The sequence below is a fragment of the Henckelia pumila genome, chromosome 3 (assembly GCF_033568475.1).
Source record: "Henckelia pumila isolate YLH828 chromosome 3, ASM3356847v2, whole genome shotgun sequence".
Lineage (NCBI taxonomy): Eukaryota > Viridiplantae > Streptophyta > Magnoliopsida > Lamiales > Gesneriaceae > Henckelia > Henckelia pumila.
In genome coordinates this window covers 16509274-16581362 of record NC_133122.1, presented here as the reverse complement: position 1 = coordinate 16581362, position 72089 = coordinate 16509274, and the positions used below count along the sequence as shown (strand labels likewise).

Genomic DNA, 72089 nt, shown 5'->3' with positions numbered 1-72089 from the left:
GTGTACGTGGTTGATTATATAAAATAGGCAGTGTTGTCCTTTGTGTTGTAACACCACAGACAACACAGTGCAGTAGAAATTTAAAGCGTAAATAAAACACAAGTAATTAATTTTGTACGAGTATAAAAACTCGTGCGGGTGCCTTAGGGCTAAATATTACTAGTAAACGTAAGATCAGTCTTACAAAGCAATCCTAGTAATTTTACGAAAAGTCATTAAATCCTAAAAACAAGTTGAGAAATCAAACTTGCATCCTAAAATACAACAGAGTATAAAAAAATTGGATGCAACTCTCGTAGCCTAAATTGAAGAAACAGAAAAGATCTTCAACAACACAGTTTCCGCAGTGTTGTCTCTGATGTCTTCAACACGAACGGCAATACGGGGACATGCAACAACGATGGTTGCAAACCTTGCTTCAGAGTTCTTCAAATTCTTCAACAAAATTCTTCAGAGTATGCGCAGTATATTATCGTCTGAAGTCTCCTCATCTTGTGCGTGAAATCCCCTTTTATAGATTAGCATTCAAATCTTGAAGATTTCCTTAGATAGAATATTACATGAATAAGGAAACATGTTTTAGTAGGAAATAAACTCTATCAAATCTTACAAATCAAATCTTGATAATATCGAATTATATTATATCAACTAATCACCTTATCAAGACATGATTAAACTTAGGCAAATATATTTTTAACATAATCGATACATACTCAGGATATTTACCATATATTTTATCTTATCTAGAAAACAAAATCTAATAATATCAATTAATACAAGGGCCGAAAATATCAAGGAATAAAATTCCTTTCAATCTCCCCCTTTTTGCTTTCTGGACAAAACATTGCACAAGAATGAACTAATCACAAACTCTCCCTGAGTTTAAAAATCTTCTCCCCCTGAATTTTAAAGTCTCCCCCTGAAGTGTTGTCCCTCGTGTCGCAACACGGTGGATAACATGGTCAATAACACATGAGATTCTTTAATTCATATGTCAGAGCATAAGTGGGGTAGAAGATGTTAGTCTAGTTAAAGCATGTAAGAGCATTTGAAGAACATAACTAGAACGAACAAAAACATTTATATTATAATAAAAAAGAAACAGATAAGCAAAGATGAGAGAAGAAGAAAAATCTAAATTTGATCACTATCGGATCCCTCTTGATCAGTAGCTTCATCCTCATCATCTTTAGTTCCAGATGGACCAGCTTCAGCTTGTGCACTATTATCTCCCCCTGTTTGGCCAGAAATGTCAAGTTGTCTCCGACAATTAGCCAAGATCATGCTGTAGAACGCAATATCTTTCTATGCTTGCGCAATTTTCTATTCAGCACGAGTCATCAGCAACTGAATAGTGGCAGTGGTGAATTCCAGGGTAGTAGGAGTAGGCATTGTTTCTTCAGTGTTGTCACCCGTGTTGGCAACATTGGGTGCAACACCAGCAGCTTCAGCAGCAGGATTAGGAGTAGCAGTCCAGGGCAAATCCAGAACTCGATTTTCCTTGAGAAGTCCAGCTGCTAACTTCAAAATCTCAGGTTGATCAGTGAGATCTTCTGTAATATTACGGATGAAAGCCTGAGATTCCAAAATGCCGTAGATCAAAGATGGGAAAGGCAGCTTAGTAGACTTGAGTCCTCCATCAGCAAACTAGAGCACTGTCTTGAATACCATCTTCCCAAAACTGAAAGGACTTCCAGTTTCTATTGCATACAGAATGTACGCCTGTGGTCGTGTGATTACTGTAGAGTTGGAGGAAGGCGTCCAATTCCTCACATCAATCTTGTGAAGGACCGAATAAAATGATGTCAATTTGGCTGCAGAAAAATGGTCAGAGAATTTCTTGACCAACCCACCAGTGAGGACAGAGATAACTTCATTAACATCTGGATGGGGTCCTTCATCAACATCGGGGGTTGAATATATAGCGTTGATAACGGCTGGAGTAAACTCAAACAGCCGACCCCGAAGATAAACCAAACCATACTTTGCAGATTCTGGATCTTCAATGCTTGCGGTCAGGTTTGCATAGAATTCCAGAATTACCCTCTTACAGTAGGGTATCACAGCAACAACAATAGAATAAAGTTGCCTAAGCTTCAGAAAATCAACAAGATTGTACCTATCATAGGAGCGTACATCTATGTTCCTCTCATCTAGTAGACCTCTATGAGCGAAGAGAGGCAAAACAGCAGCAGCATCACCAGAGTAAAACATGAGGGAATGAGCAGCATCTATGTCATAGTCCTTATCAACAGTGTTGTCCGTGGTGTTGACGACACCAACAGCAACACTGGCATCAGTAGCAGAAACATCCTCTGTCTTTAAAGGCTCTTCATCATCATCCATGCTGGAAATATCTTCAGAGTCTTCTTCATCTCCAATATCAGCACTCTTATCAGAAGAGTCAGCATCAGAGTCGGCAGAAGAAGAATAGGAAGAAGGGTCATTAGCTTGATGGGCTTTGCTTGCAGCAAACTCCTCCATCATCTCAGCATCAGGCTTATCATCCGAGAGATGAGCAGAGGGAGGAACAGACGAGGAAGCCTTTCCTTGCTTCAGGCTTTCCAAAATTTGTGCCAGAGTGGCATCTTCATCAGAAGCAGCACTTTCTTGGGGAACAGTAGCTGCAGGAGTGTCCTTAGGAGGAACACCATCAGAAGAGTTTGAATTATCGCTTTCAGAAGAAGATTCAATGATTGGAGCGGAGGCAGAGGCAGTAGCAGAACCAGAGGGTTTCTTCCTCGCCACAAATTCGTAGTTGGCATCATCAGAATCGTCACCGGAGCTGCGATCTTCTTCAGTCATGGAGATGTGAGGACCCTTGTAAAACCTTTTAGACTGGGTGAAATCAGGGTTGTAACCTGCCTGCCTTTTTGATTGGTGAGCCATCGGTGGAGGAGGATTAACCCTATTCAAAACGGAGAAATCAGGAGGATTCTCCAAATCAATAGCGTTCCCTGGTTCTCCAGGCATGAGAACAGCGAGAGGAACGAGTTTTATGGGTACTGGAACGATCGGCAGAGAAGGGGTGGAAGTTGGGTTCTCCGGTGTTGCAACACTGGCCGCAACATCGGGTTCTTTATGGCCCATCTCGCTTCTAATATCCTGTGGATCAAAGCCTGCCATGGCAAATAAAAAGTTTAGAGAAAGAAGGATGTAGGGTTTGCAGAAGACTTGATCGGGAATAAAGCAATTTGAGAAGATGATAATGTCCGATAATCACGAAAACTCATATATAGAATCCTTATCACAAACGGTAATATTCTCCTAACAAACCCATAATTACCCTGATCTCTGATCTCCCTCAAGTTACAATGGTAACTTTCCTAAATGGCCAAAATTTTAAAAGTCGAGATTTAAGAGATAAAATCCCATAAATAAGGCAATAATCCGAGATAAATATTTCAGCCCAAATCTTCCAGAATTACCTCCACATCAGCCTAACTCCACTGAAACAAAAGGCAATCACAAAAATTCAATTTTTAGTAAATAGGATAAATCATCAAAATTCGTCTATTTAAAACCTTACCCAAAAACAGAACCATATTAACAAAAATGCATATGCATGGCCTATTTTATGCCTAAACAGAATGTAACATAAAGTAAGAATGCAATCACAAGCAAACAATATGTTGACAAGTGTAGTGTTGCCTCTCATGTTGCCAACATCATCAACAACACCATAGTTTTTCAAAAAGCATTTGAGACTTACACACTTGATTACCCTTGTTTTCAGAAAAATTTCAGAAGTGGTAGCCTGCACACTAAAAGAACAGTCTTCATTGGACTCAATTAGGTAGCTTTTTCCATTTTCTTCTGATTATTTATAAAGCTTGTATATATGACATTGGTCATCAAACTTTACAAAGCTGAACACTGAATTTGCAAAACCGCCTTTCACATTGGACAAGAACATGGAATACACGTACATCCCTCAACTACTTAGTGGTTTCGTCAGAGTTCGATTTACAAGGGCCAGTGTGTTTCAATAAAAAATTTGCAGAAAAACTTGGCATTGATTGAATCAATGAAACAGAGATTTAAACACTAAACAAAACAGAGTGAGTGCAGAATGCCTAAAATCCTAAAAATGCATGACAAGAAAAACAACATTGTTGTCGGTAGTGTTGTAACACCGCAGACAACACATGCAATGAATTATAATGCACACATGCTGAGTGACCTCCGAAGAGTTGAGAATCTCTCATGATCTAATGCTTTAGTAAATATGTCTGCCAATTGGTTATTGGTTCCAACAAACTCCATTCGAATCATACATTTTTCTACTAAATCTCGAATAAAGTGATGACGAATGTCAATGTGTTTTGTGCGTGAGTGTTGAACTGGATTCTTTGATATATCAATAGCACTCGAATTATCACAATAAACAATGGGGGGTTCACTCTTAAAACCATATTCTTCAATCATTTGGTTCATCCAAATAAGTTGTGAGCAACAACTTCCGGCTGCCACATATTCAGATTCAGCAGTCGAAAGTGACACAATTTTGCTTACGACTATACCATGAAACCAAATTATTGCCAAGATAAAAACACCCACCCGTAGTGCTTTTTCTATCATTCACATCACCAGCCCAATCAGCATCACTAAAACCTACAAGGTTAGTGTTGGTTTCCCTCGTATACCACAATCCCAACTCCAATGTACCCGAAACATATTTCAAAATTCTCATAACAGCTTTTAAATGGGTTATCTTTGGATTAGATTGGTACCTAGCACATAAACACACACTGAACATGATATCAGGACGACTAGCAGTCAAATACAAAAGACTCCCTATCATGCTGCGATACATGGTGTTGTCAAAACCAGCCGCAACACTGTCTTTTCCTAATTTTTCACTCGAGCCCATAGGAGTTTTCATGTTCTTAACATTCTCTTTGCAAAACTTTTTCACCAAATTCTTTGCATACTTACATTGACAAAGAAAAATCCCATCATTTGTTTGCTTAACTTGCAATCCAAGGAAAAAAGGTTAACTCTCCTATCATGCTCATTTCAAAACTAGAAGACATGCATTCAACAAAACTATCAACATGCTTTTGAGAAGAGACACCAAAGATAATGTCATCCACATAAACTTGACAAATAAGAATTTCACCTTTGACCTTTTGAATAAAAAGGTTTTTGTCAACATCACCTCGTTTGAAGCCAATTTCGAGCAAATACTCGGTCAACCTACCATACCATGCTCGTGGAGTTTGTTTCAAGCCATAGAGCGCCTTCTTCAACTTGTAAACATGATCCAAGTGGTGTGGATCCTCAAAGCCTTTGGGTTGCTTCACATACACTTCCTCATTTAAAATACCATTCAAAAACGCATTCTTCACATCCATTTGGTAAAGTTTTATACCCATATGACATGCAATAGCTAGTAAAAGTCGAACTGACTCAATGCGGGCAACAGAAGCGAAAGTCTCATCAAAATCAACCCCCTCAACCTGAGTATACCCTTGAGCAACCAGCCTTGCTTTGTTCCTAATGATGTTTCCTGATTCATCAGTTTTATTTTTAAAAATCCATTTTGTACCAATGACATTACCATGATCAGGAGGTGGAACCAAAAACCACACATCATTTCGGACAAATTGTTCAAGTTCTTCATGCATGACATTTACCCAAAATTCATCATTCAAAGCATCATTGATATTCTTGGGGTCAATATTGGAAACAAAACAGGAATGCATTACCTGTGAGTACACGGAACTCATGCATACTAACCCAACCATCTTGCGGTAGTCAACTTTGTCCTTAGCACGGGTTTGCCTTGTTCCATGAACATCTCCAATAATTTGTGATGATGGATGATTCTTCTGTATCTTGTTTGGTATGCCCTTTTCAGTAATCATCTCAGCTTTCTCATTATTTTGGGAATTTTCCTCATGGACAGTTTTTGGAGGAACTAGTGTTGTGTTTGGTGTTGTAACATCCGAACAACACTGTGTTTTTCAGGAGGAATTTCCAGCAAGCCTTCAATATCATCTTCAGCAGTTTTTCCTTTGAGATCTGCACCATCATCAAAAACAATATTAATAGATTCCATAATTGTTCTGGTCCTAAGGTTATACATCCTATATGCACGACTATTAGTAGAATAACCTAGAAACAAACACTTATCACTTTTGGAATCAAATTTTTCTAGGTGATTTCTATCATTCAAAACATAGCAAACACAACCAAAGATATGAAAATAAGTGAGATTTGACCTCTTTCCCATGAGAATTTCATAGGAAGTCATCGAAGAACCACTTCTCAAATACACACGATTGGAAATATGAAATGCTGTGTTTAATGCTTCTGCCCAAAATCTCTTGGAGATATTTTTTGAGCTCATCATCACCCTATTCATTTCCTGCAACGTCCTATTCTTCCTTTCGGCAATTTCATTTTGTTGAGGAGTTTTTGGGGCAGAGAACTCTTGTGAGATTCTCTTCTTATCACACAAAGAAGAAAAAGATGAGTTCTCAAATTCCTTTCCATGATCAGTTCTGATTCTTGCTACAGTCAAAGTATGTAGGTTAGTAATCTTGGTAAACAGCTTCTTAAAAACATCAAAAGTGTTTGATTTTTCTCTAAGAAATTTGACCCATGTAAAACGAGAAAAATCATCAACACATACCAAAGAATACTTTTTACCTCCATAGCTTTCGACTTCCATGGGACCTATCAAATCCATGTGCAAAAGTTCAAGACACCGTGTTGTCCCACAGTGTTGTAACACGGGGTTCCCAACACGGGTTTGCTTACCTTTTTGGCATGCACCACAAACATATGGAACACCAGACTTTAGATTTGGAAGACCTCTGACAGCTTCAAACTTACTCAGATTTTTTAAGGTCTTGAAATTCACATGTCCAAGCTTTTGGTGCCATAGACTAAACTCATCAACCTTTGAGTGTCTACATGCCAATTCCTCACCAAGTTGGTAGCAATTATCCACTGATCTTGTACCTGTTATAATACAACGATTAGTATTATAAAAAATTTCACAAGTATTCTTATCAAACTTCACATGTAAGTCGTCATCACACAGTTGACTAATTGAAATTAAGTTTGCATTAAGGCCTTCAACGTGCAAGACGTTATGAAGCTTTGGAAACCCTTTCACATTGAGTGTTTCTTTGCCAACAATTCTTCCCTTTGCACCACCTCCATAGATCACTCTACCACCATTTTGTTCAACGTAATCAGTGAGGTGATCTTTCAAGCCTGTTATGTGCCGAGAGCTTCCACTATCAAAATATCAATTACCTGCAGTGTTAGCTTTCAAGGAAGTATAAATAACAAAACATCTAACATCAGGCTTTTGTATCCAAACTTTCTTCACAGTGGGCCTCTTTCTGCCAGTGTTGCTCTTGGCGTTGGGCAACACGGGGGGCAACATCTGCTTAGATTCCCACAACACATAGTCATTTTTCAGCTTTCGAAAAAAAAGGCCTGATATGACCAGATTTGAGACAATAGTGACATACAAAATGACGCTTCCATTGTTTTGGCTTAGGGACAGAAACATTCTTTTCAACAATGGGTTTCTTACCTTTCGAAGTAGTTGAAGGATGGTTCAAGGAATCATTACCTTCCTTCACAAACACTGATGTTTTGGAAGATTCACCAGTTTCAAAAACACTTTCTTTAAAACCAAGACCAAACTTATCATTTTTACCCATAGTGAAAATGGAATCAAGTTTGCTTGAACTGGAATTAAATTTATCAAGTGTTGTTTTTGCTCTTTCAAGTTCAGAATTCAGCAACCCTAATTCCAGATCTTTCTTACTCATGAGAACTTCCAATCTATCCACAACAGCTTTCAATTCAGTATTCTCTTTTGTGAGGGTTGTGTTCAACTGATTCCTCTTGTTCCAATCACAGTATAACTCTTCATAGAGTTTTTGAATACCTTCCAGAGTATAAGGATCAGCTACCTGTTCTTCATGATTACTGAAATTATCAAGGTTAAAAGCAACAAAACAAACAGATTTTTGAACTGTGTTGCGTCCAGGTGTTGCAACACCGGAGCCAACACCGAGTGGATTGATCTAAAAATTTTTCTTACTTTCCAGTAAAGCAGTAAAAGATATGAGATCTGCCTGTTCAACCTTTTATTGTTCTTCTTCCGAATCATCATCACTTAGAGAAACATTCATACCTTTTCGAAGGCGATTTGTGCATGCATAAGCATAGTGGCCATATCTCTTACATTCTCTGCACTGAACATTATCAAAATTTTTACTTGAGGACTGAACCTTACCTTCATACCTTTGACGAGGTCCTCGAGTAGCAGCAGGTTTTTGAGGTTTTTCTGAAGTAGGCAATTTAGGAAATTTTGAAGGTTGTGCACATTTCACATTCTTCTTTTCTTTCATTACCTTAAGATAATCAGTGAACTTCTTCGAGATCATAGCAATCGAATTCTCTTCAAGATCAGATTCCTTTACTTCCTGTTGAACTTCAGAAAAATCATTGTAAACATCATTAGAAACCTGAAAAGTAATAGACTTACCTTTGAAGTCATCTTCGGCTTCCAACTCCATCTCATATGTGCGAAGAGAACTTATTAACTCATCCAAACCCATTATAGATTTATATTTGGATTCATCTATCGCACAAACCTTGGTGTGAAATCTTTAGGGAACAGAACGAAGCACTTTGGATACAAGTCTCTCGTTCGAAATAGGATCACCAAGAACAGATGCTTCATTTTCAAGGCTCTTCAACCTACCATTATATTCCATGATGGTCTCTGTTTCCTCTATTTTCATTTTCTCAAATTTTGACGTTATGAGACACATCCTTGTCTTCTTAACACTTGTTGAGCCTTCACAGTGGGTTTGCAGTTTCTCCCAAACATCCCTAGCACAATTACAAGTACCAATTAGATTAAACATATTCATATCAACAAAAACAAACATAGCATTAAGAGCTTTAGCGTTATAAATAGCCGCAGTATTCTCCTCGGCTGTCCATTGTGATCTTGGCTTTGGTCCTGGTACATCATCATCTCTCATAGGTGGTGACCAACCGTCAAGAACACGTTTCCAAGCCCTGGACTCAATGGATTGGATGTACATGCTCATCTTCAATTTCCAAGGGTCGTAATTTGTTCCATCCAAAATAGGTGGACGAATTGCACTTGTGTACGGAGTGTCCATAACTAACCTGTAACACAAACCAGGAACTCACTTAATAAAGTCAAGTGGTGGCTCTGATGCCACGTGAAAGAAACGATGTACGTGGTTGGTTATGTAAAATAGACAGTGTTGTCCTTTGTGTTGTAACACCACAGACAACACAGTGCAGCAAAAATTTAAAGCGTAAATAAAACACAAGTAATTAATTTTGCACGAGTATAAAAACTCGTGCGGGTGCCTTAGGTTTAAATATTACTAGTAAACGTAAGATCAGTCTTACAAAGCAATCCTAGTAATTTTACGAAAAGTCATTAAATCCTAAATTTCTCAACAAGTTGAGAAATCAAACTTGCATCCTAAAATACAACAGAGTATAAAAGAAATTGGATGCAACTCTCGTAGCCTAAATTGAAGAAACAGAAAAGATCTTCAACAACACAGTTCCCACAGTGTTGTCTCTGATGTCTTCAACACGAACGGCAACACGGGAACATGCAACAACGATGGTTGCAAACCTTGCTTCAGAGTTCATCAAATTCTTCAACAGAATTTTTCAGAGTATGCGCAGTATATTATCGTCTGAAGTCTTCTCATCTTGTGCGTGAAATCCCCTTTTATAGATTAGCATTCAAATCTTGAAGATTTCCTTAGATAGAGTCCTACATGAATAAGAAAACATGTTTTAGTAGAAAATAAACTCTATCAAATCTTGCAAATCAAATCTTGATAATATCGAATTATATTATATCAACTAATCACCTTATCAAGACATGATTTAAACTTAGGCAAATATATCTTTAACATAATCGATACAAACTCAGGATATTTACCATGTATTTTATCTTGTCTAGAAAGCAAAATTTAATAATATCAATTAATACAAGGGCCAAAAATATCAATTAATAAAATTTCTTTTGAATATTTATCAGCCAATTAAAATAATTCCAAAACCAAACAAAATAGAATCGATGAGGTGGTGTGGGGGGTGGTGAGATGATGGTTGCTTCATTCGGTTCGGACCAATCCAAACCATCATTGCAAATCTTCCAACGCCCGAGCCTACCACCAACTTTTCTTGTGGGGGTCCCCTTCTGAAATCCCCAAAACAACCCCCTCTCCCAAACGAAATTACAGAAAAGCCCATGCCAACCATGCAAAAAAAAAAAAAAAAAAAACCATCATTCACATGACGCCATCCCCTAAAAAAACCTCATCATAATACTCATGGCAAAATGGAAGGGGCGCACATTAAATCCCTCCGCCTTCACTGCTTACACATGCATATGATTATTCAGCCACAACCCCCCATAGTAATTAAACAAGATACCCCACCCATTTTAAATTTAACATTATCATTATAATATTCGCGTAAAAACGACATATATAAAAGTTTTTATAAGTTTCGTATGGATATCAAGAAACAACTCCTTCTATTTGCCTCAATTAAGCCAAAAGTCATGTAGCTAGCTAAGCTTCCTCGATCTCGTGACACCATGTACCCTACTTTCTTGTGCATGTACAAAGATTTAATTAATGGATCGCCCCACCTTTTTTGCTCTATAAATACTTGCACTTGGCCACTCCACTCCACTCAACCAAACAGAAACTATTTTCCGAAATCTTGTTTACTGCCAATTCGAGAAGAGAAACACTCTCCCCCTTCTGCTCACTTCCAAAAGGTGGTGATCTTTTTAGTAAAACTCAACTAAACTAGTAGAGGCCCCCCCACCACTTTCTCTCTGTCTCCCTGCTTTCTTTCACCACCAAAGCTAGACAAACGCCCCCTTTTTCAATTTCTGCAATGTATTTTGTCAAGTCCCCAACTTTGATTTCTTGTTCCTGCTCTATTTCGATTCGTTCAATTCCAAATTCCCCACTGTTTCACAGACACTTTTCACTTGATGGGATTTTTGGGATATATTATTATGTACATAATTTATCTGAGTTGTTTTATTTTCTTGTTGGCAGAAATTAATTAATTAAGATGGAGAGGTTCAACTCGAAGCTGTATCTGGAGAACTGCTACATCATACAGGAGAACGAGAAGCTGAGGAAGACGGCGGAGCTTCTGAATCAAGAGAACCAAGCCCTTCTCATCGAGCTCAAGAAGAAGCTCGCCGCCGCCTCCGGCAGTTCGATCCCTGATCTCAATCTGTCCGCCGCCTCCGCCACCAAGCCCGGAAAATCATCCAAGAAATGAGATTCGATCGGGGACATGAATGCTTTTAGACCCCACTTTCGTTAGAAGATCATAAAAGATAAATTAATAGTGTCTGCTGGTACTAGAGTCTTGTTACATAGGATGAAATATTGTACGTACGTAGTTTCCGATCTTTTTAAGGTTTTTTTTTTTTTTTTTGGGGTGGGGGTCGAGTTTCTCTTTTGTGTGGGGGGTGAATTAAAATTGTGAACTTGTATCAGTCTACTTCTCGGCCAAGAAATTTATAATATTAATGTTTATTAATTATTCATATCTCTCTGTCTTCATTCTGTTTGCGTATGAGGATCGATTTTAATGATTGTTATGATTAATCCAGGTTTCATTAAACGGTACCGGAACTTTGTTCAATACAGTAAATTATATATATCCTTGAATTTGAGAAAGCATGCATGATTCAATATATATCTTTTATGGTACGTAAGCTGTATCGTGAAAAAAGAAGAAAAGAGAAACAAATTTGAGTGAATGTTTTGCATATTTAATTTTTTTGTAAGTAAAGTATACACCAAAATATCTGAGTCATGACTCATGCATTACTTCGACTGATCGATCAAGGTTTTAAAACGCATCATATTCCTTTTTCTTTTCTTTTTTTTTTAATTTTTGGATCAATAATTTGTCAGTAGAAAAATAAATAATCGACACTTTACACTTTTAAGCTGTTGTATGATAAAAGACGAAAGTTGCATAGTGGCAATTGCTTGATACAAGCAATGTGATTCTATAGTTTATATATACTAGTGAAAAATGCATGATGCGTTTGTATTATGAAATATAAGTTTTTTCATGTGAAAGGTAGAGTGAGTGGATTTTTTAGTTGGGTGGTGGATATGAAGAATAATTATGGAATAACATATAGAAGTGGAAATAGGGTAAAAGTGAAAACAAAAGATGAAGTCCACACATATAAACAATTTCTCTCTCAACTATTTTAATAACTAGTGAAAAAATATGCACGCTTTGCGTGTCTAAAATAAAAATTTTTTATATGTATTTTTTATATTTGAAAACAAAATATAAAATGAGTGGGAGGTTTAGTGGAATAGTGGATAAAAAAATAATAATTATGAAATAATATATTTTGGTGTTTTTAAAAATAATTAGTATAGTATGCTAATTTTTTATATAATAAAATAATAATAATAATAAAATAATAATAATAATAATGTTTTGGGTTGTTATATACAATTGTTAAATAATAATATGGAGTATAAAACAAAAGAATACAAAAAATGGCTTGTCGACGAGATTCTGTACCGGAGGATCTAATCAAAAGAGATGTCATGAAAAATTAATTAAAACAAAAAAATAAAGTCAATGTTAGGGTTCATTTCAATTTTTAAAGAAAACTATATATGATCTAACGGACATGACATGGATCACGTCATTCTGGTTGACCAATTAACCCACCAAACTTCTTATATGTACCATGATTATCAAAATCGTGGCAAATTAAATGCATATCTCTTCCCTATATTTTATTTTTTAAAAGATAAATATGACATTCATTCATTCCTCAACAACATGAAAAATACACATTGCTCTGTTCTTCTTGACATCTCCGCGTGAATGATTATTGGTTTCACCTTTTAAAAAAAACATGAAATATACAAATCATGATTTACATTACAACTTATAACAATGGATAAAAATCCTTGAATTTTTGGATACTTGAACATAAAAACCAATAATATATAGCTGTCGAATGTGCGACTTGATTTACTAATCCTCAAATAGTAGCGGGTGATCCACTTCATAGCTTGGGCGAATTGGTCGACAATGTAGACACGATAGGAGCTTCTTTGGTTCTCAATTTGTGAATTTTACAAAAACTATGTTACAAAAATAATTTTAAAATTAAAAATGAAAAAATATAAATTTAAAGATCGATGATTCTCAAAGCAGTCTCTACAATATAAAATCGATCGCTATTTTTAGGGATCGAAATTTTTTCTTAGTCCCAAAAAGTAAATAAATAATTTTTTTTAAAAAGACTAAACGGTTGAAGACCGAAGTCAGTAATTTCGATCTCAAATTAGACCGATAATAATATCATTCAATCTTAAATTAAACCGAAGTCAGGAATTTCGGTCTCAAATTAGACCTATAATAGTATTGATCTCTAAATTAGAGATCGATATTTCGTTGGATCTCGAATTCGGTTACAAACCTCTAAATTAGAGATCGATAAGAAAACTAGAGACCTAAATAATTCGGATATCAAAATCATAAATTTGAAACAAAATTTCAAACTTTAAATTCAATTTTCACATAGTTTTATTTCGTTAAAAATAAAAATAAATAAATAAAGTGCATTTCTAAAGTTGGAGGGGGCAGGGGCACGCACGCCGTATCCCAGCAACCAGCTCAATAAGTCAAATTGGAAACTAGCTAGGCCCATGATTGACTACATAGGGGAATTAATTAATTCCAAGCCAAACTAGAGAACGAACCTGGTTTATTTTCACTATTGGATTGGATTCTCTGATGATTCTATTAAATGAAATTTATTTATTACATGAGAAGACGTGTGTCCCTTTGTTTGATTTTATTTTGTATTTAATACTACGTTACTTTCAAACTACCCCAAAATATATATATTTATTTTTCTTGACAATAAGATTTTTCCATATTCATACAACGTCGATGTAATTATTACATGATATTTCAAAATCCTAAAATAATTTCATTTGATAGAATAACATCACTATCTGATATGAGTTGACATGTATATTAAATATATAAATATTAATTTTCCCAAAATTATTTGGTCAAAATTCTTATTCAAGGCTCCTGCGAAACCATAAGCAATCAACAAGGACCTATTTATGTATATTTTCTTGCCTATGCTTTGATTGAGCATCCTCATCAAATCTTCAAAATTCGAGTGTTTATAATTAAATTTTACAGCATGATATATGATTGCAATTTCTAGGAAATCTGTGGCATTTAAGAAATCTTCTGGATATATAATGATTTGCAATGAATGCATATTGGAAATATGGGTTCCTTCTACACGAAATGAATCATTGAAAAAACCCCCCAAAACAAAAACAATTTATTTTTATACGTTTTCATTAATTAATGTGTTTTGGCAATCATCATATGTTTTTTGAACAAAATAGGACACTGCCGTCATTTATTCTTCGTGTTTTCTCTTTGTTATTGCAGACTCCATAGTCAACACTCCCACTCTGCCGATTCATGCAATTGGAAAACATAATAAGTAGTGAAAGAAAACTAGTAAAATATATATGTATTGATATATATATATGTGTGTATATATCGATCATATATGAACAGAAAAATTAAAACAAAGTATATATATCATGCATAATTAATTTAATTCTTATTTAAATGTTTTGATCATTTTTATTAGATGAAAATAAAACCCATATAACTCTGGCATACAATAAATTATAACTTGTTAAGGTTTTAAAAAAAATTAAGCATCGCATGATTTGAATCTTAAGTATTTGTAGCATGATTTTAGTTTTTTTTTCTTGAAATTTGAATATATATATCCCATATCTCATATTTTTATTACATATAGAAAGTCCGTAGGTTACTATATTACAATAATAAAAATATAGTTGATTTTTTTGGGTGTTCGCTCTTCTTATATAAACTTGAAAGACATATCTACTGATGTGTAAAACTTGTTTATTGTTTTGTATATATATGTCGGCTTGATGTCTCATTTTTTCAAGTATTACTCCATGGAAAAAGTAAATTACTAATTCATATTATGGATTCAGCTTTTTATTTTTGTTTTTAAATACTACCAATTTCTGATTTTCTCCAATTTTTCATAATCTATAAATTGAATCAATTATATAAAATTATTTTTTTTTGTGAGCAAATACTCCATAAATATTATAATTTATACATATTAATTATTCAAATTTAGTTATTTTTTCTTCATAATATAATAATGGGCCCTCCGTGACAACCCACCAGCCCATTACATCAATATTGGGCCTTTTTGACCGTCAAAACAAATATTACACAATAGTTTTTTTTTGACAGAATATTACACAATAGTTGATTTGGAGTTTGTTCAGAAATTTAATATATAATAAAATAGTAAACAATAATAACTAGTACCCGGACGCACACGCGTTACGTGTCTTCTATTGTCTATTTTTTTAATTACCCGGGACGCACATGTTGCGTGTCTTCTATTGTCTATTTTTTTAACTGAAAATAAAAAATAATAATAAATAGTAAAATTAAAAAAATGACATTTTTTTTAAATAAATATTCATGAAATACAAAAAAATATAATAAAAATGACATATTCGTACGTAATTCATAATTATTGAAAAACAAAAATCAAGAGGATGTCCATACCAAGAGACCACTTGATATTACATAATATATACTAATAGATACAATACAAGTTAAAAACATATCAAATAACATATTATTCATCTTTATATATATCATTTGCTTATATTTTATCAACGTGACAATATTTTATCACACTTGTTACTCATCTTGTAATAACATCAAACAAACTGTATTTAAAAATTTTAAAATACGTTAAAACGTTGCTTGGAATTGTTCCACTAATCAGAATTTTATGTAAATGGAAACATCGGGTTCATAAGCAAGATGTCTATTAATTATGACATCATTTCTGCGCGTAAGATTTAATTATATCTGAGGGCTTTTTCGCTTAATGAAAATTTGCAATTTCTTCTATAATTTATAAAAATTCTATGTCTAAAAAATGATTCGCCAGTAGAGTTTACCAAAAAACTTTATTCCCATCGAAAGTTAAATTTATTCGAGCTTCAGAGTTCTAAGCCAACATATCCCATCCCAATCAGTAGATTGCTTTGGGTGAGCTGCCAATTAAAATCATGGAATATATTCAAATTTTCAAAGTTATGATATCCAATTAGATAGATTGTTGAAGAATTAAATTCCTAACATTCAACCAACCCCACAACTCCATACTACATATACTAGAATCAAAACCATCGAATCTCAGCTTATCATTCAGACATGGCTTTATTCGCCAAATCAAATGCTGAAAAATTTGAATCCCCCACTCGAATCCAAGCATATGAAATAGAAGATGAAGATGATCTTTTCGAGATAAATTTAGAGTTGGTAGACAATATACCACCACCATTTTATTGGAAAAGTTGTTTTACGGCCACAGCAAATACACTTTTTGCCAATTGTATGTTGCCGATAACCGATGTCTCGAGGGCGATTCCGATCACGATGAGAGCGCGCAACGACATGCCCCGGTCTATCAGCGATCACGAGTCTTCGTCTTTGCTAAGCGCTTTCGCATGGCATGCAATATGTAGCAAAAAGAAAAGGAGTTGATTGAAATGTCAACATATATACATGAGAGTTGCTGTTGTCACTAATTTTCGCAAGTTTGAGTTTTTTTCTTGTTCTTTTTTCCTTTTATCCCCAAAAAAAGACATTTTCATTAATGGTTTACTGCTATTAGTTTTGAAAACAAATATTACTAAAAATATACAATGAGCAGTATAGTTAGAAATGTATGACAATAGTTTATTAATGTAATTTATAAAACTCGATCAAATAAAAATCAACTAACATTGAACCGCTTTGCCTATGTTACATTGAGTACAAGAGTTTTGTTCATGCTGCCCATGGGCAGTGTGTCCCCAATGATTACCACGCTACTCATGGGTAACATATCGACCTTACCGAGTACAAGATGTTCATGTAAACGTTTTGCAGAAAAAAAAATCATCTGACTCTCGGTATTGTTTTGTTTTCTAATTACTTATTAATATGAACATTTTTGTAACCTACAACGAGAATAATATAAACAAAACCAATCAATTAATATAAATTGTATGTTTCAAAACTCTACTTAGAATGAAGCGCGTTTATTTTCTTTCAGGAAAAATGGAAAAAAAATAATAAAAGGCCAACTTTTTTTTTTTATTTTTTTTTATCAAGGTTAATCAGTAATCACTTATTAATTTACAGGTTAATCTTGTATTTGTATATCTTGAAATTAGTAAAAAGGGAAATTTAGGATTAGAATTGTGTGATAACTGATAAAAGATAGATTCTGTTTAGATTTATAGTTTCTCATTCTCTTTCGCTGTTGAAATCCTTTTCCCATCATTTCTAAAAGCTTGATTTGAATTGTTGACCTCTTTCGTTTTTTGATTTGAATTACTTACCATAAACCCTAAAAGCTTGAAACGAGCAATCAATTCGGAGTCGGGATTCTACCTGATTCTGAAGGCAACATTGCGGAGAACTCCGTCGTAATTTCTGGTCTTTCTTTACCACTGCATCTCGTCTGATGAATTATGGTTTTCTTTATCTTAGAGACATGGATTAATTAATACGTAATTTACACGTTATCAAGAGCTCTGTACTCTGTGGTTAAATCTCCATCCCACGCTTACACAGCCCATTGTTTAATTTAGTGATGATATTGGTTTTGAAGAGTATCCCCCCTCATATCCTGCAAAGTGCAAACCATATGATGCCTTCTTTTTTAACTGTTATCTTCATTTCTCAGGTGGTATTGATAGTTTTCAAATTTTTTTTTTTTTTTTTTGAATTTGGTAAACTACAGTATGAAAATTTAAACTTTTTTTGTGTTTGTGTGTGAAATTAGGAGAAATTGGACTGAATTTGAGTGATCGAGGTATGTCATTTGGAAGAAAATAAGGGGATCAAATTTGTGTAGGGGATATTTGATCGGTTCTGAGTTGAAATTTATATATATTTTTTGAAATTTTGTAAGGGGGTGGCTGAAGGGTCTGCCTTTTACAAATTATCTATGTCAAATATCTGCTCATTGATCAATTATCCAATGATTGCGATTCGGTTATACAGTGAGAAAGGTGCTTTTAGTTGCTTCAGTGTTTTGAAGAAATACTGCTGAAGGGTAGTATATTCATCTGGCCTCCGATTTAAATAAGCATGCAACAATTGTACTACATGTCTCTATTTCTGTCAATAATTCTACGTAGCCCATCTTCTCCTTCTCTAAAAAAGGACAAATGCCGATGTTCAGATAGAGAGAGTTCGGTTGGTGAACAATGGCTGCTAGAGTTCTTCAAATCTCATCTCAGATATTCAGTGACAATGCTCTCCCTTTCAATAGATTGCCGAAACATGGAAAGCCGAATAGATTAAGCAACCCCAATTCTGGTTTAACCAGGTTCAGGGTAAGAGCGGTGCAGGAGAAACATGAGGAAATCAAGACTCCATCTTCTCCAGAAGAAATCACTAAGAAGTACGGCCTTGAAGCTGGTCTTTGGAAGGTAGCCCGTGTTCTTACTTTTCCTATTGTTTTTGTTTATCATTGTATTTCGTTTGTTAATTATGCTTGGCGGGAGTTCGTCTCTGTTTTGAATTCTTGAAAATGGATGCTAGTTGAATATGGGTGTCATGAAACATCGTTCGTAGGAAGGGAATTCTGGTTGTAGATGTATTAGGAGTCAATAATTGTTGGCTTGTGTTGAGGTCTCTGATTCAGGGGGCACTTGGGCAATTGGCCCGGGGTGGCTTATATTTATAAGCATTGGTTTGAAGAACTGCTCATAGATTTGATTCTGTTTACAATGTACGAGTGATGGCTCAAAAGTAGGAGAAAAAGGCAGCATTTCAATTCGGGAATAGTGGTGATCATTTGATTGTCGTGGCTAAGATGTCTGTTCTATACCCAATCATGTGTTGAGTTTCTTCTGGAATGTCCAGATACTCTCTGTAAAAGAAGATGGAAATGAAGAAAATAAAGAAAGAAATTCAAAGGGAAATCAAGCAAAAGAACTCCTGGCAAAATATGGAGCAGCATATTTAGCCACTTCAATTACCCTTTCCCTCATATCATTTGGCCTTTGTTATGCTCTAATCAGTGCTGGAGTTGATGTATCAGCTTTGCTGCAGAAGGTACAGGTTCCCTAATGAACAAACTTCATGCATTGTTAATGCAACAAAGGATGTAGCATTCATATCTCTCGTAGCTATTGCAGGTTGGAATTTCTACTAGTGAAACGGGGGAAAAACTTGGGACTTTTGCGTTGGCCTATGCTGCCCACAAGGCTGCTTCCCCTATCAGATTTCCTCCCACGGTAGCCCTTACGCCCGTAGTTGCTAGTTGGATTGGAAAGAAAGTTGATCAAGAGAAATGATCAGGTAATGTCACGATTTTGTTGGACAGTTATTTTGTGCTGATGCATTAATTTCAATACCTTGTCCATAACCTAGAAGACAGAAATTATACTTGTTAATGATTTTTTTGTCATAGGATTTGGTGAGCAAAAAAGGGTTTCAACTTCGCGAAGAGAATCAAGAGATGATAACCTAAATTTTTAAGATGGAAAGCCAACCTTACTGGTTTATTACTTGTATATGACGAAAGAACCTAGAAAAGTCTCATGATACTCGATAGCCATGGATTAAACAGTATACAGTTATGTTTCTTACAGACACTGTGCAAGAATCCCATCTCTTTTCTTCATAAAGGTGTGATGTAATGGCACACTCTTTTAGCTTCTGTGCAACGATTTTGCAGGCACTTATAGTGCCATCTTAGATCAGCAGAAAATTTAGCAGATTCTGATGCCACCGTTTTAAAATGCACGCAGTTGTAATGAACATTTTAAGGACTTGATGCTCGTTCATTTCAGCTATCAACAAAATAATGGGAATGATTTTCTAGGGACCGACTAAGAGCCCGTTTGGTTAGAGAAGTTTGGTTAGAGAAGCTGGAGGTCAAAAACATTTTTTTTTTTTTAAAAAAAATAAAGCACTTTTCTTATAAGTGTTGCTTTTGGTTACAAAAGTCATTTAAAAAAAACACTTAAAAACATGTTTTTTTAAAAGCTATAATTTCTAGCTTTTGCTTCTATCTATATTTAAAAATTTAAATAAAAGCACTTTTTCAACATTTATCCAAACACCAAAATGACTTATGCTTTTTTAAATAAAAGCACTTAAAGAAGTTGAATTTTTTAAGGTAGTGTTTGGAGAGCTTATAGAAAACACTTCTCAGCTTTTCTTTAACAAAATTTTGTAAAATTTTTAACCTTCCAGCTTCTATATCCAAACTGACCCTAATTTTGGTGTCTTGACATGTTTTTTGATAATTGTATTGAACTTTGAACAATACAGAAACATAAATTGGAAAATGAAGAGCAGAATGATAAGAGGAATCATGACATAATATAACTTGATAGGAATAGGAATAAAAGAGCATGGTTGCTAAAGTGAGAGACTTTCCAATATTTTACTATATATGTTGTTAGGCAGTCTCATAGATCTATATTTGTGAAACGAGTTGATCCAACTTATATCTACAATAAAAAAGTAATATTTTCGACGTAAAAGTAATATTTTTTCATGTGTCAGGTCGAATAAGAGATTTGTATCTCAAAATTAACTCATGATAACGTCTCATACGAGTATTTGTGTTTTATTTATTTGTGTTTTACTTATTTCATGAGAGATTTGTGATGTATATATATATATATGTGGCAAAGAGAACCAATGAAAATGGCAAATTAATGAGTACTAAAAAGTCTAAAATTATGTTCTTATTTTTCTTTTCCGATTACAAGTAACATAAGTAGAATGATACCACCTTCTTGGGTCTATAATGGACATTAGCTAAACATTGAGGCCCAGAACATCCTCAATCACGATTGAAAGGGTATTTCACTAATTTATTAAAAACAAAATATAGGTCGTTATGGTTCCATTTGGACATGTATTTATAAAACGTTTTTATAAAAGTTTTAAAATTTTTTATAAAATGTTTTAAGAGTTGTTTTAAGAATAAATATGTGTTTGGACAACTATTCAATAAAAATATTTTAACATTTCAAAAATAATGTTGTTCATCTTTGTCACTGACGGTTCTACTAAGAGGCAGCCCCGACTTGATTTTTTTTAAAATTACCAAAATATTCTTATATTTTAAAAATGATAATTTATGATCATAAATTAGGAACCAAACACGAAAATACAAAAGATGGTCAAAAAATTTAAGTTAAACTTCATTGTTTATTGTGTGCAAAATACCCGAAAATTTGTGGCTCATAGTCTTTAAAAAATTGTAGCACAATCACTAAGTTTCTAAACCTAAACACAAATGTGTTTTAAGTTTTTTAAATCTAAAAAAAAAATTTGTGGAATCAAGAATTGTTACCTTATAAGCTTGTAATTTTGTCTTTTATTTTACCAGTTGCAACAACTGCAATGCAGATAAATTTTTTTGCTGAGAAGATTTTTACGAATATTAATTAATTATACTGAACTATATATATATATATATATATATATAATATTAGTTTATCGAATGATGTATTATTAATTATTTTCAGTAAATATCAAGTCGTAAGAGTAAATTGTAAGTGAAATTTAAAATATAAAAATATTATTAAATTTACTATATTTAACTTTTTTTATGTGATGATTATGTGTGTGTGTGTGTGTGTATATATATATATATATATATATATATATATATATATATATACATATGTGATCTTTTATTGTGTCTGGCTGCCCTCCTTGATAAAATTCCTAGATCCGCCCATGATCTTTGTCTTCCATAGTTTCATTCTAAAAGCACATCTCAAGTGTTCTCCAAGTATAGTTTTTAAAGAACACTTGAAATGTGTTTTTAGCATGGAACCATGAAAGGCAAAGATGAACAACATGACTTTTGAAATGTTAAAATATTTTTATAGCATAATTGTCCAAACACATATTTATTATTAAAACAACTTTAAAAATTTTTTTATAAAAAGTTTTTAAAAAAACTTTTACAAAAATGTTTTATAAGTACATGTCTAAACATAACTTTTAAGATTTTTTCACTTATGAAACACTAAAAATATTTTTAAAGTACACGTCCAAACAGAACCTATAGTTTATTGGTTATTTTAGAAATTTATAAGCTGTCAGATCTTATTTTAAAAAAAAGTTGTTAAAGTGTTTGAATTAACTTATTGTAAACAATTTAAAAAGACTGATGTGTTTGTTATTATAAGATTTTTATTGTCAAAATTATCTAAAATGGTATAATATTATGATATTGCAAGTATTTATATGTATATGTGTGATTTTTTTTTACATTTTATCATAAATTTTAAACCTATACCATAAAATAAAATTATTTTATTAGGTACGCAACAAGAGAATTGGTGTTGTAATAAAATGTTAAAATAAGATATTATTTTTTTTTAAAGCAAGGTGATCCCAAATTTATTTTAAAAAAATAGCTTATAAGTTATCAGATATTTTATAAGTAGTTAATTTGATCAAATTGTTGCCAAACAAATTTTAAGAGCTTATAAGTTCTGTCAAATATCTTCATATTCTTATGTAGTGTTTGTAATCTTTAAAAATAAATGATTATATATTTTTTCTTAACAAATTGGTTCACAAAAAAAAAATTTATAATCACTTATATTTAGAAGTTGTAAACACTACTTTAATTTATATGGTATCTAAGAACCACAACGCTTCAATTTCATAGAAAATTGTTAAAATATACTTGAAACTCAATACGTATTTGATGCGCCTCGAAAAATGATTTCCTCCATCTGTTAGCCCTTCGGCCCCTTCCTAATCAAAGTATCAAACTCCTCAGAATCCCAAAAAGACCAAGAAACAAATCTGTTAAAAAAGAAGAAATGGGAAGACAACAAAGTAAAACATTTTGTAATGTATTCATATTGTGTCTGGAAATATTGATGGATTTTTAATGTATTTTTGTTGTATAGGAAAGTAAGACAATAAACTCCAACTCCACTCAATAATAATGTCATTTAAAACTTATTTTATTTTATATTATTAATGTGTAAATAAGAAGGATATAAATTTGAGATTTGATCTATCATTTTATTGTAAAAAAATAAAATATAATCAAGAATCATGTGTTTTAAATCCATCTTCCCACATGCACCCTAATAGATTCATTATATATTCTTTAGGGTTCGTTTGAAGTTAATGATTATTAATCTATGTATTAATAATATTATCGGAAAAACTGTAAATTTGGTCCTGTATGTTTGTCACTTTGCAATTTTGGTCATCTATGTTTTCATATTTCAGTTTTAGTCCTGCATGTTTCGATTTTTTGCAATTTCGGTCATTTTACTCGAAAATGCTTATGTGGCACTGTACAAGTCAACTTCACGTCAGCATTGAATTGGTGCCACGTCAGCGTCACGTCGAAAAAAGAACTAAAATTGCCAAAAAAATAAAGACAGCGGACTAAAACTGAAATTTGAAAATATAAAGAACTGAAATCGCAAAGTGACAAATATACCGGACCAAAAAAGCAATTTTCCCCTAATATTATCTAGTCTTACGTTTTTTTGCTATATTATTTATCCATCTTTCAATTATTTATATCACATCAATCAAATCATTAATTATTTATACTACATCAATCAAATCATTAAATTTAAATTACTATATTATCCTTTATACATAATATTATTTATATTTTATTAATTATTAAAAGGATAAAATGATAATTTACTATTTTTATATAAAATATAACCAATTAAATCAAACAAACCATAATTTACCAATCAAATCAAATCTTATATTAACTATTATTTTTTATTTTTTATTACAATAAATTACTTATCTCTATATTATTTATCTTATCTACCACTCCAAACGGACCCTTAGCATATCTTTTCATCTGACCTCATTTCTTTGGCTCTTTTTATTAAAAATGGTGTGTCCCAAAATTCTGCATCTCAGTTTATCCTCTGATAACTACAAGAAAATTGATTTTTGGCGACGCGTTTACACGTTGCAGAATGTAAACCAAATGCGTCGCCGAATGATTGGCGATGTAATAACGTGTCGCCAAGCAACGTCGCAGTAGGTTTGTTGGCAAATGTCAATATGACTATTGGTGACGCATTCAGAACAGTGTCGCTAAAGGCTTGGATATTTGGCAACGCGTTAGTTAATACGTCGCCATAGCATTTTACATTTGGCGATGTTCATAAAGCGTCGCGAAATATATTTTTTAAAGGTTCCAGTCGCACTCATTTTCTATTATTTGGCGACGTACTTGTTGTGTTTCCAAAGGTTTTATTCATTTCACGACACATTTTAAAAGCATCGCAGAAAGTTTTATATATATATATATATTTTTAATTTTCTACATTTGATTTTTTTATTTTATTAAATATGAATATCAAATAAAATAATTAAATATAATCAAATACAATAGAAGTGCAATTTACTTATATTATAATTAGTCAAATATTTTTGACAAAAATACCCAATTAGTCAAATGTTGTCAAAACAATAACATACTTGGCCAAAAATTAACTACATAAATTTTAAAAACAACTACATAGTAGTTCCAAGAGGCAAGGAAAATGCTGGAGATCAAGTCGAAGATGTTGGTGGAGGCTGGAAAGAGAAACCAGGAATTGCTTGTTGAAGCTGTTGCAATAATGCATCAAACTTTTGTTGTTGCTCACTAATAATCTTATGTTACTCACCTATAGTCTTTTGTTGCTCACCTATAGTATGTTGCTGCTCATCGATCTTTTGTTCCATATTGTGAAATTATCTAAATTAAATTTGTTGAGTTAAAACTTGTTAACTCAATATATGTATATATGCACAACATTTTAATAAAGTTATATAATATCATTAAATAAAATATTTCATGTACGGGCATATTGTATCATAAGTAATGCTTATATCTCATTATAAAAAATAATAGTGTGGTGGTTTTTTAAAAATATTTTAAAATAAATATACATATTTTTGAAATCTAAAAATATATATAGTATAATAATTAAGACACAAAATAAATTTTTATATACTTGTGAAATAAACATTGATAGTGTTATTTTTTTCAAGGGTAAGTGCTCGAAACTTGGGTTTAGGATATTTAGTTGGGAGATTCAGATTTTTATTTGAAAGATATAAAAAATAACGAAGCTTGAATTTTGTGTTTATTAATTATTTGTTTGTGTGGTGAATTTTTTTGGAATGATGAATATAATTGTGTTCTATATAGCATAGGATAGTGCACAAAACTTGTACAGATTGAAAGAAGTTGAAGGATTGTGGTTGAAATTTGCATTTATAATTTGATCTATAATAAATTCGGAGATTTCAAGATATATCATGACTTGAGCAGTTAGTAATGATGTTGTATATTAATAAAGATAAAAAACTTTGATAAATAAAATTGATGGATTTTACGAATTGGGCTGTGTTGGAGGTTGAAGTTTTAGATCATGGTAAACTTATAAATCAAGTTATACTCAATTTGATAAAAAAAAAATCAAACTCGAACTCTGTTATATGTCTGATGAGCCAAAAAACGAGCCTGAAAGCGAGCTCGCTAACAAGCCTGCTTAACGAGCTCACTTAACGAGTCTGAGCTTCCTTAACGATCCTGCAAACGAGCCTTGCTTAACGAGTCAAAAAACAAGCTCATTAATGAGCCTGAAAACGAGCTCTCTAACGAGCCCTCTTAACGAGTCGAACTCGATCCAGACTCGTTTAATATGATAAACGAGCCGAGCCTGAGCCGAGCTCGAGCCGAACCTGAGCTTTTATATATACTAAACGAGCCGAGCCCGAGCCTTGTGATAAAAACTCGGATCGAACTCGATCCCTTATTTCTGTCAAACGAGCCAAGCCCAAGCCTGATACTATTCGGTTCGGCTCGGCTCGGCTCGGCTCATTTACATCTCAATGAAAAGTATACTCAAACCTCATCGTAAAGATGAAAATTAAATGAGATAAAATTGTATTTTTAGAAGTAACCCTTAGTAATAGTGTAGTAACATAATAACATTAATTATGTTTGATGAACGGGAATGCAAAAAAATACTGTGAGGATAAAAATAAATGCAAAAAAATACTGGGAGGATAAAAATAAATAACCAATTGCGGGAAGCTTATCAGACAACAAAATCTCGAGTTTGATACCCAATTAATTACAACATTCATATGTCCAAACTTTTAAAAAAAATTAATAAATTTCTTATACCCTTGTGCATATTGGAAGGTCAATATATACAGTTATTGATTCTGGCAAGTCATTATTAGGTGTCTAGTTGTTTAAGTACTATTGCCTAAAATATGCCTAAGATTTAGACGCTTATGTATGTACATATAATTGGAAATTTGCTGCTTATTTTTTACTTTTCTAAAAAGTGCAAACTCCCTTTTTTACTCAAATTATTGTGGAAGTGATTTTCAGTTCACTAAATCCCAATCGACCCTTTTGTGGCTTCATTATTCCCTATTCATTACAGTGTAATTGTACACACCACAGTTTATGCTTGAACGTTTTTTTTTAGACGATGATGTACGCCAACGCAGACACGGGTGGTGGAGCATAAAAATTTTACACATAAGATAATATTTTATTATTCTTTTTTAACGGTATATACCTAATTTAATTTAAAATAAAATGAAAATAATATAAATATAAAAGCATTTATGAATATGTTAAGTACTAGAATGAGATTTTGTAAATCAGGGAGGGTGACACAATTTTTAGTTATAAAACGTGGAAATACCATTGCTAGGGATGCTCAGCCCATTTTTGGAAAAATATAATAATACTTAATAGCAACAGATATCTTGTAAATCGATATTTACGTCAATTATATCGTGAGAATTTGCTATTATATTATGATATTTTGCATGTATTGAATTTATGATCATGAGATTTTGATAAATGAAATTTTTATATTAAATTTTTGTGTTGTAAAAATCGTTATACAAATATCGTTATATTTGTTGTAGTATGAATCGACTATAATTTTGGAATATGGAATATTTTTTTCAGGATATTGGAAAAATGTTAGATTTTATTTTTTCCGAAGAATTAACATATGTGTGACAAAATTGTAGTACTTATCTAAAAATATAAAACTATTTATAGGGCAAGTTTGTTTTAAATCCCAGAACTCAAACATATTTTGCATTCAGTCTATATATATATATATATATATATATATATATATATATATATATATATATATATGGTTCATTTCAACCTAGCATATGTGTATTATCCCAATGATAGATCTAATGTCTCATGATTTGTCACGTCAACAATATATAATTAATTACGCATATGTGTAAAAATACGAACTGTTGGATGCATAGTTTGGGTATTACTCATATGCTAGGATCTCATCTACCATATATATATATAAAATATGTTTGAACTCTCTGATCAATATTTTTGTACATATTTGAGTACTCAAACATTATATATTAGTTCCAAATTTGAAATAATTTATGCTCAAATATCATGTATATTAGTACTATATTTTCAATGTTTTGTACCGACTTTAATCCGAGAAAAAACATGTGGGCCCAAAGAATACTGAAACATTTTGCTATGGATTAGGGAGCTCAAACATATTTTTTTTGACAAAGACTGAACGCAAAGTTATATTTTGTTTTGGAGATTTAAAGCAAATTTACTCCTATAATGCCTTAGGAGTACCAATGAATGTACTATAAAAATAATATTTGAGAATAAATTATATTATTCGGAAGCATCAACATAAACAAATTATTCAATGTGATAAATCTTGTTAAAGGTATGTTGGATAGATTAATTTGATTTAAATAAATATTTTAGAGATGTATTTCAAATTACACATGATATATTTGGTGTATTTGAAATCTATCACAATTACTCAATAATTTTTTTTTTTTGACGTGAGAACCCGCAGCCGCTATCTACGGTGCGCACTGGATAAACCCCGGACTTACGCAATAGCCTGCAAACTATGTTAGTCAGGTAAATTAAACCACACTAAGCAAGCCCAGTATATGAAGTAGATTTGAAATCAATTTGATCTTTATCAGAACTATTTGAAATCGATAGATTTTAAAAATAATAATATGTTATGACTATTAAATATTTTTTTTCTTAATCGCGCGGACGATCAAGATTTAACCTGCAGTAAATAAATCATTCTCTACAAACTTATCTAATTATAACTTTCATAAATAAAGAATAACAATGATTATTCATAAATTTTTTTTCTTTTGCACGAACATTAATTTTACAGATTTTTTAGTTCTGGTGCAGTACATGCCTGCCTCGCAACAATGGATACGTGTTTGATGAGACCACGCACGAGGGCCCCTTTATTATATCAATAGATATATATTATACGTAAATTATATGGCGGCGGAATGTTTGGCGACGGTCAGCGAGTCCTGGCGGCGGTTTCCCGCTGCGCGTTGAAGAACACGGCGGCGACGGGGAGGCCCAGATCATTTTCTGCGGCGAAACTGCGAGTGCTGAAGTAGTTTCTTGAAGTGGGCATCTTCTTTACTGTTAGCCTGCCTTTCTGCTTGAACAGAACGAACACAAACCTGTGGATTCCTATGTTTGGCTTCGGGATTTCATAGCTCACCACTTCTTTTCCTGTTATATATATATATATATATATATATATGAAAATTAAATAAGCAAGAAGAAATATTAATTCAAGATACATCTCTCAGAGGGTTTGATCCAAGAATCTTACCAAATGTGACATTTGTTGTGCCTGGAATGTCCGTCACTAACCTGTATCATCACATGTATGATAAATGTTATAAATCTTCGAAAATGAGCTTATGAGGAGCATGCTCTATCTCTGAACTAATAGCCCGTCGTGCGAGCCTACCCCTGAAAATAAGTACGTACCATTGGAGATGTTCCTTGAGGTAAGGATCGCTTGGGCCGGGCACATCAGGGTCAGTCATAACCTACAACGTACACATATCGAGTATACATAAAATGTATAGTTGCCATAAATAGCCTAGTACGATAAGATATATGAATGATTAATTTAATTTATTTACGTACCAAAGTGTAAAAAGTTCTGAGATCGCCACCTTGAATCTCAACACTTGGAGTGTGGGTAAGTGCAGAAGGAAAGAATTCATGGCCATTGTAGACTTGTTTGTTGGCATAAGTGACTCTCATGTTTACACTTGGAATGAAGGATTCAAGGACATCACCTATCACTCTCCCAACCATAAGAGGCTCTAAATTTCTTGACATACTATAATTTCTAAATCAATGGGCAACAAGTAACTGATTGCTACACTTCTCAATATGGGACTGTGAAACCGAACACCTCCATATATATATAGAGCGTGTTTGTAAATATATATATAGACCCTTTTCTTTTTTAAAAAAAGGTCTTGCATAGATGCTTCCTTACATGACCATCATTAATTTACATGTATAAAAATGGGTTCATCTGTCGGATTTAAGCCATCTCGTCATAAAAATAAATAGGTTGGGTCGATAATTTCCCAACCCCTGATATCCCTTACTTAATAATGATAGGTTGTGGGTCGACAAATTCCAACTCGCCAAATTACGCATTAATTAATTGGCTATGTTTGTTTCATCACTTATAAAATAAGTGGATTAGGTTGGTGTTTCCTAACCTTTAAAAAAAAAAAACAGATATCACAATCACATTAATCTGTTTTGATATCTGTTTTGACATATCTACCGTCATTCGGTTAATTAGACGAACGATGATTTTCTAAAAGACATGGATGCACGAAGTTACAAGCGCAAAAAAAAAAGTGTTTAAAAAGTTATATGCCACAATGAGATGTTAGTATATGAGAAATTAATATGATTTTTATCATGTTCTCAATAAAATAGTTGATACGACATTAATTAATAGATAGTTTGATTTGATTTGAAGTCGCAAAAGAATATGGCACTAAAAGATTGACATAAAAGAATAATGAGTGGTTGAATTATTATAGGTAAGAGTACCTGAAGAGACAAATTTGGAAAATGCCAAAGTACTGAAAGTGGAGAAGTAAAAACTGACCCCCACACCACCCCGCTGTCCCATCCATTTCTCTTTCTCTTCTTTCTTTTACTTTTCTTTCTTTGGTTTTGTTTCCTTTTAGCCCCCCAATAGTAGAAAGAGAACAAATTAAGCACTAGCATGCATGCTTTCTTTTTCTTTTTTTTTTTTTCTTTTTTTTTTTTTGAGATCCACAAGTATTTGTAACGTGAATAACAATCAATCTCATATAATGATATTTATCATAGTTATATCGTGAGTTTTTGTTATTATATATATCATGATATTTTGATGTTATATCATGAGATTTTGTATTCAATGTATTATCATGAGATTTGATAACTAAAATTTTTGTATTGATTTTTTTTTATGGTGTAAGATGTGTTGTACAAATTTGGTTGTACATGTAGCATTACTCTTATAACATTCTGAAAACAACTAATGCATCGATTTGGACGAATAATTTAAAAATATTTTTAATATTTTATAAGTGGAAAAACTTAAAACATTTGTTTTGAAAAGAATTTTTTAAAACATTTTTAAAAAAATGTTTTCCATGAATAGTTTTTAAAGAACAAATATGGTATTTTTTTCATGTTTTAAGAATCGAAGACAATGAAGAAAATCAAAACATATTACTGGTTACTATAAACACATTTTTATAAAATAGTTGCCCAAATACATATTAATTTTTAAAATAACTTTTAAAATATTTTATAATTAACACTTGTCCAAACAGAGCCAAACTCTGCTTTTTTAAGTTATTGTTTCCAGTTTCCACGTTGAATTCCAAGTGCGGGAAGTGTTTTTTTAGGTTAACAATGGTCACGATAAACACTCGGAAACATCCATTTCAACATTGAGGGATTGTTTATTAGCAGTCTCACATAGAAGAAGAAATCAAGACTTGAAATGGCGCACCCTTAGGAGTTTTTTCTGCATGAACATTTCTATTATATTAGTGATAAAGAGAATATATCTTTTGCATTAAAATTGTTTTTTATTCATCAGCTAGTAGATATTTAATTTGTTACAATCGAGTTTCGAACTTATAATCTCACTCTAAATTTGAGTCCATCGACGGTGAAAGATTGAATTGGAAAAAGAAGAAAAGGCGACCCTTTGTCTGAATAGAACATTTCCATTAATGGCATACAGAATCCATCTTTTGCATTAACATTAAAAAGAAATATGATTAAATATGGGACCCTAAATGAAGTTTTTTTAGTTCGTTTTTCAAATCTATCGTTAATAATAAATTTGGGTTTAACCGTATTTGTCAATCTCATAGATTCTGGTAATGAGCACAATTATTCATATTTTAATAATAATGATCAAGGCATAAAGGAATTCCACCATACTCATGCCAAAACCTGAAATTGTCCAACTTTTTTTTTTTTTTTTGATAAACAACCCAAACACATGATACACTTTTAAAAACACATGATACACGGTACAGGGAAATTGTCCACTTTTAAAAACCATGGATCCAGACAAATATTTAAATTTTGTAATACTTTATAAATTAAAAAAACCCGTAAATTATGTGTTTGGATAAGATTATATTTTTGTTTAAACTTTTTTTTAAAAAGTATTCTCCAAGTATAATTTTTAAAGAATAATTGATATATGTATTTTTTTTATATTATAAAAATGAAGACAGTAATGGAAATCAAAACATAGAATAATATATTGTCCAAAAACATATTTGTTCTTAAAACAAATTTTAAAACCATTTATAATTTTTTTTTTTAAAAATATTTTATAAGTATTTGTCCAAATAAAGTCGTAATTTTTATAAATGAATTAATCTAACATAACATTTATATTGGCTGCTCTTATAATTTTTAACATGCAAAAATGTTATATACAAAGTTTTCTAAAATTTATTTCATAAGCATGTGGGGTGGATTTTCGGTATACCGTATCAAAAATATCGATATGAAAAAAATTCATACCGGTATTGATATCAAAATTTCGAAATTTTGGTATAGAAAAAATTCATACTGATATTTTACTGGTACCCAAAAAAAATTCGATATACCAAAAAAAATGTCTATATATCGATAAAATTTCGGTACGGTATCCCGAAAAATCGGTATTTTGGTTCGGTATCCCAGCCGTCTGTCTGCATGTCTTATACGATAAACTTCGCGTAGTGTTATAATTTTTTTTTAAGATTTAAAGAGTGGTTTTTCGTTATAAATCGTTTTTTGTTATATATATATATATATATATATATATATATGTATATATATATATATGTATATAAATATGATGCATACTAATAAACCATAGTAGGCACATCTATCAATAGTTATTAAACACTCACACACAACTAAAGACTAAAATACAATGCACTGCTTAACTAATAATTAGTTTAGTCCAATTAGTGAAAATTAATACATCTAATATTTTATGAGTAATAACCCACGAAATTAAAAGTTACGAATTAAAACTATTTTGAAGCAAACATACTATGACGATGAGCATGAATAAATAATTTGTATGTTAAAAGTTGTTCAGCATAACTTATAATTTAAACTCTTGAAAACAATTTATAAGTTGTTTTTAACTCATAAATTCTTTAAATTTGTTTAGAAAATTTATTTTTAAATAGCTTATAAACTGTATAAATATTTTTTAAAATACTCATCATGCCCTTCGCCCATTTTTTTTACATACTTTATCAGTTTTATTATAATTAAAATATCAATATTTTTATTTTTTTAATATATGTTACATTTATAATAAATTCATAAAACTATTTTTGTACGTATATATATAATTATTTATATTACTATTCTTTTGGTAATTTTGACAATAAAAATATCTTTAAAATTTTTTGTTTATTCAAACACTTTAACAACTTATTTTTAAAATAAGATATGCCAACTTATAAACTTTTTAAAAAACTTATAAACTCAAGAGTTTAATTATAATTTTTTTTAATAAGTTTCGTCAAACACTCTACGTTAATTTAACTAAAAAATATTAAAAATTCAACGTCAAAATGTTATTTGAATATGTGAGGTCCACATGAAAAATATATAAATCCCAAATATAGTGTGAGGTTACCATCGCTCTTAATGTATTTTTATTATATTTACCAAATTGTCTTTTCTTATGATATTTCTGTGCTTACTATTTAAGCTAACTTTAGGTTTACTTGTTTCATTAAAAAATGTTATCTATATACAACAGTTAACCAAAAATCTGAAATTTTATTATTTTAACTAAATATTTTTTAAATAAATTTATTTATTTATAAGAAGTTAATTCGTTCATATATATATATTCAAGCACTTCAAGATACGTACTACCATATCTAGCAATGTTCTTTTTTGTCGTTTAAACTATCAAAAACTGTTTTTGTATCACCCAAATAATCACTAGTTTACACTTTTAATTAAATATAACATTGTTAACTTTCATGATGAGAAGATTGTAATTTTTCGTTTTTTATATTTAATTCTTTCCCATGTTTGGTATTTAAATCAACATTTTAGTCTAAATATTTTAATTTAAGTTTTTTTATTTTAAAAAAAAGTTCAATGATTTTTCCAATACATGATGTGACAATAATGTAACGTTAATGACTAACTTAATGTGTGCAATGTTCATATTAGCCCCTCCCAGCCGCGGAGCTACATGGTCTCGAAAGGGTGCGACCGCCCCCCCTGAAATTATAAAAAAATTTAGTACTATATACATAATATATCTTTTAAATATAAATTTAATTGTGCGACCGTCCCTTTGAAATTTTTTTTTAAAAAAACTTAGTACTATATATAATATATTTTAGAATGTTGATTTAATTTTATATTTATTAGGATGATCATTCATGAATAAGATAGAATAAATTTATTCTAAACTATAATAGATTTGAGAGTATTTTTTGTATTGGCTCATATTTGTTTTTGAAAAACGAAATGCTTTAATGCTTGAATGTGACATTGAAATTTGATTCAGTTTACTCAATTTTATCTACTTGATTTCTTCTTAATAGATTTAATGCATCTTGACTACCAACTTCATAACTTTATTTTTGACATGCGAAGTAACAATCAGTTCTCTAAGACTGCGGGATTAGCGAGCTTGCTAAAATGATGTTCCAATCGAATAAAGATCGATTATATCATTTGGTATATTTACTTTTAAAGTTAATAATGTTATTACTTGTTGTAGCTGCTACCGTAGAAAGAGTGTTTTCAACAATAAAAAAAATCAAAATATCACTTCGTAATGGTTGGAAGATGATGTGTTAGGTGATGATTTGATACCAAATATTAAGCGTGATGTGTTTGATACAGTTGATATTGAAATTATTATTCAACATTTTCAAACTATGAAATTTCGGGGTGTGTTATTGTAAAAACATATAAAGTTAATATATGACTTTTTTTTGAAAGAATGTATGAATTTTTATTATACACTTTATGTTGTAATAATTTTTTAAATTTATTGAATTCGCCCCTCCTGATTGAAAATCTTGGGTAAGCCACTGGCCGCTCCCATGCAAAAAGTTATTAAATTATCAAAAAATAAAATATACAAAATTAATACTAAAAATAATTATTTTAAAACTTTTTATATATATTTAAATCATAATTATTATATATAATGGGACTCAAATAATTATTTTATATTATAAATATAAATATAAATATTAATAATGAAAGCAAAAACATAAAACTTATTGTGGCGTATGAATTGAATTGTCAATTATCAATTTCAATACACACATAATCACATGACACAAAATACTCAACACATAATCACACGACGTCCAAACTCACGTCGGAGAGAACCACAATGAGTCAAGAGAGACTGAATGGTTTAGAGACTCTCTGCATCGAAAAGACATATTGGGGGATATACCATACGACGGCATAATTGATGATTTTGCTTCAAAAAAAGCAAGAAGAGCGCGTTTTAAATAATATTGATTGTTAAATAAATTATTTTGATGAATTATGTAAAACGTTCTTTTTGATGTGTAGTTTTTTAATTTACATATTTTGTTTTATTTCGTTCATGCTATTCAATTTTTTTCATATATATTCGATTTTTCAAATTAATGCGAAAGGGGCCATATTTTAAGTTTCGACCAGGACCTCGTTTTTCTCAAGACCACCCCTGACTCCAACTATGTGTAAAGAATGTAAAATGTTTGGTTAGAAAATCACAGTTTTCATGGTTGTCAAAAAGAAATATTCAAGGAGGTACGTTGGAGTGTAGCTAAAGTATTACTGTATACACATGTAGCATAAATCAGAATCTCAAATGAAATTTTCAAAAATAAAAATTTAAATTATATACGATCAATTTAGTTAAATAATTGATTTAACACATTCATTTATTGGAGCAAATTATATTTAATTCATAATATTAATGTAGAATAAGTCTGAATTTCAGAAATAAACCTAAGATATTATTTTTTTGTAGCCCAAAAAATATTTCACATATTTAGCCTGTTAGAGACTAACATACTCAAAAAAACAGCCCAACATATCCAAGTACATAAATTAATAAATGGATGATTTAATAATTAATTGGAAGTTGTGGAATAGATTATCAGTCATATATCATTGCAATTAGCACATGATATTATATAAAGACGGTTATATATTATTTTCGAATCACAAAATATTCCAAACACACCAATCGTGTGTAATATTCATTATATATTAGTTAATTTGCAGTATTCTGAAATATATATTGACGATATTGGATCTCGTGACAACGAGTTCTAAGATAACCACAGATTCATTATATAAAATCGCATTTTAGTAACTGATCGATAACATACAAGCTAGAAATCATGGTAATTTGAAACAATTCAAATTTTTATTTCATTCACATATGGATGTAAATGAACCGAACGGTTCGTGAGTTATTCAAAGTTCGTCTTTATATATATATATATATATATATAAAATCGTTTATTATGTCACTATTCACACTAGGGGTGTAAGAAAATCAAGCTACTCGCGAGTAGCTCGTAAATAGTTCGGTCAAAAGCCCGACTTGAGCTCGGTTTGACCAAACTCGAGTCGAGCTCGAGTAGCTCGATCCTTCACTATGTTGTCCCTCATTTAAAACTGGTCTTGATTTTAATTCAATAGTTATGTGTTTTTCTATCTCCTCTCTCCTCTTCTTTCACATCTCTGTGTTTTTTCTTTTCTCTTTCTTCTTAGCAGAGGCAGGTAATGGGTGGCCCAAATGTTTTTAAAATTTTTTATTTGGCCTAAAAAATTTTAAAAGAAATTTTAAGTGTTATTTTTGGGCTAATGTTATACTAGCCTGGGTAGCCCAATTAAAAAATGAAGTTGTCCACCTTTGTCAAAACAAACTAGTCCAAAAAAATCGGTATTTTCAGCTTCCATGATTCTTGGATTTCTCGCGAAATTTTTTTTGCCCGGGTGGAGCTGAAATCCTGGCTCCCCCATGGCTTATTCCTCATATTTCTGCATTTTTCCTTACCCTTGTTCTGTGCATTTTTCAGTTTTTTGTTGAATATTTTTAGTAGAAATGTTTTTTTTATCCAATAACTTGTCAACTTTTTGGTTTTGGTCAATTAATTTTTTAAAGTTTGGTTTTGGTACAATAACTTTTAATTTTCAGTAATTTTGGTCTAATTGCTGACGTGACAGCTAAACACGTCATCATTTTTCGATGCCACGTTAGTATTTTACGGTGCCACGTTAGCAATTGGACCAAAATACTTGAAAATTATAAGTTAATGTATCATCAAAACCAAAATTTAAAAAGTTAATGGACCAAAAACAAAAAATGGACAAGTTAATGAACCAAAAAAATTTTTCTCATATTTGTAAGGGAAATGGTGAAGAGACGGATCATCATTGATTTTCGACTGGTTTCGACCGATTTTCAATTTATATCGACTGATCTCGAACGAGTATGTTGAGTTTAACTGATTTTAAAGAAATCTCGACTGGTGTCGACCGCTTTTTACTGCTTCTCGAATCTCCACTGGTCTCGACTGTCTTATAATTGTTTTGACAAATTTTGGATAAATCTCTACTGGTGTCGTCTACTTTTTACTATTTGTAGATTGGTCTCTTACACTACAAAAAAAAAAAAAAAATGATATAACAGCGGTTATATAATCCTTTAAGAGCGGTTTTAGACCGCTTTAGAATTATTTACACCGGTTTGACAAACGCTCTTTGTGTTGACAATGGTAGGATCAATTCGATCGGGTATAACAGGCGTTGGTAAATATATAAAAACCGCCCTAAAATATTGGTTTTAAGAGCGGTTGTTAAACGCTTGAATAAAATATAATATTAGAGCGGTTTAAAGACCGCTTTTGAAGAGCTCTGTAAGAGCGGTTTACAACCGCTCTTGTAAATGCGTAATTAAATCGGTTTATCAACCGCTTTAAAAGCAATGTCTGGGAGCGGTTGTAATAACCGCACTAAATGAGTTTATGTAGAAGCGATTTGCAACCGCTCTTAAATCCTTATTTTAATGAGTTCTAATGTCCTATGTTTGATAGTCAAATTTTAAGTTTTCGTTCACAAACTGCATCGATTCAACAACAAATAAATAAAACAGCTAAAACATCCATATTTTCATTCCATAAATCAAAATATAATCCTTAAAAACCAAATACGAAATAACACATTAATCGTTTGTAATGTTACCAATAAACAAAAGTATTCATAAATTCCTTTAAAGCTCTCTCTAATAATACTCTTTTGATTCGATGGTGATAGATGTCCACGAATACTTTCCAAAGCATTTGACATGTATTGTTGTATAATATCTGTCATCTTCGCATCCATCTAGAAAAATAAATTGGATTTTAAATCATTATGTACTTTTACAAGTAATTTTTAATAACTCATTTGTTAAATTTAAATTCTTCATTTTACCTTTGCAGGTAAAGAATGAGTCCACGTGATCTTTCGACAGCTCCACTCATCATACTTTGCATAACACATGTTAAATTTTGCCACCGTTGTTTTTGCATCTGTTTATGGAGGCTGAAAATATAGAGTTGTGAAAATTGCGATGAATAGAAACCATGCATGAGCATAAAAAACACAGAAAGCCAGTATCATAAAAAAACACTACTGTTATCACCGAAATCAAATAAAATCGTATTGTCCAAAAAGAATTGAACAAAATCATCACCTAAATAAACTAACACGATATAGAACTGTACAAACTTCCCAAATTGCATAACTCCAGATTTTCCATCACTGACATGCAATTTTGTACAAAAATAATCACTCACGTTCTATACAGGGACCTAAAAATCGAACCTAATGGAACTCAACCAAGGTAATTTATATATCTCAACGTCAAATCCAGTTCTAGAACTATTACTCGAATTTTCTGTCCTTCTGTCCACTAAGAAGCAAAAAAGACAAAAATGAAGTCAAAATAGAGTCAAGACAAATCTTCACAATCATATACTAATCTATTCCCATATCTGATCCAATGTTTCTAGCCAAAAACTCAAATATAATAAGAGTATAAACAGTTATTATGACAGTTGCAAGAGAATCACCTGTAATGCAGTCACAAAACTCTTGCTTCTCTCCATCGACACCTTCATAGAACTCAAACACAACCCAAAAAAAAACTCACAATACTAGAAAGACGTTCATCCAAAAAGCAATCATTACTTGATAGAACTCATACTGAAACGCATTTATCAGGCAATAATTGGCAGAATGAACGCATTTATGAGGCAATATCTATAACAAAGTTATTCCATTAGATAATTAAATTTACTAATTAATTATTCATAGATTACTTCCAAGCATGCAGTGACAAAAGACAGGAAATTTATTAAAAAATTTAGGCTAGTGTTGTTTAAGAATCTTGAAGATCTCAAACTAACATTATATTCAATAATAAAACTTAAACCAAAACTCATACACACGTAATCTGGAAAGTGACACTACTAAATAACCAATGGACATAATTTCTTGAACCTTGAATAACAAGTTTAAACAAATTAATCACACTTCATGTAAAACAGAAAAAAGCCACCTCCTTCCAACTCACGAGTCTGACTTTTGTATCAAAAGCCAAACTTCCCTGAGTTTCGGTTTATCAAGTTTGAAGCCAATTAATTGGAATAACCTTGAAATCTCCAACGAATAACATCAAAAAACAAAACACAAAAGAGCCAAGTTTAGATCAAATTTATCAATTTGAAGCCAATTAATCCTATCAGATTAAAAAAAACATATATGTTTACCATGAAGCTTAAGCTCAAATTTGTTAAGTTAGTCTCTCCTCCAATCTGTCTCCCTTTCCGAATTTTCTGGAAACTAGAAAAATAGACTTCTATTTTTCAATCGAACTTAGCGAAATCAATTTTTTTTCAACAAAAATTAGCGTTATTAGAAGAAGAAAAAAAGGAAATTAAGAGCAATTGCAATGTACCTCCAAAAATCAAGAGCAATTGCAACGTACGCCCAGAATCATCGATAGAAGGATTCGTTGCATTTTTTTGAAAATCAACAAGATTCGGAAAATCCGATTCACAAAGAACAAAATATCTAGAAAAATCTTAAGCTACAAAGTACCTCCAAAAACCAAAAACGGTTGAAATCGGATTCCGTAGTAGAATTTCGCCATGAGAAAGCAATTCCGAGAGGTGGGAACTGGAAAAATTGTCATCCTAGATTTGAAGAGATATGCCCAAGACTTTTGCCATTTTAACTTCACATTTGTCCATTTGTCTACAGGATAAACGGCGTATGGCCTCTGCGAGTGATGATGGAACAGTCAAGATATGAGAATTGACTTATTTACCTTTATCGTGATTTACCATCGAAGATCAAAGGTTAGATATCCCACTATGCTACTGTGAGTTTTGTCACCCTTATAATGTAGATATATAGCACGTTGGATACAATTCTTTTACTCATGTCAATATGCCTATTGATTCCAAAAACGAGCATAGGCCATAACAGCATTTTCTTAAGCAAGAGATTTTCCGCGTAGTGAATGCGTGTAAACAGATTTTGATCTTGGAATTTGATGATATCATAGCTTTCGCATGTTGTTCGAGTCTTAATAGATTGTTTCATGCTTTTAAATTTTCTTGTACCTTCAACATACTAGCACTGCTCCCTTTGCATCTAGTTTAGGGCTGGCATACCGGATCAAAATACCGAGTTTTTGGCATACCGTACCGAAAGTTTTTCGATATACAAACATTTTTTCGAAATACAAATTTTTTTTTCAGTATCTATACGGTATCAATATGAATTTTTTCCGTATCAAAATTTCAGAATTTCAGTATCGATATCGATATGAATTTTTTTCATACCAATATCGTTTATGTAATATTGTAAATACCAATATCATTTATGTAATTTTGTAAAGAGGACTATGGCTCAAATCTTACACAAGGAAAAAAAAAATTGTTCTCAATGTGTGAAAATTTATTTATGTTTTGGTTCTTTTGGAGGGGGACACCCAGACTTATAACTCTTCTTAATCTGTAGGATTTTTCTGCTGGTAAACTGTAACGCCCCGATTTTATCTTAATTGATTTTATTTGAGATAATCTGAGATTCCAGAGTTCAAGATCCGACTTGATTTTGATCAGGGTCCTTTTTGCAAATTTCAAATTTTTTAGAGACTAAAATGCAATTTTGGACTTAAATAGATATTTAAGCAAGTGTTGGCCTTCCTCTTCACTTCACCTTCTTCCCTACATGCCTCCTCCCCCATTGAAGACTCCCCAACGTGTTCTTGAGCTTCCAGATTTCTCCCCGAGCTCGATACGTCCGTTGGAATTTATTTCTGAAGGCAGATTAGCGATCACGGCTGTGAGAGATTCGTTCTATCGTAAGTATTTCTCCAATCAGATTCGTTCTATTTTTGGGATGTCGTTAGAATAGATTGAGTTGCTAGTATGTTGTTCTTGGCAGAGTTCTGATCGTTTATTCTCTGTCGGTTTCGAAATAGAGCGTCGTTCGGATTTGTTATGAATTTTGAAGGGATTTTCGAAAGTTGAGTTTTTATGATTTGTTGGAATTGGATTTTTATGGTTGAATATTGATTGATAAGAGTTGTTTGGATTGATATTATGTTGTCTGCATTTTCGGTTTGATCAGAATACAGCCGTTATGCCGCCGGTTTGAGTTTTGGATTGTCAATCGGTTTGTAGTGTTTGAGCCAAGTCTTTGATTGAGTTGTATTTTGATCTCGAGCCTTTATTACTTCTTTTGACAGATTCGTTTGAAGGCCGTTGAGTTGCGAGATTGCAAGAGTTGTATCGCTTTGAAGATTGTAGCCGGTATAGTATTGATTTCTTATTATCGACTGAGGAAGTTTGATTGATCTTGATTGAGGAATTGTTGTTGTTTCCAGGTTGGAGCATCGACGTTTGAAAGAGGTATAAAATGACTTAGACTGGAATGGAACGTGTGACTCGAATCCGACTTGATTTGAGTGTTCCAAAAAAATCACATACTTGCATGTTATTTGATTATTTAAGTTATTTGAGTTACGTTTTGCATTTCATTCATATTGAGCTAAGAATCCTTGATTTGAGCAGCGGGCAGGACGACCCTTTTATGATAGACGTTTTGGGGATTATATTGTGAGTGGCCTGGGTGTAGCCGTTTCACCTAGTGCTAGCATACTCCTTATAGTCGCACCAAAGTCTAGAGGATGGAGATACGTAGCACCACCTCGATCGGGAGAGTCGGTGAGTTTTTTACGTGATCTCATCCTCGGGATCCCCAAAAGCAAAAGCAGCAACTCTTTTGATTATCCGACTTGATAATCCCAGATTTTAAAGACATGCATTGCACTGTATGCATTTGAATTGAGTTTAGATATGAATTTGGAATTGATTGTCTTGTATATATATCATGTGTTGATATATTAATTGATATGCATGTTTGTCTCTTTTACTGGGGATTGTATTCTCACCGGATTATCCGGCTGTTGTCTTTGTTTGTATGTGTACTTGGCAACATGTGGGGCAGGACCGAGTCAGAATAGACCTGGTTAACGTCAAGAGCAAGAGATAGAAGTGAGACTCGTTTAGAAGTCGAATCAGCATGTCAATCTAGTTTATGTTTTGCGAACATGTTTTGTCATTCGAACTTCTCGTTTTGTATTGTAAGCAAGAATCGATGTAGGTACTACCGAATCAAATGTTTTTCTTTCCTAAACTTTTCTTGTATTGTTATTGGCTTGTCAGATACTTTAAATGCAAATGTTTAGGTTTGGTTGGATTTCTTTTCGGTCCCTTGGATTTATGGGCGAGAGAAAGGCGCGAGCGCGCGGATGTTGGTGCGGGCGCGCTAACTCTTGGCGAGGTTAGGGCGCGGGCGCGCTGGTTTTGGCGAGGTGTCGGCGCGGGCGCGCTGACTTCACCGCGGGCGCGCGAACGTCTTTTTACAAAAATAAAAATAAAATTATGTCATTAGTTGTTTAGAAACGAGGTCTCACATTAAGTGGTATTAGAGAGATAAGATTCTTGGACTGAAGTTAGAAGTGAGCGGGGTAGATCGAGTCCGCATGAATTGAATTCTCGCATGTGATTGAGTTATTTAAATTGATTTGTTTAAATACCATGCGAGCATGATTTATTAATTGAGAATTATTTGAATTACATGACTATGTGATTTAATTTATAAAGCATGAATTATTTGAGATATGAACTGTAATTCACCTGTATTCGGAATTTTGAGAGATTGTAAGGACATCGAATTGCAGCGATTGAGATATCTTGTGTCCTAACCTTTGATTATCAGATGGGCCCTCGACGAGTTATTAACAGGAACCCACCGCCAATTACTCCACCGAATGAGCAAGCTAGTACCGAAACTGTTCAGATGGATGCTACAACGACGTCGATGGAAACCTTGCTGAAGAGGTTCCAGTCGTTTAATCCACCGTTGTTGTTGGGTACAGAGAATCGAGTTGACAGTGAGAGCTGGTTGGACGACATTGATCAGTTGTTCGATTCACTTGATTACTCCGACGACCGCCGAACTAGGTTAGTCATTCATCAGCTTCGAGGTATGGCTAAGAACTGGTGGATCACGACGAAGAGGTCTGTAGTGACCCTTACCCGGATCACCTACTAAACAGAACTTATGCATGCAATTAACTTAATAAAACAGATATCAGAATAAAACTGCGGAAACCAATAACATTATACAATCCCAAGAAAAGGAATCTGTAATTATCCAATAATATACAACCAAATCGAATAGCTGTATAAACCCAAACAACAGTAATAAAGCCTAGACGAAGCTCCAGCTGGCCAACCACTGACTAGCCCCTCCTGGATCCACCCTCCTCGTCCAATCGCAAACCTGCCCCATGGAATAGGGTGTCCAGAAAATACAGAGTACGAGACGTGAGCATAAAACGCTCAGTGCGAGAGTATGAGTATACATGCATGCAAAGTGAACTCCCTATAGACTCGAGGTCAAGGATCAGATAACAGAGACAGACCGGGCCCTGGTATGTAGCACGCTGTGCCGTCGCTTCAGGAGGTGGCTCCCATACCGAGATAACTGTGGATACGCCGGACCCAAATCGATGGAAGTCCATCCACTAACAGGATAGGGTACAACCCTACTACAGACATCTCGAAGGAGATACAGCAAGATGCAAATGAATGCAGCATAATATCATGGCATATAACTCATGCAGTCATATAATACATGCATACTCAGTCAGGATATCTCGAACAGTACTTTCGTACCTCAAAACAGTGCAAGCTCTACCAACTCTAGGTCCACGCCTATAGTCTGCTCTACACTGCCAAATGATACTACTATCATTAAAGTGCTCTAAAAGCCTTAACTAAGCTATTGCATACTCCTAAATATTTATAGGAAGCAAAAGCTATACCTTCGTCCGTCGTTAGCCCTTTGATGTCGATGCCTCCAGAACTTGGGCACAACTCCGCTACGACTACCGAACGCCTCTCCGACCTCCGGACCAAGCTTAAGAAAGACTAGAACAGCTCGAATATGACTAGAAATAGGGAGGAAATCCGGAATTGGCAAGGAGAAATGAAGTCTCGGCCTTCTATTTATAGACAACGATCGGAGCCTCTGATCCTCGATCGGAACGTCCGAACCTGGATCGGAACGTCCGATCCTGCCATCGGAGCTTCCGAAGATCCTGATCTGCCACGTGTCAAAATATCACTTGTTGACTCCAGATAGGGGTGATCGGAGCCTCCGGTCCTGATCGGAGCTTCCGATCCAACCACACGTCATGGATGACGTAATATCATCGGTGCCTTCGATCCTCATCGGAGCTTCCGATCCCGATCGGAGCTTCCGATCGTCCCTTCGGAGCTTCCGATCCGTCCGATGCCTAATTGAATTAATTAGCATTAATCCTTTAATTACTCAATTAGGGCACGGGCTACTACATTCTCCCCCACTTAAGATATTTCGTCCTCGAAATCAGATCTTAAGTACCGAATGCAAATACAGAAATCAGAAACATTCTTTATTCATATCAAACGTTTACAGAGTTTGCAACTGAATACAACTTAAAGAATGAAATCAAAACAACTCAGGATGGTCTTTACGCATCCTGTCCTCAAGCTCCCAAGTAGCTTCCTCAGTGCCTCGGCGCTGCCACTGAACTAAAACCAAAGGAATGACTTTGTTCCGTAAAACCTTATCCTTATAATCAAGGATGCGAAGAGGTTTCTCAACATAAGTCAAATCCTTGTCTACCTGAACCTCAGACCGCTGCAGAATATGAGATTCATCCGCCACATACCGTCGCAACAGAGATACGTGGAACACGTCGTGAATGCTGGATAGATGCGGTGGCAAAGCTAGTCGATAAGCCAAATCGCCAATGCTCTCTAAGATCTCAAACGGACCGATAAATCTGGGAGACAACTTGCCCTTAAGGCCAAATCTGAGAATCTTGCGGAAAGGTGACACTCTCAGAAACACTTTCTCCCCGACCTCGAACTGCAAAGGTCTACGCTTGATATTAGCATAGCTGGCCTGACGATCCTGTGCAGTCTTAATCCGTTTCTTGATCTGATCAACAATATCTATCGCCTGCTGGATAAACTCCGGTCCCTCAGCCTGTCTCTCCCCCACTTCTTCCCAGAAGAGTGGAGTACGACAACGTCGCCCATACAACGCCTCAAAAGGTGCCATCCCAATACTAGTGTGATAGCTGTTGTTGTAAGCGAACTCGATCAACGGCAAATGATCCTGCCAGGCTGAACCAAAATCCATGACGCATGCTCTTAGCATATCTTCTAACGTACGGATAGTGCGCTCTGACTGACCATCAGTCTCTGGATGATAGGCTGTACTCAAACTGAGAGTAGTACCCATCGCACGCTGAACACTCCCCCAGAATCTAGAAGTAAACCTGGGGTCCCGATCGCTGACAATGCTCACAGGCACTCCATGAAGTCGAACGATCTCCTGAATGTACATCCGTGCCATGCGATCCACAGAGTACTCTCGGCTATAGGCAATGAAATGCGCTGACTTGGTGAGTCGGTCCACCACAACCCAGATAGCATCACAGTTCCTCGGGGATACCGGCAAATGGGTCACAAAGTCCATAGTGATAAACTCCCATTTCCATTCAGGAATAGGCAGACTGTGAAGCAATCCTCCAGGTCGTCGGTGCTCTGCCTTGACCTGTTGACACACCAAACATCTCGAAACAAACTGATAAACACTGCGTTTCATTCCCTTCCACCAGAAACGAGTACGTAGATCCTTGTACATCTTGTTGCTCCCAGGATGAATACTCAACTTAGTGCGATGTGCCTGAGATAAAATCTCCTCTCGCAACTCTTCATCCTGTGGAATCACAAGCCTACCAGACAAACACAGAAAGCCGTCTGACTGATAATGAAATCCAGATGAGCTACCCTCGTTAGCTAGACGAGCTAAACGCTGGGTCTTTGAATCAGACATCTGAGCATCTCGGATCCGCGAGTACAAGGCTGGCTCAGATAATATCGCAAACATCTGGATACTCTGCATACCTTTCTTATGCTTGAAGGTATAACCTGAAGTACAACAGTCACTAATCGCACTAGACATCGAACAAGTCTGAAGTGCGGATAGTCGCACCTTGCGACTCAAGGCATCAGCGGTGCGATTAGCAGCTCCCGGATGGTACTTAATCTCGCAATCATAGTCCTTAAGCAAGTCCATCCAACGTCTCTGTCTCATGTTCAATTCTGCCTGAGTGAACAAATACTTGAGACTCTTATGGTCGGTGAAGATCTCAAATTTCTCGCCATACAGATAATGACGCCAGATCTTCAAAGCGAACACAATGGCTGCTAACTCCAAATCATGGACTGGGTAGTTGTCCTCGTGAAGCTTCAGCTGTCTAGAAGCGTATGCGATCACATGCCCATTCTGAGTCAGGACACAACCTAACCCCTGAAGAGAAGCATCCGTGTAAACTACATACCCTCCAGATCCTGACGGTAATGCTAACACCGGCGCAGAAGTCAACCGCCGTCGAAGCTCACGGAAATTCTCCTCACACTCGGAGGACCACTCAAAATCCACACCCTTGCGGGTAAGCTGCGTCAACGGTCGAGCTAACTGAGAGAAGTTCAGAATGAAGCGACGATAATACCCTGCTAGACCCAGAAAACTACGGATCTCAGCAACTGTCGTCGGACGCGACCAATTAAGTACCGCTTCAATCTTGCTTGGATCAACAGAAATCCCCTCTCTGGATATGATATGGCCAAGAAAAACCACTCTATCCATCCAGAACTCACACTTGCTCAGCTTGGCGTACAATTGCTCATCTCGAAGAGTCTGTAGTACCAATCGCAAGTGAGAAACATGCTCTTCCGTATTACGCGAATACACCAAGATGTCGTCAATGAAGACCACGACAAACTTGTCCAAATACTCCCTGAAGACACGGTTCATCAGATCCATGAATATAGCCGGCGCATTGGTCAAACCAAATGGCATCACTAGGAACTCATAATGCCCATAGCGAGTACGGAATGCAGTCTTGGCTACGTCCTGATCACGGACTCTCAACTGATGATACCTAGATCTCAAGTCAATCTTGGAGTAAATTGATGTGCCCTGCAGCTGGTCAAACAAGTCATCAATGCGAGGCAACGGATACTTGTTCTTCACAGTCACTCGATTCAGCTGCCGATAGTCAATGCACAGCCGCATCGACCCATCCTTCTTCTTTACGAAGAGAACAGGAGCTCCCCAAGGAGATACACTAGGACGAATGTACCCCTTGTCCAAAAGATCTTGTAGCTGATTCTTCAACTCACGCATCTCTGACGGAGCCAGACGATACGGTGCTCTAGAAATAGGCGAAGTACCTGGCATCAACTCTATGCCAAACTCGACTTCCCTAGCAGGAGGAAAACCCGGAATCTCATCAGGAAACACATCTGGAAATTCATCCACAACAGGAATGCTCTCTATCCCAATACTCTCAGCGGACAAATCAACTGCATAGATAAGGTAGCCTTCCCCGCCAGACTCTAGAGCTCGACAGGCTCTCAAAGCTGATACCAAAGGCATCGGGGGTCGCGCTCCCTCACCATAGAAAAACCAACTCTCACTCCCTTCCGGATGAAAGCGTACTAATCTCTGATAGCAGTCCACTGAAGCTCGATAGGTAGTCAGCACATCTATTCCCAGAATGCAATCAAAGTCGTCCATCGCCAGGACCATGAGATTCGCTAACAGAACGTTCCCTTCGAACTCTAAAGGGCAACCCATCACTAGACGCTTAGCCAAAGCAGATTGGCCCGTCGGAGTAGAAACAGACATCAATACGTCTAGTGCAATGCATGGTAACTTATGCCTCTTAACAAAACGTGCAGAAATGAAGGAATGAGATGCACCAGTGTCAATAAGTACAAGAGCAGGTATACCATAAAGCATAAATGTACCTGCGATGACTTTCTCATTCTCCTCCACAGCCTGATCATGTCTCAGGGCAAACACCTGGCCAGAAGCTCGTGGCCTCAAATGAGAACTCCCAGCAGACTGTCCCTGCGACCTCTGCTGAACGGTAGCCTGAGAACCCGATCCTGAACCAGAACCAGAACCACCTCCCCCAGACAGTGGACAATCCCTCCGGATATGACCAGTCTCTCCACAACGGAAACAAGCTCCAGAAGCTCTACGGCACTTTTCGGATGGATGGTTCTTCCCACAGTGATCACACTTGTCCTTCTTACCGAAACGGACAATACCTCCAGAACCAGAGGAAGAAGTAGACCCGGACTTCTTGAATGACTGGGCACGGGGGGCCAAAGAACTAGCAGGTCTCGACTGAGAGAAAGACCTGTTCCGCCGAATGCTGTCCTCCGCCTGGTGACAACGGCTCACCAAACCCTCGTAGGACATGTCGTCACCAACCGCCACACGGTCATGGATCTCAGGGTTAAGGCCCTGAAGGAACAGATTATACTTCATCTCTGAGCTATCAGCAATCTCGGGGCAGTAGGATAGCAGATCAAAGAACCTCTGCTGATACTCATCGATAGACATGGTTCCCTGTCGCAGACTCAGTAGCTCGCCTGCCTTCGACTGTCGGAGTGCAGGAGGAAAATACCGCTTTTGGAAAGCTGTGCGAAACTCGGCCCAGGTGGCCACTCCTCTTGCCGCAACAAAAGGTGCAGAAGTAAACCTCCACCACCTGCGCGCACGCCCATCCAGAAGATAGCCAAGGGTCTCCACCTTCTGCTCATCGGTGCATTGGAAAGTCTGAAAAGTCGTCTCCATGCGGTCTAACCAGTTCTCCGCATCCTCCGGAGACCCACCTCCAACTAAGGGCTTAGGACCCATAGCTAAGAATCGACGCACAGTAAAACGCTCGTCGTCATGGTGTCGATGACGCCGTTCTCGACGAGGCTCCCGGTCGGCATCACCCCAACGCCCACCAACACTGCCATGAGAACTCTGGTCGTCACGATTTGACATCTACAAAAATACCTCAAGATGAGACTAAATCCCAAGAAATCTTTTGCATGCTCTGATACCATAAATGTAGTGACCCATACCCGGATCACCTACTAAACAGAACTTATGCATGCAATTAACTTAATAAAACAGATATCAGAATAAAACTGCGGAAACCAATAACATTATACAATCCCAAGAAAAGGAATCTGTAATTATCCAATAATATACAACCAAATCGAATAGCTGTATAAACCCAAACAACAGTAATAAAGCCTAGACGAAGCTCCAGCTGGCCAACCACTGACTAGCCCCTCCTGGATCCACCCTCCTCGTCCAATCGCAAACCTGCCCCATGGAATAGGGTGTCCAGAAAATACAGAGTACGAGACGTGAGCATAAAACGCTCAGTGCGAGAGTATGAGTATACATGCATGCAAAGTGAACTCCCTATAGACTCGAGGTCAAGGATCAGATAACAGAGACAGACCGGGCCCTGGTATGTAGCACGCTGTGCCGTCGCTTCAGGAGGTGGCTCCCATACCGAGATAACTGTGGATACGCCGGACCCAAATCGATGGAAGTCCATCCACTAACAGGATAGGGTACAACCCTACTACAGACATCTCGAAAGAGATACAGCAAGATGCAAATGAATGCAGCATAATATCATGGCATATAACTCATGCAGTCATATAATACATGCATACTCAGTCAGGATATCTCGAACAGTACTTTCGTACCTCAAAACAGTGCAAGCTCTACCAACTCTAGGTCCACGCCTATAGTCTGCTCTACACTGCCAAATGATACTACTATCATTAAAGTGCTCTAAAAGCCTTAACTAAGCTATTGCATACTCCTAAATATTTATAGGAAGCAAAAGCTATACCTTCGTCCGTCGTTAGCCCTTTGATGTCGATGCCTCCAGAACTTGGGCACAACTCTGCTACGACTACCGAACGCCTCTCCGACCTCCGGACCAAGCTTAAGAAAGACTAGAACAGCTCGAATATGACTAGAAATAGGGAGGAAATCCGGGATTGGCAAGGAGAAATGAAGTCTCGGCCTTCTATTTATAGACAACGATCGGAGCCTCTGATCCTCGATCGGAACGTCCGAACCTGGATCGGAACGTCCGATCCTGCCATCGGAGCTTCCGAAGATCCTGATCTGCCACGTGTCAAAATATCACTTGTTGACTCCAGATAGGGGTGATCGGAGCCTCCGGTCCTGATCGGAGCTTCCGATCCAACCACACGTCATGGATGACGTAATATCATCGGTGCCTCCGATCCTCATCGGAGCTTCCGATCCCGATCGGAGCTTCCGATCGTCCCTTCGGAGCTTCCGATCCGTCCGATGCCTAATTGAATTAATTAGCATTAATCCTTTAATTACTCAATTAGGGCACGGGCTACTACAGGTCCATGGAGAACCGAGGTACAACTATTAACTGGAATCTGTTTAAGTCTGAGTTTTATAAACGGTTTTTCCCAGTTTCGTACCGAAAGGACAAGGGAGCCGAATTTGCAAATCTAAAACAAGGAAATTTGAATATTGAGGAGTATGTGGCCAAGTTTGATAGTTTGCTGAGATTTGCACCGCACATTGCCGACAACGAAGAAGCAAAATCTGATCAGTTCATTAATGGTCTGAACCCTGATATCTTCACGTTGGTAAACACTGCTAGGCCAGATAATTTTGCGGATGCCATGAATCATGCAAAAGGAGCTGAAGCAGGTTTGTGGAGACAGAGAGAAAATCAGTTTGTGCCTCAGCAGCAGCAAGGACAGTTTCAGGCACAATCTTCTCAATATCAGGACCAACCATTCCATTACCATAATCAATCATTTCAGTTTCAGAACCAACCACCGAGTTCTGAGGGTGGTAGCAGTGGAAGTAATAGGAAGGATTACTATCTCCCGAAGGGGAAGCAGTTTAAGAAGCATGGAACCAGTTCTTCGAGCTCTAGTGGCTCGAGACAGTTTGGATCGGGACAGAGTTCGGGTCAGTCAGGCATGTCTTGTGCCAACTGCGGAGGTCGTCACTCCAGTGATCAGTGTAGAGGTATTTTTTGGAAGCTGCTATATCTGTAACCAGGCGGGGCACTTTGCCAGAGCGTGCCCTCAGCGTGTCCCTGAGCAAGTTCAGAGTGGAAGTTTTTCGAGACAGACAGCTCAGCCTCAGCAACAAGCTCCTACTGTCCACTCTTTTCAACCTCAGTAGCAGAATAGACAGGAAGGTAATCAGTATGCAAGCCAGCCTCCCAGACAGCAGGCACGAGTCTTTGATCTGTCTGAGGACCCGCAGACTCAGGCTGCACCCGATAATGACAGATCAGGTAACGTTTATTTTGGTTTTCTATTCTTACTGGACTGTTAGATACTGGCGAGTTAATTTCCTTCTTATTGAAGAATCTATTTAATGTTTATCGTGCCTCTAAACTTTTGTTGAATCGTTCGAATTGACGAATACTCCAGTAGTGTTGTTAATCTTTCTATTAATCGGATCTTTCAGAAGAATTAGTTGAGACTAAGAATTCTTATCGTTGATTTCTTATCTTTTGGAATGAGAATTGTGCTGATCTTTCAGAGTTTTTGAGAATCGTATAGCAGATATTGATACCAAGCAGTTGTTTGTTATTCTTCAATGTCGGAATTCTTTTGGATTGAATGGTCTTCTTCGATTGTTTGAGTTAATGATGGAATTTGTGCCGATCAGCATGAAAGAGTGGGTGCCCGGTTAGCCAACTTGTGGCTAAGGGCTTTTATGACTCTATGTAAAACAATCTTTTGTTTAATATAATTTACACTTTTATAATGGCATTGACTTTATCTTTCTTCATATTGTTATATTATGATATACTATTGTTGTTTTGATAAATACCTTGAATATAATATAGTGTATGTAAGATGTGGTAGCACATGGGGATGGCTATCATGAAACACATCTTATAGTCACTGTATATTCTAAACTGTTCCTAGTCAATTGAGCCATCCGCAAATAAGGATAAGGATCGCTCGAGATTGAGACTAGCATTTGTGATGCCGAGTACCACGTTTCATTGGTATGGAACATAGAGATGTTCAAAGCATGCAAATGGATATTCATATGATGAATGATCGAACTACCCTATTCGGACTTTCCAAGTGGTTATCACTTATCGAGTGGATAAAGTCCGCGGTTTTGGTTGTACATCATTAGTCCTTATTACTGAAAGAGTGGGTGCCCAGTGAGCCAACTTGTGGCTATGGGCTTTGATGACTCTTTGTACAAACGATCTTTTGTTTAATGTAATTTACACTTTTATTAATGGCAATGACTTTATCTTTCTTCATATTGTTATATTGTGATATACTATTGTTGTTTTGATAAAGACCTTGAATATACTATAGTGTATGTAAGATGTGGTAGAACATGGGGATGTCTATCATGAAATACATCTTATAGTCACTGTATATTCTAAACTGTTCCTAGTCGATTGAGCCGTCCGAGAATAAGGATAAGGATCGCTCGAGTTTGAGACTAGCATTTGCGATGCGGAGTACCACGTTTCATTGGTAGGGAACATGGAGATGTTCGAAGCATGCAAATGGATATTCATAGGATGAATAATCGAACTACCCTATCCGGACTTTCCAAGTGGTTATCACTTATCGAGTGGATAAAGTCCGCGGTTTTGGTTGTACACCATTAGTCCTTACTACTTGAAACATCATGGAGACTCTATATGCTAGTACTGTGCTTTGACTCGTTTACCGACTCTATGGGGGTCATCAGGTGTCGGGATTGGGTACAGTTACAACACATATAGGAGCCGATGCATTGTTGTCAAGGATTCACCACATACTTGCGAGTGTGGATATCCTATGCGATCTGAGGAGATATTAGTGTGACGAATCTCTGGCCAGAGTACTTGATGTGATTTAAGAAATGGTTTCTTAGTAGCACATGCGATGTCACTAATTTGATCTTCAAGATGTATTGCATAGTTATCGAATCTTGAGCGACTCTCGATATACCAATGGTTGTTGATTCGATCGGGATATATGGATGAAGGGACCGTACTGTACGCGAACCAAAATCTACTGGTTCTTGTAGGCACTATCAGTGATACCTAGGGAATCATGGGGCGATGTTGCTAGGCGCTTTACCATGATTCGTTGGGCAAGTCGGAAATCGTTGTTCCGAGTCACAAGGAGTTGTGAGCCCACGGCTAGCTGTATCCCTGAACCATTGAGGGTCACACAGTGTAATGGAGTTTTAATCCCCGTTGAGATAGTTAAATTTAAAGAGTTAAATTTAATGAATAAAGAAGTTGGACTTCTTAAATAAGAGTAAGGGAGTAGGATTTCCTAAAATGACATAGGGATGTACATTTTTGGAAACCACTGAATTCGGATTCAGGAAAATTTATCTTGACTTTAAAATGTGCAGAAATGGTTTCTGTGCACATTGGTAAAATCGGTTTATCAATCGGAGTCACGATGAATTTTATATTAATTTCTGAACATGCGGGCTTTGCTTGTCGGGCCTCAACTTATGACTAATGGGCCCTAAGGTGTTAGTGGCCTGCATTATAAATAAGTTATTACAGTACAGAAATTACACACAACTGGTCATAATTTGAGAGACAGAAAATCGAAAACCCTAGCTCTCTCTCAAAAGAAATTCGGCCGCCCCCCTCCCTTCTCTGCGTGAGAAATTCCGGTCTGTGATTTTGAATTGCAGTCTGGAATAGCGAATCAAATTCGTTTATTCTCTTCGTAGAAAACTTCTGATAGATTTTCTAGTGCAATCTATCAGAGGGATTAAACCTCCATTCGTGGACCTGATTGAAGGACAGAAAGCTTGTTCATCAGTTCCAGGGAGATACAAGAAGCGCAGAGAAATCTGTGTGGTGTCCAATAATCTCGCTTCGAGATTGAAGGTAAAATTTAATAATAGTTATTTAATTTTACACACACAAATAATTTAATCGTTAAACGGTTGATACCTACACTATGGAATTGTTCCATAATAAAATTTTTAAACTTCCGCTGCACCGGGTATCAATCGTGATTGATCTGAGAGCCGCGTTATCCAACAGTTACTTGAAACATCATTGAGACTCTATATGTTAGTACTGTACTTTGACTCATTTACCGACTCTATTGGAGTCATCAGGTGTCGGGATTGGGTACAGTTACGACACATATAGGAGTCGATGCTTTGTTGTCAAGGATTCACCACATACTTGCGAGTGTGGATATCCTATGCGATCTGAGGAGATATTAGTGTGACGAATCTCTGGCCAGAGTACATGATGTGTTTTAGGTTACTTGGTGTTCCTAGTAACACATGCGATGTCACTAATAGATCTCCAAGATGTTATGCATAGTTATCGAATCTCGAACAACTCTCGATATACCAATGGTTGTTGATTCGATCGGGATATATGGATGAAGGGACCGTACTGTATGCTAACCAAAATCTACTGGTTCTTGCAGGCACTATCAGTAATACCTAGGGAATCATGGGGTGATGTTGCTAGGCGCTCTTACCATGATTCGATGGGTAAGTCGGAAATTGTTGTTCCGAGTCACAAGGAGTTGTGAGCCCACGGCTAGCTGTATTCCTGAACCATTGAGGGTTACACAAGTAATGGATTACTAAAACCCCGTAGAGATAGTTAAATTTAAAGAGTTAAATTTAATGAAAGAGAAGTTGGACTTCTTAACTAAAGGGAGTGAGATTTTCTAAAATGACATAGGGATGGACATTTTTGGAAATCACTGAATTTGGATTCAGGAAAATTATCTTGACTCTAAGAGATGCAAAAATGGTTTATGTGCACATTGGTGAAATCAGTTTATCAATCGGAGTCACGATGAATTTTATATTAATTTCTATAACAACAGGCTTGGCTTGTTGGGCTTAAGTTATGGATTGTGGGCTTTAAGGAGTTAGAGTACTGATACAATTATAACTAGAAATTATCTATAAATATAATGAAGTGTTCGAAAATTACATAAGATTTTCAGTCTTGCAATTTTCGAATTTTAGCCTATATTATTCAAAGGGATTTTCGAAATCCTCTGTCCCTTTTGGAGAAAATTCGGGTTGTGATTTTTGTGAAAAATTACAATCTGAATTAACAGATCATATCTGTTTATTCTCTACGCAAACTTCTGATTGATTTCTAGTGCAGTCAATCAGAGGGTTTTGTTTTCTATTCGTGGACCTGATTGAAGAAACGTTCATTCATCAGTTCCTGGGATATACAACAAGAGCAGATTAAATTCTGTTGGTGTCCATAATCTCGCTTCGAGATTTCAAGGTAAAATATTTAATAGTGATTATTTGTTTTACTTACACAAATTTAATCGTAAAGTTTTGATACCACCCAGATATGAAATCGTTCCATATTAATAAAATAAATTTTTTAAACTTTCGCTGCACCGGGTATCAATTCTAATTGATCTGAACACAGTTTTCCAACAGTGTTATCAGAGCCAGGTTGCTCAGATCAAATGATTAAATTAATCGATTGTACAAAATTTTTAAGCCTCGGTTTTTGAAACAAAACGAAAATTTAAAATTGAAATTTTAATGGGCAAATCGGGCAGCGAGTGTCGCTGCCCAAGGGCACCGATTGGATCGCTGCCCAAGGGGCAGCGACGGGCTGCCCAGCCCGGGCCCTTTTTTGGGGAGCGGGCTGCCCAGGATTGTCCCGGGCAACCCGGAAAAATTATTTTTTAATTTTTAATTAAAATTTTAATTTTTGAAATTCTAGTTTTTGATTCGATCGAAAATTGTTTTTGATTGGTTCACGAGGCATCGGATCGAATTGTTAGAGTCCGAAAATTTTAAAATTGATTTTTGGATAAATTTGAATTTTTGGAAAATTTATAAATTTTATCCGTTAAATTAAATTTTATAAAATTAATTATTTTGGTACAATTGATGATAAGATATGATCTTATGGATGGATAAGATAAAATATGATTTTATCTTTTAAATTATGATGCCTTTGCATGTTTATCCAATTATTTAATTATTGAATTAATTAATAGATAAAGGATGATCGATTGCCATGACCAATGTTTTAGGTGTATGTTAGGTGATTTAAATTTGTCTTATTGTTGTTGGTGTTTATTAATGGGCTTGGTTTATAGCCCAATATGATTGTCACATGTAATAAAAGTGGGTCTGGTTTATGGCCCGTTCCCACCCCTAAAAATGTATCCCATATTTGTCATTGAAATTTAGCGTAAATTTATTAGACTTAGTGGGAGACAAAGATTTGAAGAAATGGTGGGCCCAGCAGACAATGAAGACCGAAGAAATGTAAATTGGAAGCACAATGTAATAGGATTGCATTGCATACTTGCATATCACCTAGGATTGGACTTAGACTCGTGATTGGCAACCACGGGTCGATTAGTTAATGTGATCGATCATCCTTAAATAATATATGATATTATTGATGTATGCATGTTTAGACAAAATTGTATGAATCCCGCAAGCATACATAAATTGCATGATGAGACAAATTTTCAAAAATTAAAAATCCCTCATTTTAAATATGATTTAAAATTGATATCAAGATTAATAAAAAGAGAATTTAAATATTGTTTAAATATTCCTACCTTCCATCAACGATCAATGTATGAGATGCTACCCGCGGATACGGTCCGGCTCATATTATTGGGGGGGCCCGTTCGTCGAAAAGCTGTACATTGGATCGACACATGTTGTAAGTTGGGTAGAACTCCCATGGGATTGGCCATATTACTGGGGATCCACATGGCGACCGTCCATCACAACTTAATATTGATGGGTTATCTTGACATGTCACAATAAACGGCGTCATATTATTGGGCCCTTATTGGACATGAGGTAAAAACATGGGGGTTACTTTGGAAGTAATTGGGCTCTACCTTTTGAAAATTATGGTTGGCTGATATTATTCGGGATCATGATTTGTCAATTGGACTCCATGTTCTCACTAAGGAAAACAGTTTCCCGTTTTCACTAGAGGGTAGTGAAATCGTTAAAATAGTGGGAGTGTAATTCATAAAATTAAAATTCACCATATTTTATGTCTTAGTAAATTAATTAAACAATCATTGATTATTGTCTGTTTCCTTTTCAGTATACTATTACAATGACTTCTCGCAATCCACTTTTTTCAATTCTCGAACAAAACAAATTGACTGGCGCAAACTATACGAAATGGTTCCGTAAGTTGAAAATTATTCTTACTTCGGAAAAAGCTTTTTACGTGTTAGAGAAGCCGCCTCCGAAGGAAGCCCCGGCTAATACAAGTCCGGAAGAGTTGGCCAAACTTGATTTATGGTGGGACCATGATATCAAGGCCAAATGCTACATGCAGGCTTCGATGTCTGATGAGCTTCAAAGGAGATTCGAGGATACCGTGAATGCTGCTGACATTCACAAGAACCTCAAGGAACTCTTTGGAGCTCAGTCAAGATCGGAGAGGTATGCCACCGTCAGAGAGCTCATGACGAGCCGCATGCGAGATGGGACTTCGGTCCGTGAGCATGGGGTGCACATGATTGGGCTCATTGAAAAGTTGGTAACACTCGACTTGACTTTGGAGCATGAACTTAGCGCGGACTTGTTGCTTCTATCACTTCCTTCATCGTTTGACGGTTTTGTGATGAACTTCAATATGAACAAGATAGAGGCCACCCTTGAAGAGATGGTCAATATGCTTGTCACATATGAAGCCACACTAAAGAAGGATAAACCGGTACTCTTGGTTGGCTCATCTTCTAACTCTAAGAAAGGACCAAGTGAAAAGGGTAAGAAACGTTCTGCCCCGCCCAAGAAGATTGTACCAAATAAGAAAGGAAAAGGCCAAGGCTTCAATTGGGATAAAAGATGAAAATGTTTGCCATTACTGCAAGAAACCCGGTCATTGGAAACGTAACTGCAAGGAATACCTCGAACAGTTGCGAACTGCAAAGGGTATGTTTTACATTGAAATAAATGTTTCGCTTAATACTTCTTCTTGGGTATTGGATACCGGATGTGGATCTCACATTTGCAATGATTTGCAGATGATGACAAGAAGTTGTAAGCTAAGGATGGGTGAGACCCAGCTAAGGCTCGGGAATGGTTCTAGAGTCGAAGCCAAAGATATAGGAGACATTTATTTAGTTTTGCAGAACAATTTTAAGTTATTTTTGAGAGATGTTTTATATGTTCCGGATTTGGTCAAAAACATTATATCTATTTCTATGCTTGATAGAGATGGTTTTTCTTGCAATTTTGTGAATGGGATTTGCAATATTTACAAGAATGAATGTTTGATTGGAAATGGACACCTTGAAAACGATCTATATAGCTTAAAATTAAAATACGTTCCAATTAATTATGTTGATAAAACCGGTAACAACAATTAAAAGGAAGGACGATAGTCAAAACCCGGCAAACCTTTGGCATGCTAGGCTAGGTCATATTTCCTCAAGGAGGATGAACAAGCTAGTGGGAGAGGGCATGTTTGATATGTCTGATATTAACTCTCTACCTACTTGTGAGTCCTGCCTAAAGGGAAAAATGACTAAATATCCTTTCAAAGGGAAACCTGAGCGTAGTCAAAATCTGTTGGATTTGATCCATTCAGATGTTTGCGGTCCATTTAGGATTGGTACTAAATGTGGCAACACCTACTTCATTACCTTTACTGATGATCATTCTAGGTATGGGTATTTATATTTAATGAAATATAAGTCTGAAGTATTTGAAAGGTTCAAAGAATTCAAGGCTGAAGTAGAAAACAAACTAGATAAAAGTATTAAGGCACTTCGATCGGATCGAGGTGGAGAATACTTAAGTACCGAGTTTTTGGACTATCTAAAAGAGAATGAGATTCTCTCTCAGTGGACTCCTCCTATGACACCTCAGCTTAATGGTGTTTCAGAGCGTCGCAATCGAACTTTGTTGGACATGGTTCGATCCATGATGAGCTTCACTGAGCTCCCACCTTCGTTTTGGGGCTACGCATTTGAAACGGCGGTATTGTTGTTAAACAACGTCCACACTAAAGCAGTAAATAAAACACCATACGAGTTATGGAATGGCAAAGCTCTAAGTATTCGTACTTGAGGATTTATGGATGTCCTGCTTACGTGAAGCAGACAGTGGGAGATAAGTTGGATAGTCGATCCACTTTATGTTATTTTGTAGGGTATCCGAAGAATTCAATCGGATATTATTTCTATCATCCTGCTGAAACAAAAGTGTTTGTTTCAAGGAATGCCACCTTCTTAGAGAAGGAGTTCTTATTGGATAAGAAAGTCAAGATGATGGAACTCGAAGAAATTCGAGAAGAACCCGAGATACAAAATAGTGATCCTACACCTCAAGAATCATCACAAGACACGCCTATTACTAGGAGATCCGAGAGGACTTCTAGGCCTCCTATTAGATATGGTCTTCTTCTTGAAGGGGATCAAAGTGAACCCGACATTGGATGTGATCCAAAAAACTTCAAGGAAGCAATTTCTGATGCGGATTCGAATTTATGGCTTGAAGCTATGCAATCAGAAATAGACTCGATGCATTCTAACCAAGTTTGGTCTTTAGTAGATCCTCCCGTTGGAATTGTTCCAATTGGGTGCAAATGGATCTACAAGAGAAAGCTTGGACCTGATGGAAAGGTATTGACCTACAAGGCACGATTGGTGGCAAAAGTTTATACTCAAAGATAAGGAGTTGACTATGATGAAACTTTTTCACCAGTCGCAATGTTCAAGTCCATAAGAATCCTTATTGCCATAGCAGCATGGTATGACTATGAGATATGGCAAATGGATGTAAAGACTGCATTTCTTAATGGAAACATTAAGGAAGAGATCTATATGATGCAGCCTGAGGGATATACATCCATGGGAAGCGAGCATAAGGTATGCAAGCTTCAGAGATCAATCTATGGTCTCAAACAAGCATCAAGAAGTTGGAACCAGAAATTTGATGAAACGATAAAGGATTTTGGTTTTATCAAGAACCCGGAGGAACCATGCGTGTACAAAAAAGTAGTTAAGAATGCGGTAACATTCTTAGTACTTTATGTTGATGACATCCTACTCATGGGAAATGATGTAGGGATGTTGCAGTCAACAAAGATATGGTTATCAGGTAGATTCTCGATGAAGGATTTAGGTGAGGCATCCTATATTCTAGGAATTCAGATCTATAGAGATAGATCTAAAAGAATGATAGGACTCACTCAATCAACCTACATCAACACCATATTGAAAAGGTTTTCTATGGATGAGTCCAAGAGAGGACATCTACCTATGTGTCATGGAGTTTCTCTATCCAAGTCTATGTGTCCCAAGACTGACGAAGAGATAGAGAAGATGACACACGTGCCATATGCATCAGCCATAGGTAGTATCATGTATGGGATGATATCTACCAGACCGGATGTGGCCTATGCTCTGAGCGTCACGAGCAGATACCAAGCCAATCCCGGTCAAATGCATTGGAAAGCCGTGAAGTATATTCTTAAGTACTTGCGAAGGACTAAGAATTTGTTCATGGTTTATGGAGGGAGAGAATTGAAGTTGGAAGGCTATACCGACTCTAACTTCCAATGTGACGTGGATGACTCGAAATCAACCTCTGGATTTGTATTCGTGCTCAATGGCGGTGCTGTCTCTTGGAAGAGTTCCAAGCAGGACACCACAGCGGATTCCACCACTGAGGCATAATACATTGCAGCATCAGCTGCTGCTAAAGAGGCGGTTTGGATAAGGAAATTCATCCAAGAGTTGGGTGTAATTCCTGAAGATGTTGGTCCAGTCCCGGTGTACTGTGAAAACATGGGTGCCGTTGCTCAGGCAAAGGAACCAAGGTCTCATCAGAAGTCCAAACACATACTGAGGAAATACCACATCATCCAGGAGATCGTGGAAAGAGGAGACATCAGTGTCGAGAGAGTGGCCTCTACAGACAATATCGCTGATCCGCTTACTAAGCCCTTGCCAGGACCATTGTTTGACAAACATCGCGAAGCAATGGGATTACATAGTATGACTAGTTGGCTTTAGGGCAAGTGGGAGATTGAAAGAGTGGGTGCCCGGTTAGCCAACTTGTGGCTAAGGGCTTTTATGACTCTATGTAAAACAATCTTTTGTTTAATATAATTTACACTTTTATAATGGCATTGACTTTATCTTTCTTCATATTGTTATATTATGATATACTATTGTTGTTTTGATAAAGACCTTGAATATACTATAGTGTATGTAAGATGTGGTAGCACATGGGGATGGCTATCATGAAACATATCTTATAGTCACTGTATATTCTAAACTGTTTCTAGTCAATTGAGCCGTCCGCAAATAAGGATAAGGATCGCTCGAGATTGAGACTAGCATTTGTGATGCCGAGTACCACGTTTCATTGGTATGAAACATAGAAATGTTCAAAGCATGCAAATGGATATTCATATGATGAATGATCGAACTACCCTATTCGGACTTTCCAAGTGGTTATCACTTATCGAGTGGATAAAGTCCGCGGTTTTGGTTGTACACCATTAGTCCTTATTACTTGAAACATCATTGAGACTCTATATGTTAGTACTGTACTTTGACTCGTTTACCGACTCTATTGGGATCATCAGGTGTCGGGATTGGGTACAGTTACGACACATATAGGAGTCGATGCTTTGTTGTCAAGGATTCACCACATACTTGCGAGTGTGGATATCCTATGCGATCTGAGGAGATATTAGTGTGACGAATCTCTGGCCAAAGTACATGATGTGTTTTAGGTTACTTGGTGTTCCTAGTAACACATGTGATGTCACTAATAGATCTCCAAGATGTTATGCATAGTTATCGAATCTCGAACAACTCTCGATATACCAATGGTTGTTGATTCGATCGGGATATATGGATGAAGGGACCGTACTGTATGCTAACCAAAATCTACTGGTTCTTGCAGGCACTATCAGTAATACCTAGGGAATCATGAGGCGATGTTGCTAGGCGCTCTTACCATGATTCGATGGGTAAGTCGGAAATTGTTGTTCCGAGTCACAAGGAGTTGTGAGCCCACGGCTAGCTGTATTCCTGAACCATTGAGGGTTACACAAGTAATGGATTACTAAAACCCCGTAGAGATAGTTAAATTTAAAGAGTTAAATTTAATGAAAGAGAAGTTGGACTTCTTAACTAAAGGGAGTGAGATTTCCTAAAATGACATAGGGATGGGAATTTTTGGAAATCACTGAATTTGGATTCAGAAAAATTATCTTGACTCTAAGAGATGCAAAAATGGTTTCTGTGCACATTGATAAAATCAGTTTATCAATCGGAGTCACGATGAATTTTATATTAATTTCTATAGCAACAGGCTTGGCTTGTTGGGCTTAAGTTATGGATTGTGGGCTTTAAGAAGTTAGAGTCCTGATACAATTATAACTAGAAATTATCTATAAATATAATGCAGTGTTCGAAAATTCCATAAGATTTTCAGTCTTGCAATTTTCGAATTTCAGCCTATATTATTCAAGGGGATTTTCGAAATCCTCTGTCCCTTTTGGAGAAAATTCGGGTTGTGATTTTTGTGAAAAATTACAATCTGAATTAACAGATCATATCTGTTTATTCTCTACGCAAATTTCTGATTGATTTCTAGTGCAGTCAATCAGAGGGTTTTGTTTTCTATTCGTGGACCTGATTGAAGAAACGTTCATTCATCAGTTCCTGGGATATATAACAAGAGCAGATTAAATTCTGTTGGTGTCCATAATCTCGCTTCGAGATTTCAAGCTAAAATATTTAATAGTGATTATTTGTTTTACTTACACAAATTTAATCGTAAAGTTTTGATACCCAGATATGGAATCGTTCCATATTAATAAAATAAATTTTTTAAACTTTCGCTGCACCGGGTATCAATTCTAATTGATCTGAACACAATTTTCCAACACAACGCTCTCTTCTTATCGAGATTTTGGGATGTATTCTTATTCAGAGGAATCGCGCTATAGTCTGGACATCGAGACAGCTGAAGACGCTCGAGACTCAATGTCTGAATCTGGACTTCGAGCTCGCAGCGATCTTATTGATTTGGGGATCTGTTATCTATTTTCTTATGAAGAGATTTCCGTGATCTTTTCTATGATTAGGGAGTTGGAGTAATTGTTTTCACAGTTGGAGCTGATTTGGAGGCAGAAAAGAGGATTAGATTGTTTCAGATTTCTGACTGCGAATCTTTATCTGAGGAATTGTATGCAGCAGCTGATGTTTTGAGCTGTTCTTATTTTATCTACTATCTAACTTCGATTGACCGATTGTTGGAATCGGCTACCGTTTTCTGTACAGAATGACTTTCAGTCAAGACTAGAGGATTGATATCTTGTCAGAGGTAGTCAGATGTCATGTTTTTGCCGAAGTCTGTCAGTTTAGATAGAGATCTTTGAGGCACTCGTTCTTTCGGCAAGGACTTCGATGAGATTTTGTTGTCTGATTTCAACTTATTCAGTTCGATATCCTCAGAACGACGGACAGCCAGATCAGACGAGTCGAACTTTAGATTTTATGCCTTGAGTTGGAACCAGAGATGTTTCGTATTATGACTGAGCAGATGAGCATTTTGCCGACGAGAATGAGTCGACTTTTGATTGGCGGACTTGAAGGAGTATTTGAGAGACACAGTTCGCGTTGGAACCGTGTTTGATTTCGAGGACGAAATCTTTTCTAAGAGGGGGAGAATTGTAACGCCCCGATTTTATCTTAATTGACTTTATTTGAGATAATCGGAGATTCCAGAGTTCAAGAGCCGACTTGATTTTGATCAGGGTCCTTTTTGCAAATTTCGAATTTTTCAGGGACTAAAATGCAATTTTGGACTTAAATAGATATTTAAGCAAGTGTTGGCCTTCCTCTTCACTTCACCTTCTTCCCTACACGCCTCCTCCCCCATTGAAGACTCCCCAACGTGTTCTTGAGCTTCCAGATTTCTCCCCGAGCTCGATCCGTCCATTGGAATTTATTTTTGAAGGCAGATTAGCGATCACGGCTGTGAGAGCTTCGTTCTATCGTAAGTATTTCTCCGATCAGATTCGTTCTATTTTTGGGATGTCGTTAGAATCGATTGAGTTGCTAGTATGTTATTCTTGGCAGAGTTCTGATCGTTTATTCTCTGTCGGTTTCGAAATAGAGCGTCGTTCGGATTTGTTATGAATTTTGAAGGGATTTTCGAAAGTTGAGTTTTTATGATTTGTTGGAATTGGATTGTTATGGTTGAATATTGATTGATAAGAGTTGTTTGGATTGATATTATGTTGTCTGCGTTTTCGGTTTGATCAGAATACAGCCATTATGCCGCCGGTTTGAGTTTTGGATTGTCAATCGGTTTGTAGTGTTTGAGCCAAGTCTTCGATTGAGTTGTATTTTGATCTCGAGCCTTTATTACTTCTTTTGACAGATTCGTTTGAAGGTCGTTGAGTTGCGAGATTGCAAGAGTTGTATCGTTTTGAAGATTGTAGCCGGTATAGTATCGATTTCTTATTATCGACTGAGGAAGTTTGATTGATCTTGATTGAGGAATTGTTGTTGTTTCCAGATTGGAGCATCGACGTTTGAAAGAGGTATAAGTTGACTTAGACTGGAATGGAATATGTGACTCGAATCCGACTTGATTCGATTGTTCCGAAAAAATCACATACTTGCATGTTATTTGATTATTTAAGTTATTTGAGTTACGTTTTGCATTTCATTCATATTGAGCTAAGAATTCTTGATTTGAGCAGCGGGCAGGACGACCCTTTTATGGTAGACGTTTTGGGGATTATATTGTGAGTGGCCTGGGTGTAGCCGTTTCACCTAGTGCTAGCATACTCCTTATAGTCGCACCAAAATTTAGAGGATGGAGATACGTAGCACCACCTCGATCGGGAGAGTCGGTGAGTTGTTTACGTGATCTCATCCTCGGGATCCCCAAAAGCAAAAGCAGCAACTCTTTTGATTATCCGACTTGATAATCCCAGATTTTAAAGACATGCATTGCACTGTATGCATTTGAATTGAGTTTAGATATGAATTTGGAATTGATTGTCTTGTATATATATCATGTGTTGATATATTAATTGATATGCATGTTTGTCTCTTTTACTGGGGATTGTATTCTCACCGGATTATCCGGCTGTTGTCTTTGTTTGTATGTGTACTTGGCAACAGGTGGGGCAGGACCGAGTCAGAATAGACCTGGTTAACGTCAAGAGAAAGAGATAGAAGTGAGACTCGTTTAGAAGTCGAATCAGCATGTCAATCTAGTTTATGTTTTGCGAACATGTTTTGTCATTCAAACTTCTCGTTTTGTATTGTAAGCAAGAATCGATGTAGGTACTACCGAATCGAATGTTTTTCTTCCCTAAACTTTTCTTGTATTGTTATTGGCTTGTCAGATACTTTAAATGCAAATGTTTAGGTTTGGTTGGATTTCTTTTCGGCCCCTTGGATTTATGGGCGAGAGGAAGGCGCGGGCGCGCGGATGTTGGTGCGGGCGCGCTAACTCTTGGCGAGGTTAGGGCGCGGGCGCGCTGGTTTTGGCGAGGTGCCGGCGCGGGTGCGCGAACGTCTTTTTACAAAAAACAAAAAAAAAATTTATGTCATTAGTTGTTTAGAAACGAGGTGTCACGCCCCGAAACCGGGCCTAGTTGACATCGGCGTTGTTTAACATTTCGAATTGGAAAACAACAAGCCACGTAGTATAGATAACAGCCTTCAACTAGTCTTTTATATAACCAAATATATCTTTACAAAATAGAAAATACGACAATAGCGGAAGCGACAAAATAATAGAAAATAACTACTAATAAAACTTCAACTTGATCACCAACCCCAGAATGCATATTGTTCATCCTCTTCTAAATTTTCTTCGGTATCTGGGGAGGAAAGTAAGGGGGTGAGTGTTTTGGGAAACACTCAGCAAGTGGGGGCCGATCGAGCACGATAGACACCAAAAATATATTTACATGTACACATGTATATTTCATAATCTCGAAGCAAAATAAGCATGCTGAATTTGATCAAATACGAAGCAAATATTGCACTGTTAATTATCTCATTTTCCGTGGTTCTACTGATCAGTCCCCTATATGTTACTCCTCTAAGGGGAGAGGCCAAAGGAACGGTTATTATAACCCACCGCATCAGGGCCATATCAAATCAAATCAAATTATCGTAAATTCCTTAACCATTTCTAAATCGACTCTTAACAGTGCATCTCAAATATTTCCAAATAATTCTAACATGCTTCAAATAATATCACGAATAGCCAACAAATAATATATATCAAAGTGAAACGAATATTATCATGCCGATCGAATTTTCAAAAGTATACGTTATTTATTTTATGAAGCTTAACTCACACAAAAAATAAATATAAGTGTAAAAACTTATATCACACAAAAGAAAGGTAGAAGTCCACTTACCGTATTCGATTTCTAAAAAAATTGTGTAGGAGTAAAGATTATTGGAGAGCCTCGACTGGAGTAAAAATTCAAATAGATTCACGGCAACAATCTGCTCGATCTTAAGGAAATAAGCTTCTCAACTTTGGACAGAAAGTGCAACTCCTAGCTCGACTTAGGTGATGCCTCTTGAATTGAACCCAACCACTTTCTTCCTTAGATTGTTGTAGGTTACTTCTCGAACCTGGGCAGACCACAAAGCTTCAGAAATGAGCAAAAATTTGCTCTCAAAATGGACAGAAATTCCTTCAAAAATGGATAGAAAGTTTACTTCGAAACGATGTCGACTTTTTCCGAGTTTTCTGGAAACTTTGAAGATCAACACCGAGCAGAGATTTCTGAGCTTCAAACTCCTGCTATTGAGTTTCGAATTTAGGAAGGAGATAGGCTCAAAATTTGGACAGAAACATGATCTCAGATTTTTGCTTACTGGTTTTCGAAGATAGCCAAAATAATCCTTCCGATACGATGCCGACTTCTTTGAGGATTCTGAGCAGCAACTTAATCCTTTGAATTGCTCGATTCAATCGCTGCTATTGATCCGTAAAATGGTCCAGAAATCCGCTTCTTGAATCCTTGCTAACTCGACTGCAATTCGATGCTTAAAATGGCTGGAACTGGAGCTCGAAATGAACAGAAATGAACGGAACTCAAAGCTTGAAAAAAATGTTGTTGTTGTTCGAGTATGGAGTGTTGGAGGGATCGAAATTGGTGTGTTTCCCATCAGCTCAATCCATAATTTATAGGCTTCAAGTAGCTACTGAAAAGCCTCCCATGATCAGTTATTTAACCTCCATAATAATCATTTAATCACCATTACATGACTGTTACACTAGCTGTTAAAATTCTTCAGTTTCAGATTTGAAAAGTTCTCTGCCTTCACTCTTTAGGTTATGGTTCATGCCTTCACTCCTTCTGTTATGGCTCATCATTGCTTGCTTGGTGGCTGGGTTCTCACATCCCACCCTTCTTATTGAGAGTTTCGTCCTCGAAACTTGAGTCGTTCTGCTCTTCAAAAAGATATGGATATCGTTTCCGCATCTTTTCTTCGAGTTCCCATGTGGCTTCTCTTTCAGAATGATTAGACCACTGCACTTTAACGTATGGTATAATCCGTCTCCTTAGCACTTGGTCCTTTGTATCCACAATTCGAATAGGAACCTCTTCATACTTTAGTTCCTCATTTAGATTCCCTTCGATTATAAGGGGTGCACTTTCAAGGACATGACTTGGGTCTGGGATATACTTTCTTAGCTGAGACACGTGGAATACATTGTGAATTCTTGACATATCCGGTGGTAATGCCAATCTATATGCCAATGTTCCCACCTTGTCCAAAATCTCAAATGGTCCGACATATCTCGGGTTTAACTTCCCGTTTTTCCCGAACCGGATCACCCCTTTCATAGGTGAGACTTTAACATAAGCCTTTTCACCTATTTCAAATTCCAACGGTCGTCTCTTCATATCAGCCCAGCTCTTTTGTCGATCATGACCAACTTTGAGTCTTTCCTTGATGATAGACACTTTTTCTACTGTTGTTTGGACAAGTTCAGGCCCAGTGATGGCTTTCTCTCCAACTTCATCCCAATACAATGGTGAACGACACTTTCTCCCATACAAAGCTTCATACGGTGCCATTCCAATACTGCTGTGGTAACTATTATTGTAAGCGAACTCGATTAAAGGCAAGTGTTCACTCCAATTACCACTAAAGTCTAGGGCACAAGACCTCAACATATATTCCAAGGTTTGAATTGTTCTCTCTGTTTGGCCATCAGTTTGCGGATGGTAGGCTGTACTGAGAGTAACCTTGGTCCCCATTGCTTCTTGAAAACTTTTCCAGAATCGGGACACAAATCTCGGATCCCTATCTGACAAAATACTAGCAGGTACCCCATGTAATCTCACGATATTGTCCAAATATAGGGTAGCTAGCTTATCCAGGTTATAATTCATGCGAACCGGTAGGAAGTGCGCTGTCTTTGTTAGTCTATCCACAATTACCCATATCCCGTCATGGCTCTGTCTTGAATTGGGTAAACCGACAACAAAATCCATAGAAATGTGCTCCCATTTCCATTCTGGAATTTCCAGGGGCTGCAGTAATCCTCCAGGTCGTTGATGTTCGACTTTTACTTGCTAACAGACCTCGCATCTGGAAACAAACTCTGCAACATCCTTTTTCATTCCATTCCACCAAAAATTTCCTTTCAAATCCTTATACATTTTGGTACTGCCGGGATGAACTGAAAATTTTGATTTGTGTGCTTCAGACATTACTTCCTGACGAAGATTATCAATGTCAGGTACACACAATCGTCCTTTCATCCACATAACTCCATTTTGATCTATTTCAAGATTTGGTGTCTTTCCTTCTCCTGCTTGATCCCTGAGTTTTGCTAAAGAAGGATCTTGGTTTTGTTTCAACTTGACTGTTTCTCGAAGACATGGTTGTGCTGAGAGTGAGGCTAAGATCACCTTACCCATGTTCTTCCGACTTAGAGCATCGGCTACCTTGTTTTCTTTTCCAGGGTGGTAGCTTATTGTCAAGTCATAATCCTTCAATAGTTCAATCCACCGTCTCTGTCTCATATTCAACTCTTTTTGAGTAAACAAGTACTTGAGACTTTGATGATCAGTAAATATTTCACACTTTGCACCGTAAAGATAATGTCTCCAAATCTTTAGTGCAAAGACCACAGCGGCTAGTTCGAGGTCATGTGTGGGGTAGTTTTGCTCATACGGCTTTAGTTGTCTTGAAGCATAAGCAATTACCCTTCCATCTTGCATGAGTACACATCCCAATCCTCCCTTTGACGCATCGCTATAGATGGTGAAATCCTTGCCTTCAGCCGGTAGTGTCAATACTGGTGTAGATGCCAACTTTTTCTTCAAAATTTCAAAACTCTTTTCACACGTTTCATCCCAATTGAACTTAGAGTTCTTTCGTGTGAGTTTGGTGAGAGGTATAGCTATCGAGGAAAAACCTTCCACAAATTTTCGATAGTAACCAGCCAAACCTAGAAAGCTTCGAATTTCAGTTACCGTTTTTGGTCTAGGCCAATCCATAACTGCCTCCACTTTCTTGGGATCCACCGATACTCCGTCTTTGGATATTATATGGCCCAAGAATGCAACGCTCTATAGCCAAAATTCACACTTTTTGAATTTGGCATAGAGTTCTTTCTCTCTTAGAGTCTGGAGAGTAAGCCGGAGATGTTCTTTGTGATCTTCTTCACTTGGTGAATATACGAGAATGTCGTCAATAAACACCACCACAAACTTGTCAAGGAACGGCTTGAACACTCTATTCATGAGATACATGAATGCTGCTGGTGCATTGGTTAGCCCAAAAGGCAATACCATGAACTCGTAATGACCATACCTTGTCCGAAAGGCTGTTTTCGGAACGTCTTCTACTTTGACTTTCAATTGGTGATAGCCTGACCTTAGATCGAGCTTGGAAAAGACTGTAGCTCCTTTGAGTTGGTCAAACAAATCATCAATTCTTGGAAGGGGGTACTTGTTCTTGATTGTGATCTTATTGAGTTCTAGATAATCGATACACAACCTCATACTCCCATCTTTCTTCTTCACAAATAGAACCGGGGCTCCCCAAGGAGATGCGCTTGGTCGTATTTGCTTTTTATCCAACAATTCTTGCAGTTGCTCTTTTAATTCTTTCAATTCTGCTGGAGCCATTCGATATGGTGCTTTTGAGATAGGTGCAGCACCGGGTACTAGATTAATCTCAAATTCCACCTCGCGATCAGGAATTACTCCAGGGAGTTCTTCAGGGAACACATCCGAAAATTCTTGTACAACCGAAATCTTTTCTAATGCAAGAGTAACTTCTTCCTTTACCTCACCTACTACGGCTAGATATACTTCTTCTCCACTTTTCATAGCTTTTCAAGCTTGAGAAGCAGATAAAAGAGACTTCTGCTCCTTGGTTTTACCATGATAAATGACTTCGTCGAGGTTTGAAGTTCGCAGTTTGACATTCTTCATGCGACAATCAACTAATGCATGATTATTTGCTAGCCAATCCATCCCCAGAATGGCCTCAAATTCTACCATGTTTAGTTGAATCAGTTCAGCTTGAAATACGTGTTCACTAATACCAATTATGCAATCTCGGTGTACCCTATGAGTTTCAATTGCTTTACTAGTGGGAGTTGCTACCCTAAAAGGTTCCACAAGTATTTTAGGAATAAGTCCTAACTTCTTAGCAAATCTCTTAGATATAAACGAATGCATAGCACCACAATCAAACAACACATAAGCAGGAGATTGATTGATTAAAATGGTACCTGCCACAACATCGTTAGATTTTTCTGCCTCCTCTTGAGTTAGGGCAAACACACGTGCGTTAGGCTTATTCTACTTGTGATCCTTTGGTTTGTTAGATGTAGCATCTACATTTGATCTTGTCCCTCTGTTCAATGGTTCAGGACAATCAGCAATTCTGTGTCCAAGCTTCCCACAATTAAAGCATGCTCCAGACTTCTTCCGACATTCTCCAGGATGACGGGTATTGCAGGTAGGGCACATTTTGGCTTCTTGATAGTTGGAGCCGGTAAAAGTGTTCTTGGTTACTCCACTAGCCTGATTGGGTTTCTTGTATGGCTGCTTTCCTTGAGAATATTGGCCTGAGAGAGGCCTCTTATTCTTGTTTTCATCTTCTCTTCGATTGATGTCGGTCTCAGCTCGAATTGCTGCTCCCATTAGATCAGCAAAGCTTGTGGCTTGGTATACTGCTAACGCTGTCTGAATACGGCTGCTTAACCCTCGTTTGTAACGGTGCATCTTGAAAATATCATCCGCCATAATCGTAGGAGCATATGTCCCAAGTGAGTTGAATTTTGATGTGTATTCAACCACTGACATATCCGGAGCTTGGGTGAAATTTTCAAATTCACTCAATTTCTGCAGTTTAACTTCGGCTGGATAGTACTGTTTCAAGAACGTATCCTTAAATTGTTGCCATGTGATTGGACCAGCTGCTATCATAGGTGGTGAAACTGCCTCCCACCACTTGGCTGCTTTTTCTTCCAAGAAGGGTGTTACTACATCCACCTTAAACTCATCAGGGATTTCGAGTAGGCGGAGTTGAGTCTCGATATTCTTGAGCCAATATTGGCCAACCTCAGGATCTGGATCTCCTTTAAAGGTTTGGGCTCGATTCTTTCTCAATGACTCATAATGGTACTTCACCCCATGCACCAGTGGTACTGCCTGTGGTGGTGGATTGCCATTTATAGGCGGGTTTCCCAACCCTTGAAGGGTGTTAGCCACAATGGCTACTATAGCCGCCAAGTCAGCATGATTTAGGCCTAACCCTTGCGGCGGCGGAGGGTTCCCTTCATTGTTGTTGTTGCGGTTTCTATAGCATGGGTTACGATTGTTTCGTACTGGTCTCTCGTCCATGTCCTA

At 36.1% G+C, this 72089-nt stretch overlaps 3 protein-coding genes and 1 long non-coding RNA gene across 5 annotated transcripts; 1 reads left to right on the top strand and 3 right to left on the bottom strand.

Annotated features, from left to right (window-relative positions):
- Nucleotides 1-8645: 8645 nt before the first annotated feature.
- On the bottom strand, nt 8646-9095 carry LOC140888143 (uncharacterized). Its single transcript, XM_073295832.1, has one exon. The coding sequence runs from the start codon at nt 9093-9095 to the stop codon at nt 8646-8648; it is 450 nt and encodes a 149-aa protein (XP_073151933.1).
- Nucleotides 9096-17380: 8285 nt separating this feature from the next.
- On the top strand, nt 17381-19820 carry LOC140891694 (uncharacterized). 2 transcript variants are annotated; one of them, XM_073300299.1, is made up of 5 exons: nt 17381-17645; nt 18407-18656; nt 19093-19284; nt 19368-19530; nt 19643-19820. In XM_073300299.1, exons 2-4 carry the CDS (start codon nt 18432-18434, stop codon nt 19524-19526), a joined length of 576 nt encoding a protein of 191 aa, XP_073156400.1. In that variant the 5' UTR covers nt 17381-17645; nt 18407-18431; the 3' UTR covers nt 19527-19530; nt 19643-19820. The 2 variants fall into 2 exon arrangements, with proteins under 2 accessions (XP_073156400.1, XP_073156399.1); XM_073300298.1 differs by having other exon boundaries at nt 17383-17655.
- Nucleotides 19821-28480: 8660 nt separating this feature from the next.
- Nucleotides 28481-29453, bottom strand: LOC140891424 (protein CENTRORADIALIS-like). Its single transcript, XM_073299902.1, has 4 exons — nt 29228-29453; nt 29066-29127; nt 28905-28945; nt 28481-28801 (listed from the first exon to the last, which is right to left on the bottom strand). Exons 1-4 carry the CDS (start codon nt 29423-29425, stop codon nt 28581-28583), a joined length of 522 nt encoding a protein of 173 aa, XP_073156003.1. The 5' UTR covers nt 29426-29453; the 3' UTR covers nt 28481-28580.
- Nucleotides 29454-37804: 8351 nt separating this feature from the next.
- On the bottom strand, nt 37805-40106 carry LOC140891775 (uncharacterized). The gene is made up of 3 exons (XR_012152604.1): nt 38746-40106; nt 38105-38215; nt 37805-38014 (listed from the first exon to the last, which is right to left on the bottom strand). It is a non-coding gene; the product is annotated as an uncharacterized lncRNA (long non-coding RNA).
- Nucleotides 40107-72089: the final 31983 nt, after the last annotated feature.

Coding starts and splice junctions, on each gene's coding strand:
- LOC140888143 (XM_073295832.1), bottom strand. CDS start 9,095: ATGAGCATGTACATCCAATCCATTGAGTCCAGGGCTTGGAAACGTGTT.
- LOC140891694 (XM_073300299.1), top strand. CDS start 18,432: ATGGCTGCTAGAGTTCTTCAAATCTCATCTCAGATATTCAGTGACAAT. Junction 18,657..19,092: donor TTGAAGCTGGTCTTTGGAAG/GTAGCCCGTGTT, acceptor TGGAATGTCCAG/ATACTCTCTGTAAAAGAAGA. Junction 19,285..19,367: donor TATCAGCTTTGCTGCAGAAG/GTACAGGTTCCC, acceptor TAGCTATTGCAG/GTTGGAATTTCTACTAGTGA.
- LOC140891424 (XM_073299902.1), bottom strand. CDS start 29,425: ATGTCAAGAAATTTAGAGCCTCTTATGGTTGGGAGAGTGATAGGTGAT. Junction 28,946..29,065: donor CTCAAGGAACATCTCCAATG/GTACGTACTTAT, acceptor GTGATGATACAG/GTTAGTGACGGACATTCCAG. Junction 28,802..28,904: donor CACAACAAATGTCACATTTG/GTAAGATTCTTG, acceptor TATATATAACAG/GAAAAGAAGTGGTGAGCTAT.